General features: G+C 46.1%; 1 protein-coding gene and 1 long non-coding RNA gene across 4 annotated transcripts in view; both read right to left on the reverse strand.

Annotated features, from left to right (window-relative positions):
- Nucleotides 1–25,947: 25,947 nt before the first annotated feature.
- On the reverse strand, nucleotides 25,948–53,091 carry SPC25 (SPC25 component of NDC80 kinetochore complex). 2 transcript variants are annotated; one of them, XM_073610068.1, is made up of 7 exons: nucleotides 52,770–53,091; nucleotides 49,964–50,112; nucleotides 48,092–48,157; nucleotides 41,467–41,613; nucleotides 32,173–32,277; nucleotides 30,758–30,856; nucleotides 25,948–26,198 (listed from the first exon to the last, which is right to left on the reverse strand). In XM_073610068.1, the coding sequence occupies exons 2-7, from the start codon at nucleotides 50,103–50,105 to the stop codon at nucleotides 26,068–26,070; spliced, it is 690 nt and encodes a 229-aa protein (XP_073466169.1). In that variant the 5' UTR covers nucleotides 50,106–50,112; nucleotides 52,770–53,091; the 3' UTR covers nucleotides 25,948–26,067. The 2 variants fall into 2 exon arrangements, with proteins under 2 accessions (XP_073466169.1, XP_073466170.1); XM_073610069.1 differs by having other exon boundaries at nucleotides 52,710–52,776.
- A 5,979-nt stretch (nucleotides 53,092–59,070) lies between these two features.
- Nucleotides 59,071–71,706, reverse strand: part of LOC141117066 (uncharacterized) — a 24,790-nt gene continuing 12,154 nt past the window's right edge. The window contains exons 5-7 of one of the 2 annotated variants that reach the window (XR_012237089.1): nucleotides 66,406–66,591; nucleotides 63,727–63,880; nucleotides 59,071–61,049 (exon numbers count right to left, since the gene is read on the reverse strand). This is a non-coding gene — a long non-coding RNA (uncharacterized lncRNA). The remainder of the gene's footprint in view (nucleotides 61,050–63,726; nucleotides 63,881–66,405; nucleotides 66,592–71,706) is intronic. The other variant, XR_012237088.1, reaches the window with a different exon arrangement.

Raw genomic sequence — 71,706 nt, forward strand, 5'->3', positions numbered from 1 at the left:
ATGTTCTGTGTACTGTGGGAGACCAGATATAGTGAATGCAGAGTCCTGGGTTTAGTAACACTTTAAGCCCAGGAAATGCTTTTTGAACAATCACTAGATGTATAATTCAAATAAAATCTCAGTACCAGAACTCTGATGCCCCGCGGTCCTATGAGGAATTACAATGTATATCACGGGACGATACACCACGTCCCTAGAAATCATTATAAAAATGCGGCACCTGTAGTTTGCGTATCTTGCTCCAGAATAAGTAGCAATAATCCACCGATGATGGTGTGTGGGGCCTCATCGCCCCACTGCGGCCCCTAGGGAGGCGCGCTCCAATGTCCCCGCCGCTTGAGGAAGAACAAAGCGGGTGTAATGTAGATATTATTCAATTACCGGAGGGCAAATTTCTGTGCAAGCCTTTGAAATGTTCTTGCACAGGCCGGGGAGATTAAAGGACAGACATAATGGCGGTATCATGGAGAGAGGTAATGTTTGCAGAAAGCGCAGCGCCGGGCGTCATCTCTGCGGGGATGAAAAGAAGGCGACCGTTTTATTTGTGGCACGGTGAGCCGGGGAAGAGGACCTGCCAGGCGCTGGGATCTGAATTCCAGGGAAAAACATAGTGAGGGTTGATTTACTAAAACTGGAAAGGGCAAAATCTGGTGCAGCTCTGCATAGAAACCAATCAGCTTCCAGGTTTTATTGCCAAAGCTTAACTGAACAAGATGAAGGTAGAAGCTGATTGGCTACCATGCACAGCTGTACCAGATTCTGTGTGCTCCAGTTTTAGTAAATCTCCCCCAATGTCTTGGGATTAAATCATAAATTCAGTTTTTTTATCAACTTAAAACTGAACTCCGGCCTTCATTTTTTTCCATGCTTGCTGCAAGTCCTCTGCTGTGTTGAAAATGATTACTCTCCAATCCCTGCAAGCCTTCATCTCCACATTATACCCTTTAAACCTGCTATCTTAAGCCCACTTTTTATTTCCTGTTTAAACAACTTCAGTAATCATTAAATCCTCTCTCCTCCTAATCTTAGTGGCCAGCAAGAAGTATGCACATCTAAAGGGATGCCATGAATGTGTTCTTTCATATAAAAACACTCAATCAGCGTTAAACTTGAAGCAAGTCAAATGACGAAAAGAGGAGATCTGTACAATATTGGATGGTATGTGAGGGGCAGTATATTAGCACAAAAAAAATGTAAAATGCCTGATGAAGGAGGCATGGACTAGCCTTAGAAATGTGTTCCTGATTGGTCCCAGTGTCCCAGCATCTGACAGCTCCATTGACAGCTAATGTGAATCTTCTGTGGTGGCTCTCCGGACCCCTGCAATGGCTTCTGTAGCGCTTCGGCGATTCCAGCGGCTCCTGTTGGGACAGGAGTGTTTCCTTGTCGGCTCTAAATTGAGCCATTTTCAGTGCTATAGGTGTGCACCCCAAAGCTCAAACACATATGCGTAGCAGAGCAGTGGACGGTGTCAGTAGGGCAGAGGACGGTGTCAGTAGGGCAGAGGACGGTGTCAGTAGGGTAGTGGACGGTGTCAGTAGGGCAGAGGATGGTGTCAGTAGGGCAGTGGATGGTGTCAGTAGAGCAGAGGACGGTGTCAGTAGAGCAGAGGATGGTGTCAGTAGAGCAGAGGAAGGTGTCAGTAGAGCAGTGGACGGTGTCAGTAGAGCAGTGGACGGTGTCAGCAGAGCAGTGGACGGTGTCAGTAGGGCAGTGGACGGTGTCAGTAGAGTAGAGGATGGTGTCAGTAGGGCAGTGGACGGTGTCAGTAGGGCAGAGGACGGTGTCAGTAGAGCAGAGGATGGTGTCAGTAGGGTAGTGGACGGTGTCAGTAGAGTAGAGGACGGTGTCAGTAGGACGGTGTCAGTAGAGCAGAGGACGGTGTCAGTAGGGCGGTGGACGGTGTCAGTAGAGCAGAGGACGGTGTCAGTAGGGCAGTGGACGGTGTCAGTAGAGTAGAGGACGGTGGCAGTAGAGCAGAGGATGGTGTCAGTAGGACAGTGTCAGTAGAGCAGAGGACGGTGTCAGTAGAGCAGAGGACGGTGTCAGTAGGGCAGTGGACGGTGTCAGTAGGACGGTGTCAGTAGAGCAGAGGACGGTGTCAGTAGGGCGGTGGACGGTGTCAGTAGAGCAGAGGACGGTGTCAGTAGGGCAGTGGACTGTGTCAGTAGAGCAGTGGACAGTGTCAGTAGGGCAGAGGATGGTGTCAGTAGGGCAGTGGACGGTGTCAGTAGAGCAGAGGATGGTGTCAGTAGGGCAGTGGACGGTGTCAGTAGGGCAGTGGACGGTGTCAGTGGAGTAGAGGACGGTGTCAGTAAGACGGTGTCAGTAGAGCAGAGGATGGTGTCAGTAGGGCGGTGGACGGTGTCAGTAGGGCAGTGGACGGTGTCAGTAGAGTAGAGGACGGTGTCAGTAGGACGGTGTCAGTAGAGCAGAGGATGGTGTCAGTAGGACAGTGTCAGTAGAGCAGAGGACGGTGTCAGTAGAGCAGAGGACGGTGTCAGTAAGGCGGTGGACGGTGTCAGTAGGACAGTGTCAGTAGAGCAGAGGACGGTGTCAGTAGAGCAGAGGACGGTGTCAGTAGGGCGGTGGACGGTGTCAGTAGAGCAGTGGACGGTGTCAGTAGAGCAGTGGACGGTGTCAGTAGAGAAGTGGACGGTGTCAGTAGGGCAGTGGACGGTGTCAGTAGAGCAGTGGACGGTGTCAGTAGAGCAGAGGACGGTGTCAGTAGGGCAGTGGATGGTGTCAGTAGAGCAGAGGACGGTGTCAGTAGAGCAGAGGACAGTGTCAGTAGAGCAGAGGACGGTGTCAGTAGGGCAGTGGACGGTGTCAGTAGAGCAGTGGACGGTGTCAGTAGAGCAGTGGACGGTGTCAGTAGAGCAGTGGACAGTGTCAGTAGAGCAGTGGACGGTGTCAGTAGGGCAGAGGATGGTGTCAGTAGGGCAGTGGACGGTGTCAGTAGAGCAGTGGACGGTGTCAGTAGGGCAGTGGACGGTGTCAGTAGAGCAGTGGACGGTGTCAGTAGAGCAGTGGACGGTGTCAGTAGAGCAGTGGACAGTGTCAGTAGAGCAGTGGACAGTGTCAGTAGAGCAGTGGACGGGGTCAGTAGGGCAGAGGATGGTGTCAGTAGAGCAGAGGATGGTGTCAGTAGGGCAGTGGACGGTGTCAGTAGAGTAGAGGACGGTGTCAGTAGAGCAGTAGACGGTGTCAGTAGAGCAGTGGACGGTGTCAGTAGAGCAGTGGACGGTGTCAGTAGAGCAGAGGACGGTCTCAGTAGAGCAGAGGACGGTGTCAGTAGAGCAGTGGACGGTGTCAGTAGGGCAGTGGACGGTGTCAGTAGGGCAGTGGACGGTGTCAGTAGAGCAGTGGACGGTGTCAGTAGAGCAGTGGACGGTGTCAGTAGAGCAGTGGACGGTGTCAGTAGGGCAGAGGATGGTGTCAGTAGGGCAGTGGACGGTGTCAGTAGGGCAGAGGATGGTGTCAGTAGGGCAGTGGACGGTGTCAGTAGAGCAGTAGACGGTGTCAGTAGGGCAGAGGATGGTGTCAGTAGGGCAGTGGACGGTGTCAGTAGGGCAGAGGATGGTGTCAGTAGGGCGGTGGACGGTGTCAGTAGAGCAGAGGACGGTGTCAGTAGGACGGTGTCAGTAGAGCAGAGGACGGTGTCAGTAGGGCAGTGGACGGTGTCAGTAGAGCAGAGGACGGTGTCAGTAGGGCGGTGGACGGTGTCAGTAGAGCAGAGGACGGTGTCAGTAGGGCAGTGGACGGTGTCAGTAGAGCAGTGGACGGTGTCAGTAGAGCAGTGGACGGTGTCAGTAGGGCAGAGGATGGTGTCAGTAGGGCAGTGGACGGTGTCATTAGAGCAGAGGACGGTGTCAGTAGGGCAGTGGACGGTGTCAGTAGAGCAGTGGACGGTGTCAGTAGGGCAGAGGATGGTGTCAGTAGGGCAGTGGACGGTGTCAGTAGGGCAGTGGACGGTGTCAGTAGGGCAGTGGACGGTGTCAGTAGAGCAGAGGATGGTGTCAGTAGGGCAGTGGACAGTGTCAGTAGAGTAGAGGATGGTGTCAGTAGGACAGTGTCAGTAGAGCAGAGGATGGTGTCAGTAGGGCAGTGGACGGTGTCAGTAGAGCAGAGGACGGTGTCAGTAGGACGGTGTCAGTAGAGCAGAGGACGGTGTCAGTAGGGCGGTGGACGGTGTCAGTAGAGCAGTGGACAGTGTCAGTAGGGCAGAGGACGGTGTCAGTAGGGCAGTGGACGGTGTCAGTAGGGCAGTGGACGGTGTCAGTAGGGCAGTGGACGGTGTCAGTAGAACAGAGGATGGTGTCAGTAGGGCAGTGGACAGTGTCAGTAGAGTAGAGGACAGTGTCAGTAGAGCAGAGGATGGTGTCAGTAGGGCAGTGGACAGTGTCAGTAGGGCAGTAGACGGTGTCAGTAGAGTAGAGGATGGTGTCAGTAAGACGGTGTCAGTAGAGCAGAGGATGGTGTCAGTAGGGCGGTGGACGGTGTCAGTAGGGCAGTGGACGGTGTCAGTAGGGCAGTGGACGGTGTCAGTAGAGTAGAGGACGGTGTCAGTAGGACGGTGTCAGTAGAGCAGAGGATGGTGTCAGTAGGGCGGTGGACGGTGTCAGTAGGACAGTGTCAGTAGAGCAGAGGACGGTGTCAGTAGAGCAGAGGACGGTGTCAGTAGGGCGGTGGATGGTGTCAGTAGAGCAGAGGACGGTGTCAGTAGGGCAGTGGACGGTGTCAGTAGGACAGTGTCAGTAGAGCAGAGGATGGTGTCAGTAGGGCGGTGGACGGTGTCAGTAGGACAGTGTCAGTAGAGCAGAGGATGGTGTCAGTAGGGCAGTGGACGGTGTCAGTAGAGCAGTGGACGGTGTCAGTAGGGCAGAGGACGGTGTCAGTAGGGCAGTGGACGGTGTCAGTAGGGCAGAGGACGGTGTCAGTAGGGCAGTGGACGGTGTCAGTAGAGCAGAGGATGGTGTCAGTAGGGCAGTGGACGGTGTCAGTAGAGTAGAGGACGGTGTCAGTAGGACGGTGTCAGTAGAGCAGAGGACGGTGTCAGTAGGGCAGTGGACGGTGTCAGTAGAGCAGAGGACGATGTCAGTAGGGCGGTGGACGGTGTCAGTAGAGCAGAGGATGGTGTCAGTAGAGCAGTGGACGGTGTCAGTAGGGCAGAGGATGGTGTCAGTAGGGCAGTGGACGGTGTCAGTAGAGCAGTGGACGGTGTCAGTAGAGCAGTGGACGGTGTCAGTAGGGCAGAGGATGGTGTCAGTAGGGCAGTGGACGGTGTCAGTAGAGCAGAGGACGGTGTCAGTAGGGCAGTGGACGGTGTCAGTAGAGCAGTGGACGGTGTCAGTAGAGCAGTGGACGGTGTCAGTAGGGCAGAGGATGGTGTCAGTAGGGCAGTGGACGGTGTCAGTAGGGCAGTGGACGGTGTCAGTAGGGCAGTGGACGGTGTCAGTAGAGCAGAGGATGGTGTCAGTAGGGCAGTGGACAGTGTCAGTAGAGTAGAGGATGGTGTCAGTAGGACGGTGTCAGTAGAGCAGAGGACGGTGTCAGTAGGGCGGTGGACGGTGTCAGTAGAGCAGAGGACGGTGTCAGTAGGGCAGTGGACGGTGTCAGTAGAGTAGAGGACGGTGGCAGTAGAGCAGAGGATGGTGTCAGTAGGACAGTGTCAGTAGAGCAGAGGACGGTGTCAGTAGAGCAGAGGACGGTGTCAGTAGGGCAGTGGACGGTGTCAGTAGGACGGTGTCAGTAGAGCAGAGGACGGTGTCAGTAGGGCGGTGGACGGTGTCAGTAGAGCAGAGGACGGTGTCAGTAGGGCAGTGGACTGTGTCAGTAGAGCAGTGGACAGTGTCAGTAGGGCAGAGGATGGTGTCAGTAGGGCAGTGGACGGTGTCAGTAGAGCAGAGGATGGTGTCAGTAGGGCAGTGGACGGTGTCAGTAGGGCAGTGGACGGTGTCAGTGGAGTAGAGGACGGTGTCAGTAAGACGGTGTCAGTAGAGCAGAGGATGGTGTCAGTAGGGCGGTGGACGGTGTCAGTAGGGCAGTGGACGGTGTCAGTAGAGTAGAGGACGGTGTCAGTAGGACGGTGTCAGTAGAGCAGAGGATGGTGTCAGTAGGACAGTGTCAGTAGAGCAGAGGACGGTGTCAGTAGAGCAGAGGACGGTGTCAGTAGGGCGGTGGACGGTGTCAGTAGGACAGTGTCAGTAGAGCAGAGGACGGTGTCAGTAGAGCAGAGGACGGTGTCAGTAGGGCGGTGGACGGTGTCAGTAGAGCAGTGGACGGTGTCAGTAGAGCAGTGGACGGTGTCAGTAGAGAAGTGGACGGTGTCAGTAGGGCAGTGGACGGTGTCAGTAGAGCAGTGGACGGTGTCAGTAGAGCAGAGGACGGTGTCAGTAGGGCAGTGGATGGTGTCAGTAGAGCAGAGGACGGTGTCAGTAGAGCAGAGGACAGTGTCAGTAGAGCAGAGGACGGTGTCAGTAGGGCAGTGGACGGTGTCAGTAGAGCAGTGGACGGTGTCAGTAGAGCAGTGGACGGTGTCAGTAGAGCAGTGGACAGTGTCAGTAGAGCAGTGGACGGTGTCAGTAGGGCAGAGGATGGTGTCAGTAGGGCAGTGGACGGTGTCAGTAGAGCAGTGGACGGTGTCAGTAGGGCAGTGGACGGTGTCAGTAGAGCAGTGGACGGTGTCAGTAGAGCAGTGGACGGTGTCAGTAGAGCAGTGGACAGTGTCAGTAGAGCAGTGGACAGTGTCAGTAGAGCAGTGGACGGGGTCAGTAGGGCAGAGGATGGTGTCAGTAGAGCAGAGGATGGTGTCAGTAGGGCAGTGGACGGTGTCAGTAGAGTAGAGGACGGTGTCAGTAGAGCAGTAGACGGTGTCAGTAGAGCAGTGGACGGTGTCAGTAGAGCAGTGGACGGTGTCAGTAGAGCAGAGGACGGTCTCAGTAGAGCAGAGGACGGTGTCAGTAGAGCAGTGGACGGTGTCAGTAGGGCAGTGGACGGTGTCAGTAGGGCAGTGGACGGTGTCAGTAGAGCAGTGGACGGTGTCAGTAGAGCAGTGGACGGTGTCAGTAGAGCAGTGGACGGTGTCAGTAGGGCAGAGGATGGTGTCAGTAGGGCAGTGGACGGTGTCAGTAGGGCAGAGGATGGTGTCAGTAGGGCAGTGGACGGTGTCAGTAGAGCAGTAGACGGTGTCAGTAGGGCAGAGGATGGTGTCAGTAGGGCAGTGGACGGTGTCAGTAGGGCAGAGGATGGTGTCAGTAGGGCGGTGGACGGTGTCAGTAGAGCAGAGGACGGTGTCAGTAGGACGGTGTCAGTAGAGCAGAGGACGGTGTCAGTAGGGCAGTGGACGGTGTCAGTAGAGCAGAGGACGGTGTCAGTAGGGCGGTGGACGGTGTCAGTAGAGCAGAGGACGGTGTCAGTAGGGCAGTGGACGGTGTCAGTAGAGCAGTGGACGGTGTCAGTAGAGCAGTGGACGGTGTCAGTAGGGCAGAGGATGGTGTCAGTAGGGCAGTGGACGGTGTCATTAGAGCAGAGGACGGTGTCAGTAGGGCAGTGGACGGTGTCAGTAGAGCAGTGGACGGTGTCAGTAGGGCAGAGGATGGTGTCAGTAGGGCAGTGGACGGTGTCAGTAGGGCAGTGGACGGTGTCAGTAGGGCAGTGGACGGTGTCAGTAGAGCAGAGGATGGTGTCAGTAGGGCAGTGGACAGTGTCAGTAGAGTAGAGGATGGTGTCAGTAGGACAGTGTCAGTAGAGCAGAGGATGGTGTCAGTAGGGCAGTGGACGGTGTCAGTAGAGCAGAGGACGGTGTCAGTAGGACGGTGTCAGTAGAGCAGAGGACGGTGTCAGTAGGGCGGTGGACGGTGTCAGTAGAGCAGTGGACAGTGTCAGTAGGGCAGAGGACGGTGTCAGTAGGGCAGTGGACGGTGTCAGTAGGGCAGTGGACGGTGTCAGTAGGGCAGTGGACGGTGTCAGTAGAACAGAGGATGGTGTCAGTAGGGCAGTGGACAGTGTCAGTAGAGTAGAGGACAGTGTCAGTAGAGCAGAGGATGGTGTCAGTAGGGCAGTGGACAGTGTCAGTAGGGCAGTAGACGGTGTCAGTAGAGTAGAGGATGGTGTCAGTAAGACGGTGTCAGTAGAGCAGAGGATGGTGTCAGTAGGGCGGTGGACGGTGTCAGTAGGGCAGTGGACGGTGTCAGTAGGGCAGTGGACGGTGTCAGTAGAGTAGAGGACGGTGTCAGTAGGACGGTGTCAGTAGAGCAGAGGATGGTGTCAGTAGGGCGGTGGACGGTGTCAGTTGGACAGTGTCAGTAGAGCAGAGGACGGTGTCAGTAGAGCAGAGGACGGTGTCAGTAGGGCGGTGGATGGTGTCAGTAGAGCAGAGGACGGTGTCAGTAGGGCAGTGGACGGTGTCAGTAGGACAGTGTCAGTAGAGCAGAGGATGGTGTCAGTAGGGCGGTGGACGGTGTCAGTAGGACAGTGTCAGTAGAGCAGAGGATGGTGTCAGTAGGGCAGTGGACGGTGTCAGTAGAGCAGTGGACGGTGTCAGTAGGGCAGAGGACGGTGTCAGTAGGGCAGTGGACGGTGTCAGTAGGGCAGAGGACGGTGTCAGTAGGGCAGTGGACGGTGTCAGTAGAGCAGAGGATGGTGTCAGTAGGGCAGTGGACGGTGTCAGTAGAGTAGAGGACGGTGTCAGTAGGACGGTGTCAGTAGAGCAGAGGACGGTGTCAGTAGGGCAGTGGACGGTGTCAGTAGAGCAGAGGACGATGTCAGTAGGGCGGTGGACGGTGTCAGTAGAGCAGAGGATGGTGTCAGTAGAGCAGTGGACGGTGTCAGTAGGGCAGAGGATGGTGTCAGTAGGGCAGTGGACGGTGTCAGTAGAGCAGTGGACGGTGTCAGTAGAGCAGTGGACGGTGTCAGTAGGGCAGAGGATGGTGTCAGTAGGGCAGTGGACGGTGTCAGTAGAGCAGAGGACGGTGTCAGTAGGGCAGTGGACGGTGTCAGTAGAGCAGTGGACGGTGTCAGTAGAGCAGTGGACGGTGTCAGTAGGGCAGAGGATGGTGTCAGTAGGGCAGTGGACGGTGTCAGTAGGGCAGTGGACGGTGTCAGTAGGGCAGTGGACGGTGTCAGTAGAGCAGAGGATGGTGTCAGTAGGGCAGTGGACAGTGTCAGTAGAGTAGAGGATGGTGTCAGTAGGACAGTGTCAGTAGAGCAGAGGATGGTGTCAGTAGGGCAGTGGACGGTGTCAGTAGAGCAGAGGACGGTGTCAGTAGGACGGTGTCAGTAGAGCAGAGGACGGTGTCAGTAGGGCGGTGGACGGTGTCAGTAGAGCAGAGGACAGTGTCAGTAGAGCAGTGGACGGTGTCAGTAGAGCAGTGGACAGTGTCAGTAGGGCAGAGGACGGTGTCAGTAGGGCAGTGGACGGTGTCAGTAGGGCAGTGGACGGTGTCAGTAGAGCAGAGGATGGTGTCAGTAGGGCAGTGGACGGTGTCAGTAGGGCAGTGGACGGTGTCAGTAGAGTAGAGGACGGTGTCAGTAGGACGTGTCAGTAGAGCAGGGGATGGTGTCAGTAGGGCGGTGGACGGTGTCAGTAGAGCAGAGGACGGTGTCAGTAGAGCAGAGGACGGTGTCAGTAGAGCAGTGGACGGTGCCAGTAGAGCGGTGGACGGTGTCAGTAGAGCAGTGGACGGTGTCAGTAGAGCGGTGGACGGTGTCAGTAGAGCGGTGGACGGTGTCAGTAGAGCAGTGGACGGTGCCAGTAGAGCGGTGGACGGTGTCAGTAGGGCAGTGGACAGTGTCAGTAGAGCAGTGGACGGTGTCAGTAGAGCAGAGGACGGTGTCAGTAGAGCAGTGGACGGTGCCAGTAGAGCGGTGGACGGTGTCAGTAGAGCAGTGGACGGTGTCAGTAGAGCAGTGGACGGTGTCAGTAGAGCAGTGGACGGTGTCAGTAGAGCAGTGGACGGTGTCAGTAGAGTTTATAATTGCCCTCTTATATTATGGCAGTTGGGAGTCGCCGGCAATCTCAGGAGTCCATGGTCACTCACAATAACAATGTATCTCTTTAGGAAGTTACCATTTTGTTTCCAGCAAGGATATAAGTAGCTACACAGAAAGTAAAAGAAGAATTAGGCCAGCACAGTCTCAGTAGGAGACCTTGGAGGGCCAAGTGCGGCCCCAGGGCCATCAGTTGAGGATGTAAGTCTAATTGGTATCACCGGCCCCTTGGCGCCCTCCTGTATGACCCCCACCATTGCCTCTGTCCCTGGCATGGGGAAAATAGAGTTAAGAGATGATATCTGAGCAGAGCGTTCCCCGGTCTCCTTCATTTAGTGTCTCGGGCGGTGACAGCTGTGTCCCTGATTGTCATTACGCTCCTTCCAATTCAATAGCATCCAGATCTGTTCCTACAGGTGTCTCCAGTGCTGAGCGCCATCTCAGCTCATCACAGCCTGTCACAGCAAATCAGCCTGTCTGTGCAACAAACACAAAACAGGCCTGATTGAAGGTGATGGGGCTGAGCGCTGAGCAGAGCTGCACTGCCCCCTACTGGCGCACAGCAGAGACTGCAATCTACTGATTATACCCAAGGGTAAAAAATGTAATATATTATTATTATTATTATTGTAATACAGGATAGAGCGCCAACAGTTTGAGCAGCGCTTTACAAAATAAAGGCAGACATTACAGTTACAATACAATTTTTTTTTTTTATTCATTTTAAATAGTTTACAAAAACAAAAACGGATTTGTATAAATATAAAAAAAACTTGTATTCGCCACACAAAAAGAGGAAAAAAAAAGACATACAAAAAGGTGTATATCCCCATTCTACTTTCATAATCTCCCACTTTTTTTTTTTTTTTTTTAACCTGTAAGACAATTGCATAATGTGCTGGTATACGTCACATAAATACTTACTTAAGAACAAATACCAAATACTAAATACTTACCTAAGAATGAAGATCTCCAACGGCTGCTGCCACTGACAGGGCTTTCATCTTCAGCCAGTCTTCCTTTCAGGTTCGTGTCCCCTGGCTGTCTGATTGGCTGTGCCACGATGACAGACCACGGCACAGAGCTCTTAAGGTACAGTACGGGTAGGCCATTCCTACAGAGCGCACGTGGCGGTGACATCACTGGCTGCATGCCGTGTGAATATCTCCTAAGCCGTGCAGGTACAAGTGCCAAAAAAATACTTTACTACCACTTTAAAAGAAAGAAAGGGGGACACAGTAGGAGGGATGGAGAGCCTCTAAATTGGAATGCATAAAATATATAAAAAAATTCTAAAGGTAAAAATTTCTTTAACCACTTAAATACCAGGCACTTTCAGCTTTCAGCGCTGTCGCACTTTGAATGACAATTGCGCGGTCATGTAGCACTGTACCCAATCTAAATTTTTATCACTTTCTTTCCACAAATAGAGCTTTCTTTTGGTGGAATTTGATCACCACTGGGGTTTTTATCTTTTGCTAAACAAACTAAAAAGGACCAAAATAAATAAAAAAAAAAAACGCAAACTTAAATTCAAATACTTACCATAATTTTCCTTTCCTGACGAGCTCCATGGCAGCACAGCTGGGTGAGGCCCCGCCCACCCCCTACGTAATCAGGACTTAACTATACATTTCCACTCACCTCAGCCTCAGCGTTCCGTAACTCATACTACATAACTGGGCAGGTATTGTGCTGCCATGGAGCTCATCAGGAAAGGAAAATAACGGTAAGTATTTGAATTCAATTTTCCATTTTCCTGACGGCTCCATGTCAGCACAGCTGGGAAATAACTAGCCACACATGGGAGGTTAATGTTTGAGAAAAAAATTTAATCTACACTGGAGGCGCCAAGGACACTTGTGGCGCCGCTGCCCAGGAGGTAGAGACTCCCCTAGTGGAATGCGCTGTGACCCCCTCAGGCACAGACAAACCCTTCCTTCTGTAGGCCAATGATATAGTCTTGACTAGCCACGAGGCAATCGCCCTACCAGGAGCCCCCAGGCCCTTCCGAGCACCATTCAGGTTGACAAGGAGATGGTCCGAATTTCTAAGTTCGGCCGTTGCGTCCACAAAGGCTTTCAGTGAAGACCCGACATCAAGTGGATTTGGATTCTGAGAGTTCTCTGCAAGAAACATTGGGAGCGTGATTTCTTGTGTCATATGGAAACTAGAGGCTACCTTTGGGACGAATCCCAGCATTGGTCTGAGCACCACCCTATCCGGGAAGAAAGAGAGGAAGGGTTCTTTAAACCCCAATACCCAGAGGCGTAGCTTGAAGCTTGTGGGCCCTGATGCAAAAGTTGACCTGGACCCCCCCCCACTACTTCCAAAGTGCATGAAGATACATTCACCACACACCAAGATACTCAAAGTGGCTTAAGACTTTTGAGTTCCCAGAGTTCCTCTTTACATCAGAGGACAGGGATTACCAGTGGAGAATAAGAGGACAGGGATTACCAGTGGAGAATCAGAGGACAGGGACCCCTGGCAGGTCACTTGGCAGAGCTCCTTTCCCATCCCAGCACTGTATACAGCTCCACCACCACACTACACAGGGCTGAAATCACATTCCTTTACACACAGTCTATCAGTCTTCACAGGGTATATCTGGCTTTTATGTTGTCCTTCTGACCTGTGAAATTCTCTGGTTGGAATGGCAGTGTAGTTGCAGTAGGCAGCTACACCCTGTGCAGATCATGGCTAACTGGTTGTGTTGTAAAGGAATGTGATTTCAGCCCTGCAGAGGGGGAACAGTATATAGTGCTGTAATGGGAAAGGAGCTCAGAAGCCAGGCATAGCATGCAGGGTGGAGGGGGTGGTCAGGGGGGCAACTTAGATCTGGGAGGACAAAGCCATGTGACACAAAATCTGGAGCCGCCCCCCCCCCCCCCCAACATTATGCTGTGCCCCACCATGTGCCCCCCCCCCCCCATAAATTTTTTTTTTTTTTTACAAAAAATCAATGTCTAAGAGGGAGAGAGTCCCCAGTCAGCTCCTGCGGGTGATTCCTCCCCCCTCTCTCTGCTTGCTGACACTGCATAATGCGAGCGCTCACACAACCACGGCCGCCCGATTTGCTCCTTCCCCTGCATCCTCATTGGCAGGGAGAAGAGCGAGTTGCAGGAAGGACTCCACCAGGACTCTCAGTTACTGAAAAAACAGACTGATTTCTCCCATCCTTAGGACAGGAGAACCAGCCTGTAAATTCCAAGAGATGCCAGACCAGCGCTGTCAATAGCAGGGGCAGGACAGCAAGAGGAGGCTGGGAAACCCCACAGTGGCAGAACACCAGGGCCCGGTGGCAAGACAACCTTTTCAACCCTGATAGTTCTCCCACTGCTTTGGATCCTTATATTTTCTTGGTATGCTGGTGACATATATATTTTGTTTTCTGCCACCCTGGGGGGCCCCAATACAGTAGGAAGGGAGCTCACTGCAGAACATGTGAAAGGGCCGTTGTGGGGTCGTAGTAAAGGGCCCCAGTATATATTTATATATCTATATCTAGATAGATAGATAGATAGATAGATAGATAGATAGATAGATAGATAGATAGATAGATAGATAGATAGATAGATAGATAGATCGATCTATCTATCTATATATATATACCGTATTTATCGGCGTATAACACGCCCCAGCGTATAACACGCACCCCAATTTAGGAGGAAATTTTAAGGAAAAAAAACTTTTAGGAGGGAAGTTGAAGGGAAAAACTTAAATTTAAATGCCCATCATTGCAGCCTTCTCAGTGCAGCCTTGCCCCAGTGCAGCCTTGCCAGTGCAGCCATGTCAGTGCAGCCATGTCAGTGCAGCCATGTCAGTGCAGCCATGTCAGTGCAGCCTTGTCAGTGCAGCCTTCCCCAGTGTCCGTGGCAGCCTTGCCCCAGTGCAGCCTTGCCCCAGTTCAGCCTTGCAGCTCGCTGAGCTTCAAAATCGCCGACCGCGATTTGAAAATGGCGCCACCGGCGCCGAAATACACAGAGCCGGTCCTCGGCTCTTCTCGGCGGCTCTCATTCACTTTCGGCTCCACTCGGGATGGGCGTGACGGTGAGCGGAGCTATCCGAACCTAGCCGAGTACACTCGGCTAGGTTCGGGCGGCGCTCGAGTGAAGCCCAAAGTGGCCGAGAAGAGCCAAGGACCGGCACTGTGTATTTCGGCGCCGGCAGCGCCATTTTCTAATCGCGGTCCGCTATTTTTTACATCTGACAGCTCAGGATCGCAGGGGATCGGCGTATAACACGCACCCGCGATTTCCCCCTGATTTTAAGGGGAAAAAAGTGCGTGTTATACGCCGATAAATACGGTATATATATATACATTTTATAGTTGCCCCCCCTACTTTTGTCCCTGTCCCCCCATGTGCCCCCCCTAAATATGAAAGCTGGAGACGCCACTGGTGTTAAGCGATATGTTTTAGCAAATCCTGAAGGTTTCTCTGTCAGTGTTGGCAGGTGTTGGGGGGAGGTCACCTCCCGGAGGTGTGTGTCTTTTCCCCAGTTGCCAGGGAACTGGGGTAAGTAGACATCCCCAGGTGGGGGGGTACAGAGAATCCCAGCTGGTGACTAGGAGACACTGAGCAGTGTCATACCTCACCAGTGACATCGGTCCCATCGTGGCAACAAGACAGCACTTCTCCTCCTCTTGCTTCGCTGAGCTTGGTTTCCATTCCATGTTGTCAGCACACAGCACAGACACTTCCCCATCCTGGGCTGTTCTCACCTCATGCTCCTCTCCATTCAGGAAATGGCTCACAGCTTCTCCCTAGCCAATGGGAACAGAGGGGTGTGGACTGTGGAAGGCAAAGTGGAAGCCCAGTAGTGGCTGTGGGGCCCTAGGGCAGATCGTGGCTGGATTTTGTGGAGGATGTGATAATATGACAGGGAGGGTGCAAGGGCCCCCTGGAGCTAGGGGCGGGGTTGCGATTGAGACCCCTGCAACCCCTTATACTACGCCCATGCCAATACCGCTGTCTCAGATACCCTTCTGGCTGAAGTTATTGCCAAGAGAAAAGCGGTCTTTAATAAGAGATGCCATAGAGAGACAGGAGAAAAAAAGGTCTGATGAAGGGAAATCCAAGGTTAGAGGCAAGTCCCATTTTGGAAATCTTAGAGACCTCGGCGGACTTAGGCGGACGGCCGCTCTGAAAAATCAGATCACCAATTTATCCACAGCCCACTGGGTACCAGCGAAAGCCAAGATAGCAGACACGTGGGCCTTCAAAGTGCTTGGGGAGAGGCCTAGTTCCAATCCTGCCTCGAGGAACTCCAGAATGTGGCAGACCCTTGGCAAATCTGGCAAAAAGTCATGTCTGTATGAAAATTCCACAAATTTGTTCTAAGTTCTGGTATAGAGTTCTGGTATGACTCTGGCTGAGAAACCCAGACTAATTAGCCTTCCCCTCTCGCCGGGTGGCAGATTGGCCCCTGCTTCAGCAGGTCCGACGTTATTGGTAGAGGGCATGGTTCCCTGATGCTCAGTGAGAGGAGCAGAGGAGACCAAGGTCTCTTTGGCCAGTCCGGTACTACCGCCAGAATGGACACCTTCTTCTGCCACAACCTGCCCAAAAAGAGGAGGATCACCAGGATCGGAGGGAAGGCATATGCCGTTCTAAAATTCCATTCTGCTGTTTGAGCATCCACCCCCGTTGCTTGCGGGTGATTGGACTTGGCAAAAGAACTGTGGTAGTTTGGTATTGGTTGGAGAGGCAACTCTTTTCTGAGGTGACTCTTTTCTTGCTTGAACAGCCAACCAAAATTTCCCAACGTCAATAAGGTTGTCTTCTGGTGTGTCAGGAGCGTGTCCTTGTTCGTGGCTCAGAAGTAAAATGTTGTTGAAATAGTGGTGTTTACGGATTCCCTGCAATCGTAAGTGTGCCACCAGGATCTTCGTGATAACCCTGGGGGGACGTGGTCAGCCCAAAGGGCAGGCATACAAATTGATAGTGAAGTTGTTCTGCTGCATACAGAAGAAACCTTTGGTAGAACGGGGCCACAAGTACGTGGAAGTCCGCATCCCTGAGGTCCACCGACAGTAGCCAGTCTCCAGACTGAATGACCTTCAGGATTGTTTGGAGAGACTCAATCCTGAATCGCTCCTTCTCGATAGACCTGTTAAGGTCCCTGATGTCTATTACCAGCCTCCAAGTCCCTGACTTTTTCCGATTCAAGAACAGATTAGATTTGCAGTTTGTCGCAGAATTTGGCCATTGCAGACTAAACTCCCTTCCTGGCCTGTAGAACCTGGCGCCTCGGCCTCTAGGTCTTGCCGTGTTTCTGAAGGTTGTGTTTTTCTTATGAAGCAAGCTCTGATCCTATGGGATAAATCCCAATTTCCCACCAGTCGCCTTTGCGATGGCCGTGTCTAATTTATTCCCAAACAGGGAGTGACCTTCGAATGGTATCCTGCACCATCCCTGCTTGGATGCTAGGTCAGCCACCCAGGGCCTCAGCTACAGGGCTCTTCTGGCAGTTACTGCATTTAGCATAACTTTCGCCAGAATCTTGATTAGGTCGATGGATGCTTCGGCCATAAACGAAGCTGTTAGCTTCAAATTTGCTTACGAGGCTAGGACCTCAGCTTTGCCCAGGTCATTCTCCACCATCCCCTCGGCTTCCAGACCCAGAGCTCCATGGCCTTAGAAATGGTGGCCAATGCCATTGACAGTCTCCGCCAGCCAGTGTGTAGATCTTTTTAAGATCTACATCTACCCTCCTATTCAGTGCATCCCTGAAGGATACTGCATCATCCAGTGGCAGGGTTACGTCTCTGGCGAGACGCACGAGTGCCGCGTCCACTACCAGAGGCTTCTCCAGAACCTTCACCTTCTCTGTTTTAAATGGATACAACCTTGCAAACCAATTCTTGGCTATCATCCTCTTATCTAATTTCTTCCACTCATCATAGATCACTTCCTGGATCTCTTCCATGAAGGGAAAATTAACTGCTTCCCTTTTCATGTTTACAAAATACTTCCTTTGTTTCTTCTGCCGCATCTTCCCACAGAAGGGCCTGCCTAACCTCTTTCATAAAAGGTTGAACCAAGGCGAAGTCGAATCCATCATACTGGGTCTCCTCTTCAGCAGAAGATGCATCTGAGGCTGACGGTGCTTGGGCCTCTGGGATACCCTAAGTGGTCGGAAGTATTTGAGGTGACAGGGAGCGAGAGGTAGAAGGCACTGGAGCAGTTGAAGCCTGCGTCTGTGTTGCAAACGACTTCAGTGTTTCCTCAAACGCCTGTTTCATTAATGATACCAGCTCCTTCTTATCAGGTTCCTAGCTCTTTGTAGCAATCCACACAAGCCGTCTTACCCGCCATCGCCTTTTTAGGGCAAGCCCTGCAACCTCCTGGTTTGGGCTGTTCGTGATGCGCATCCCTGCGGTGATACGACGGAGAAGACCATACATAAAAAAATATATATATAAAAGGAAAAAAAAAAAAGAATATAATATAATAGAGGAGAAAAGAATATAATTAAAAAAACAATAGAATAGAAAGAATATAATCATTTCCCAAAATTCAAATAGAATAAATTTGAATAGAATAGAAAAAAAAAAAGAATAGTATAGAAAAAAAACAGAATAGAAAGAAATTCGAATAGAATAAATTCTAATTTGAATAGAAAAGAGTAGAATCAACTGTAAAAAAGAATTAAAAAAGAAATAGAATAGAAATAAAATAACCATTTCCTAAAATTCAAATAGAATCAATTTGAATAGAATAGAAAAGAACAGATTAGCATAGGAAGATGGTTATATTTTCTATTCTATTCTGTTATATGTTATTTTCAGTTGTATTCTGCTCTATTCAAATTAGAAATTGATTATATTTGAATTTTGGGAAATGGTTAAATTATTTCTATTTTATTCTATTGTTTTTTGAATTATATTCTTTTCTTTTCTGAATTCCATAAGATGGTTATATTCTATTTTATGCTATTTTTTTAGTTTCTATTCCATTATATTCTATTTCTTTTATTTTCTGTTATTTTTTTTTCTATTCTATTCCTTTATTTTCTTCTATTTTCTTCTATTTTATTCTCTTTGGAAAATGGAAAATTATTCGAATTCGAAAACTATTAGAATTCCAAAAATTCGAATCGATTTGAATACAAATAAATGAAACTAATTTAAAAAACAAATTAAACTAATTTAACTCAACTCATTTATGTAAATAACGGATCAAAACAATTTTTTTTTCGTCCGGCACATGTCTACCAGTAAACTCTGTTACATTCCTGTCTGGATGTGACAGCAAGTGATTTTTTTTTTTTTTTTAAAAGGTCAGATTTGCAACAGCAGATATTGTGGACAGTCGGTATTTCCAGTAAAACATCTGGTGGCGGCTTTTGTGGTTTAAAAAAAAAAAACTTAAAATGTTTGTTACCCTAACACTTAATATTCCTGATATGTGGTTACTGTACCATGTACTTGTATGACATTTCCTGTTCTCTTTGTATTGCTTCCTTTGTGTGAAATTCCTGGTGTTCCTGCTAGTCTCTGCTTTCCTATTAAAAACTGACCACATTAAGAAACGCTGTGGTCAGTTCTCTAGCTATGGTGGGATCTCTGACATGTCCCCCACTGAACAACCATTTACTGGGAAGCTCAGTGTGCTGCGGTCCCCCCCCCCCCCCCCCCACTCAGCTCTTATGCAGATGAGAACAGAGGTAATGTGATCATATATATGAATATAAATAAAAAGGCATTTATAATGGGTTTTGGGTTCTGGCACAGCCTACCATTAACGCACTGTTAGGCCGGCCCGCCCCGCCCCCCCCCCCTTCCCTCTATAAGTGAATGGGGTGGCGTTTGGGGATCTAGGTGCCTCCTGGGATATGAACTAGACACGTGCACTGCCAAAAAAATTCATTCATTTTCGTTTTTTCGGGTCATTATGATCGCAATTCGTAAATTCTAAAATAAGAAAGAAAATCCGAAAGAATAACTAATAAATTATAGGTATTGGAATTTCCTTTCAAATTTGGATGTTAGTGAACATATACGAATTTATCCGAAGCCACGAATTATCCAAAATAACGAATGCCACATCTAAACAAATGGAACGTAAAGAATTAATAATATAAAACCTTATTATTATTATTTTTATTAATTTGTTGCGTTCTATTCGTTTAGATACGGCATTCGTTATTTCGCATAATTCGTAACTTCGGATAAATTCGTATTCGTTACGTTCACTAACAGCCAAATTTGAAAGGAAAATTCAATACCTAGAATGTCATTTAATAGTTATTATTAGTTATTCTTTCGGATTTTCAAATTTTAAATTTACGAATATTTGAATTTAAGAAAATTTAGAAAAATTTCTTAACCACTTGCCGACCGCCTAACGTAGATATACGTCGGCAGAATGGCACGGGCAGGCAGAATCACGTATATATACGTGATCTGCCTCCCGCGGGCGGGGGGTCCGATCGGACCCCCCCCCGGTGCCATCGGCGGTCGGCATCTGACTGGGAGCGTCGGGAGGCGAGGGGGAGACCATCCGATCGTGGCCCCCCCCTCGCGATCGCTCCCAGCCAATAGGAATCCTCCCCTGCCTGTGTGTAGTTTCACACAGGCAGAGGATGTGATGTCATCTCTCCTCGGCTCGGCAGTTTCCGTCCAGCGCCGAGGAGAGAAGACATGTAAGTGCACACAACACAAACACACACAGTAGAACATGCCAGGCATACCTTACACCCCCGATCCCCCCCCCGATCGCCCCCCGATCCCCCCCCAATCACCCCCCCCCCCTGTCACAAACTGACATTAGCAGTATTTTTTTTTTTTTTTTTTTTTTTTTTTTCTGATTACTGCATAGTGTCAGTTTGTGACAGTTACAGTGTTAGGGCAGGTAGTATTACCCCCCTTTAGGTCTAGGATACCCCCCTAACCCCCCCTAATAAAGTTTTAACCCCTTGATCACCCCCTGTCACCAGTGTCACTAAGCGATCATTTTTCTGATCGCTGTATTAGTGTCGCTGGTGACGCTAGTTAGGAACGTAAATATTTAGGTTCGCCGTCAGCGTTTTATAGCGACAGGGACCCCCATATACTACCTAATAAATGTTTTAACCCCTTGATTGCCCCCTAGTTAACCCTTTCACCACTGATCACCGTATAACTGTTACGGTGACGCTGGTTAGTTTGTTTATTTTTTATAGTGTCAGGGCACCCGCCGTTTATTACCGAATAAAGGTTTAGCCCCCCGGTCGCCCGGCGGTGATATGCGTCGCCCCAGGCAGCGTCAGATTAGCGCCAGTACCGCTAACACCCACGCACGCAGCATACGCCTCCCTTAGTGGTATAGTATCTGTACGGATCAATATCTGATCCAATCAGATCTATACTAGCGTCCCCAGCAGTTTAGGGTTCCCGAAAACGCAGTGTTAGCGGGATCAGCCCAGATACCCGCTAGCACCTGCGTTTTGCCCCTCTGCCCGGCCCACCCAAGTGCAGTATCGATCGATCACTGTCACTTACAAAACACTAAACGCATAACTGCAGCGTTCGCATAGTCAGGCCTGATCCCTGCGATCGCTAACAGTTTTTTTGGTAGCGTTTTGGTGAACTGGCAAGCACCAGCCCCAGGCAGCGTCAGATTAGCGCCAGTACCGCTAACACCCACGCACGCAGCATACGCCTCCCTTAGTGGTATAGTATCTGATCGGATCAATATCTGATCTGATCAGATCTATACTAGCGTCCCCAGCAGTTTAGGGTTCCCACAAACGCAGTGTTAGCGGGATCAGCCCAGATACCTGCTAGCACCTGCGTTTTGCCCCTCCACCCGGCCCAGCCCAGCCCACCCAAGTGCAGTATCGATCGATCACTGACACTTACAAAACACTAAACGCATAACTGCAGCGTTCGCAGAGTCAGGCCTGATCCTTGCGATCGCTAACAGTTTTTTTGGTAGCGTTTTGGTGAACTGGCAAGCCCCAGCGGCCTAGTACACCCCGGTTGTAGTCAAACCAGCACTGCAGTAACACTTGGTGACGTGGCGAGTCCCATAAGTGCAGTTCAAGCTGGTGAGGTGACAAGCACAAGTAGTGTCCCGCTGCCACCAAGAAGAAGACAAACACAGGCCCGTCGTGTCCATAGTGCCCTTCCTGCTGCATTCGCCAATCCTAATTGGGAACCCACCACTTCTGCAGCGCCCGTACTTCCCCCATTCACATCCCCAACCAAATGCAGTCGGCTGCATGAGAGGCATTTTCTTTATGTCCTCCCGAGTACCCCTACCCAACGAACCCCCCCAAAAAAGATGTCGTGTCTGCAGCAAGCGCAGATATAGGCGTGACACCCGCTATTATTGTCCCTCCTGTCCTGACAATCCTGGTCTTTGCATTGGTGAATGTTTTGAACACTACCATTCACTAGTTGAGTATTAGCGTAGGGTACAGCATTGCACAGACTAGGCACACTTTCACAGGGTCTCCCAAGATGCCATCGCATTTTGAGAGACCCGAACCTGGAACCGGTTACAGTTATAAAAGTTAGTTACAAAAAAAAGTGTAAAAAAAAAAAAAAAACACATACAAAAATATAAAATAAAAAAAAAAATAGTTGTCGTTTTATTGTTCTTTCTCTCTCTCTATTGTTCTGTTCTTTTTTACTGTATTCTATTCTGCAATGTTTTATTGTTGTTATGTTTTATCATGTTTGCTTTTCAGGTATGCAATTTTTTATACCTTACCGTTTACTGTGCTTTATTGTTAACCATTTTTTTGTCTTCAGGTACGCCATTCACGACTTTGAGTGGTTATACCAGAATGATGCCTGCAGGTTTAGGTATCATCTTGGTATCATTCTTTTCAGCCAGCGGTCGGCTTTCATGTAAAAGCAATCCTAGCGGCTAATTAGCCTCTAGACTGCTTTTACAAGCAGTGGGAGGGAATGCCCCTCCCCCCCCAACGTCTTCCGTGTTTTTCTCTGGCTCTCCTGTCTCAACAGGGAACCTGAAAATGCAGCCGGTGATTCAGCCAGCTGACCATAGAGCTGATCAGAGACCAGAGTGGCTCCAAACATCTCTATGGCCTAAGAAACCGGAAGCTACGAGCATTTTATGACTTAGATTTCGCCGGATGTAAACAGCGCCATTGGGAAATTGGGAAAGCATTTTATCACACCGATCTTGGTGTGGTCAGATGCTTTGAGGGCAGAGGAGAAATCTAGGGTCTAATAGACCCCAATTTTTGCAAAAAAGAGTACCTGTCACTACCTATTGCTATGATAGGGGATATTTACATTCCCTGAGATAACAATAAAAATGATTAAAAAAAAAAAAATGAAAGGAACAGTTTAAAAATAAGATAAAAAAATAATAATAATAAAGGAAAAAAAAAAAAAAAAAAAAAAAAAGCACCCCTGTCCCCCCTGCTCTCGCGCTAAGGCGAACGCAAGCGTCGGTCTGGCGTCAAATGTAAACAGCAATTGCACCATGCATGTGAGGTATCGCCGCGAAGGTCAGATCGAGGGCAGTATTTTTAGCAGTAGACCTCCTCTGTAAATCTAAAGTGGTAACCTGTAAAGGCTTTTAAAGGCTTTTAAAAATGTATTTAGTTTGTCGCCACTGCACGTTTGTGCGCAATTTTAAAGCATGTCATGTTTGGTATCCATGTACTCGGCCTAAGATCATCTTTTTTATTCCATCAAACATTTGGGCAATATAGTGTGTTTTAGTGCATTAAAATGTAAAAAAGTGTGTTTTTTCCCCAAAAAATGCGTTTGAAAAATCGCTGCGCAAATACTGTGTGAAAAAAAAAAATGAAACACCCACCATTTTAATCTGTAGGGCATTTGCTTTAAAAAAAATATATAATGTTTGGGGGTTCAAAGTAATTTTCTTGCAAAAAAAAATTATTTTTTTATGTAAACAATAAGGGTCAGAAAGGGCTTTGTCTTCAAGTGGTTAGAAGTGTGGGTGATGTGTGACATAAGCTTCTAGATGTTGTGCATAAAATGCCAGGACAGTTCAAAACCCCCCCAAATGACCCCATTTTGGAAAGTAGACACCCCAAGCTATTTGCTGAGAGTCATGTTGAGTCCATGGAATAATTTATATTGTGACACAAGTTGCGGGAAAGAGACAATTTTTTATTTTTTTAATTTTTTTTTTGCGCAAAGTTGTCACTAAATGATATATTGCTCAAACATGCCATGGGAATATGTGAAATTACACCCCAAAATACATTCTGCTGCTTCTCCTGAGTACGGGGATACCACATGTGTGAGACTTTTTGGGAGCCTAGCCGCGTACGGGACCCCGAAAACCAATCACTGCCTTCAGGCTTTCTAAGGCCGTAAATTTTTGATTTCACTCTTCACTGCCTATCACAGTTTCGGAGGCCATGGAATGCCCAGGTGGCAAAAAAAACCCCCAAATGACCCCATTTTGGAAAGTAGACACCCCAAGCTATTTGATGAGAGGTATAGTGAGTATTTTGCAGACCTCACTTTTTGTCACAAAGTTTTGAAAATTGAAAAAAGAAAAAAAAAAAATGTTTTTTCTCGTCTTTCTTTATTTTCAAAAACAAATGAGAGCTGCAAAATACTCACCATGCCTCTCAGCAAATAGCTTGGGGTGTCTACTTTCCAAAATGGGGTCATTTGGGGGGGGTTTGTGCCACCTGGGCATTCCATGGCCTCCGAAACTGTGATAGGCAGTGAGGAGTAAAATTAAAAATGTACGCCCTTAGAAATCCTGAAGGCAGTGATTGGTTTTCGGGGCCCCGTACGCGGCTAGGCTCCCAAAAAGTCCCACACATGTGGTATCCCCGTACTCAGGAGAAGCAGCTAAATGTATTTTGGGGTGCAATTCCACATATGCCCATGGCCTGTGTGAGCAATATATCATTTAGTGACAACTTTGTGCAAAAAAAAAAAAAAAAAAAAAAAATTTGTCACTTTCCCGCAACTTGTGTCAAAATATAAAATATTCCATGGACTCAACATGCCTCAAAGCAAATAGCTTGGGGTGTCTACTTTCCAAAATGGGGTCATTTGGGGGGGTTTTATGTCATCTGGGCATTTTATGGCCTTCAAAACTGTGATAGGTAGTGAGGAGTAAAATCAAAAATGTACGCCCTTAGAAATCCTGAAGGCAGTGATTGGTTTTCGGGGCCCCGTACGCGGCTAGGCTCCCAAAAAGTCCCACACATGTGGTATCCCCATACTCAGGAGAAGCAGCTAAATGTATTTTGGGGTGCAATTCCACATATGCCCATGGCCTGTGTGAGCAATATATCATTTAGTGACAACTTTTTGTAATTTTTTTTTTTTTTTTTTTTTTTTGTCATTGTTCAATCACTTGGGACAAAAAAAAATGAATATTCAATGGGCTCAACATGCCTCTCAGCAAATTCCTTGGGGTGTCTACTTTCCAAAATGGGGTCATTTGTGGGGGTTTTGTACTGCCCTGCCATTTTAGCACCTCAAGAAACGACATAGGCAGTCATAAATTAAAGGCTGTGTAAATTCCAGAAAATGTACCCTAGTTTGTAGACGCTATAACTTTTGCGCAAACCAATAAATATACACTTATTGACATTTTTTTTACCAAAGACATGTGGCCGAATACATTTTGGCCTAAATGTATGACTAAAATTGAGTTTATTGGATTTTTTTTAGAACAAAAAGTAGAAAATATCATTTTTTTTCAAAATTTTCGGTCTTTTTCCGTGTATAGCGCAAAAAATAAAAACGGCAGAGGTGATCAAATACTATCAAAAGAAAGCTCTATTTGTGGGAAGAAAAGGACGCAAATTTCGTTTGGGTACAGCATTGCATGACCGCGCAATTAGCAGTTAAAGCGACGCAGTGCCGAATTGTAAAAAGTGCTCTGGTCAGGAAGGGGGTAAATCCTTCCGGGGCTGAAGTGGTTAAACGGGTTTTCGTTAATTTGGATATTTCCGAATTAACGAATTTGCCAAAATTTGTTAAAAAAAATTATTTGGAACGAAACGAATTGCACATGTCTAATATAAACGTCACATATTCCAACTGAACTTTGTGCTTGGAATTATTCACTTATATGATTACGTAGCCTTAAAGAGGAACTGCGGTCTGCTCACATAATTTGTAATAAAAACATCTTTGCCATTCTGAAGCTTCCCTCCAACCACTTTGCATATTATTTTATATATACTGTGATTCTGTACTTGCCAAATATGCTGCAGAAATCTCCCTCCACTGAGTCTGGCTGCAACCATTTTACCTGTGGGCAGCTGAAGCTGCTGCCTGTTCACTTCCTGGATTTACACAGAGGCACACCTCCCAGCTCTGCGGCTCTCATTGGCCCTCCTATGCCTGATGTTAGCCCCTTCCCTGCCAGTGTCATTAGTACAGTGACAGTGCATATTTTTTTTTTAGCATTGATCGCTGTATTAGTGTCACTGGTCCCCAAAAAGTGTCAGTTGGTGTCCGTTTTGTCCGCCACAATATCTCAGTATAGAATATAAGTCGCTGATCGCTTCGTTAAAAAATAAACAAACAATTAAATAAAAATATTCGTTTGTAGACACTATAACATTTGCGCAAACCAATCAATATACACTTGTTGGGATATTTTTTTTTTTTTACCAAAAATAATGTACCAAAAAGCCTAAATTGAAGAAGAAATTAGTTTTTTTCAAATTTTTTTTTTAATCGGATAGATTTTATAGCAGAAATTAAAAAAATATTTTTTTTTCTTCAAAACTGTCGGTCTTTTTTTTTTGTTTATAGCGCAAAAAATAAAAAACCACAGAGGTGATCAAATACCACCAAAAAAAAAAAAGCTCTATATGTGGGGAAAAAAGGACGTTAATTTTGTTTGGGTGCAACGTCGCACGACCGCACAATTGTCAGTTAAAATAACGCAGTGCCGTATCGCAGAAAATGGCCTGGTCATGAAGGATGGGGGGGGGGTAAATCTTCTGGATAGCAAGTGGTTAAAAAAAAAAAAAAAATTAGCCAAGAGGTGATAAAAACTTTATTACAACTTTAAACACAACAAAGACATTCAGACATGGTAAAGAAACACAGAATTCTATACATATATACAGTATACACAACACACCACGCACGGGTTATTTTGCTTGAGCACATAGTGCGGCGAAGGATTTGCGCAGGTTGGCGAGCAATGCTGAGAAGTTCTTGGTCTCCCGGATTTTCTTCTCGTATTCTGCAATACACTCCAAAGGCGGATCACAGCTTTCAACTGCCGAGAGAGGAGAGAGCCATGTCAAGTCCACAGCGTACCGTAACCTCAAAGTATATAGAACAAAGATGGCCGCCCATTGCACCCCCCCCCCCACCCCCCCACACTAACTGCTTTGTCTCAGTGAATAAGGATGAACATTGAACAGGGTTGCTCTGAGCAAGGCATCTACTTTCACCCGTGATGGACAGTGAAAAAATAAATATATAAATAAATGCCAGTTTCAATCAGAGGCTCCTCAGCGGAGTGTTCCCCTTTCTGATAAAACATCTTATTAAAGAAGTGTCCATTCAGCCCCATCTGTGCATTTAACCACTCGCTTACTGGGCACCTAAACCCCTTTGCTGCTCAGACCAATTTTCAGCTGTAAGCACTGACTCACTTTGAATGACAATTGCGCGGTCATACAACACTGTACCCAAATGACATTTTTATCTTTTTTCCCCACAAATAGAGCTTTCTTTTGGTGGTGTTTGATCACCTCTGTTTTTATTTTTTGTTAAAAAAAATTTAAAAAAGGACCGAATTTTTTTTTTTTTTTTAATATAAAACTGTTTTATATTTTGTTAACAAATTTTGCCAACAGGTAATTTTTCTCCTTCATTGATGTACGCTGATGAGGCTGCACTGATGAGGTGCCACTGGTGGGCACTGATGGGCATTAATAGGTGGCACTGATAGCTGGCAGTGATGGGCACTGGTAGGTGACACTGATAGGCAGCACTGCTAGGTCGCAATGATGAGGCACTGATTGGCACGACTGGTGGGCATTGATAGGTGGCACTTGTGGGCACTGATTCATGGCAATGACAGGTGGCACTGGCAGGCGGTACTGGTGGGCACATATGAGGCGGCTGTGCCTCTTGCTCTTCGGGAGGATGTCCCTTCAAACAGAAGCCGGTGAGAAAAAAAATAAAACGGACTACCAATCTTCTGTTTACATCACGTGATCAGCTGTCATTGGCTGACAGCTGATCACATGGTAAGGGGCCGGAATCGGCCCCTTACTCGGATCTGTGATTAACCAAGTCTCATTGACTTGGATGATCACAGCGCTCGCCACGTGCTCCCTTCAGGGGGGCGTGGCGTGCCTGCAAAGGGGAGGCAGCAGATCCGCGCTGTAACCGTCATTCGGCTATAGCGCGGGTCTGAAGCGGTTAAGGGATATTAACTACTTCACGCAAAACGACAGTCGGTACTTTGACTCTAAATACAGGGGTATTTTCGGGAACGCCGTGCATTTCTCTTTAAGATAAAAGTGGTCTCCACGGCAGATTCACCGCGAGATCACTTTTATTGGCGTCGGGAGAAGTGACCGCCCACAACACCCTCCCCCGCCACGCTCTGGTTGTCTCTGCCGCTTACCGGACCCGTCGATAGCCGCAGAGACGATCGCGTCCCCTCCCGTGGATGCCTGACTGCTGACTGAGGGGAAGATGGCCCCCCCGCTCGGCTCCATGGCATGGAAGGGCGAAAGCAACATCAAAACGTCACTTCCGCCCATAGCTCTTAAAAGGAGAAATGTATTTTATTTTTTTCAAGTGAATTTTTTTTTTAGTTTTTTTTTTATTGCATTTCAGTGTAAATATGAGATCTAAGGTCTTTTTGACCCCAGATCTCATATTTAGGAGGCCCTGTCATGCTTTTTTTCTATTACAAGGGATGTTTACATTCCTTGTAAATGGGAAAAAAAAAAAGTGACCCCAAATGTTTTATTTTTTTTAAAAAAAACAGTGTCAAAATAAAAAATTAAGTGTAAAATAAACAAACAAAAAAAAAAAAAAAAAAAAAAAGGCGATGAAATCCTATTGGGGAGGGGCCAATCTGTCATCACGTTGAGGCTCGCATTGTGAGCATACCGTGGAAATACTGTCCGATCGTCTTATACCCGCACTGAGGATCGAATACTTTTTACAGTTTGGTGCACTCTAAGCACCAGGAAAGTGTAATGCCGCGTACACACGGTCGGACTTTTCGTCTACAAAAGTCCAACGGACGCTGACGGACTAAAGCTGGCTGGTAATCCGATCGTGTGTGGGCTTCTCCGGACTTTCAACTGACTTTTTTAGCCTCAAATCCGACGGACTTTAGATTTGAAACATGCTTCAAATCTTTACGTCGTAAGTACGACGGACCCCGAAATCCGCTCGTCTGTGTGCTAGTCCGACGGACAAAAACCCATGCTAGGGCAGCTATTGGCTACTGGCTATGAACTTCCTTATTTTAGTCCGGTGTACGTCATCACGTACGAATCCGTCGGACTTTTGTGTGGTCGTGTGTAGGCAAGTCCGTTCGTAAGAAAGTCTGCCGCAAGTCCGCTGAAGGTACGTCGGAAGTCTGTCGGACAGGCTGTCGGACTTTTGTAGACGAAAAGTCTGACCGTGTGTACGCGGCATAAGTCTCTTTATACTTAATTTTTAATAAACCGGTTGTTTTAAAGGATAAAGCACTATGTCCAGCTTTTTTTGTTGTAGGATTTGGGCGTATGGAGAGAAGTATAGGCGAAGGAGGATTCTAATTTCAGGATTGCCAGCAAAGGAGTAAAACCGCAAAAAACAGATCCCCAGAGAGGGACAAAAGCAAGTATAGACCATTGATTGGTCTTATCCCGCAGGTGAGGGCACCTCGGATGAGGGGATTATCACTAATGCATGTGGATGACTAGAGCACATAGTGGTGAACACCAATTAAAGAGGAGGCCTGCCCCCCCACGAAAAATTTAAAATCAACAGCTTCAAATACTGCAGCTGCTGACTATATGGACACTTACCTGTCCAGGGTTCCCGCGATGTGGCGCCTGATTTTAGTCTTGCCTATGGTAGCACAAAACCAAAAATACACCACTGACCACATCATTCATTCACAGCAATCTGTGAATGAGAGAACTACAAGTAACGTCAGCCATTGCAGATGACAACTTGTAGCTCTCAATAAACTGAGGGCGTCGATGATCTCTCTCGCAGTTCATTCACAAGCACTGCAGCTTGTAAACAGTCAGCCCATATTGGAGTTACCGGCCGAAATCTGCAGGACTTGCCTACAGGATACTGGCATTGCACCCTGATCCACCGATCCACATATGCAATACTTTCCAGGCTCCTGCAGGGAAAAAAAAAAAAAAAAAAAAACACACACACACACACACACACGCACGCTTTTTTTTCCTGCACAAATATGTGCATTTATTTTTTCCCCAAAAGGTAAAAAAAACTTAAAAGGAGGAGTTCCAGCCTGTACAAAAAATAAAAAATTAAATTTCAGCAGCTACAAGCCATCCATCGGCTCCGGGTGCCGGCATCCTTACTAGGGGAAACAAAGTGAAGCCTTGCAGCTTCACGGCCTGTTTCCTACTGCGCAGCCACGAGTCGCACTGTGCTTACTGAATGGTCCCGCTGTCTTCTGGGACCTGCGTGTCTCCCAGAAGTCAGCGAGGGGGAAGGAGGAGGGGCCTGACATTGCATTGATCACCACAGAATGATTGCGGCGATCTTACGAGAAAGTGGGAGCGGATACCGGGTCTTGATAGACATGCACTCCCCCCCCCCCCCGAAAGGTGCCAAAGGTGGAAGCGGAGGGGGGGGGGGAGCAAACAAACGGAGCTTCCCCTTTTGGGTGGAGCCCCGCTTTAACCTTAAAATATTTTTTTTAAATGTTTTAAGCTGCAGATATTAACACATTGCACGCTGCTCCTCCCTCTATTAAAGATTACAAGTTCCCTCTATTACAAGATTAACAAGATACAGCCCCATGATCACAGCTCTCACTTTGCTGATTTTTGGTCACCCCTCTGCCTTGCAGGGTCAAATGGAGCTCCACCAATGTCACCCTATGCTCTCGTTATGTGAGGAAGCTGCCTATCCCGACACGCACAGACAGCCCAAGAGGACAACACACTGAAGGCACGCCTCTGATTGGGAGTCACTCTCAATCATTTCCCTTAAAGGAGTAGAGGCAAGCCTTGTGTGTGTCATCGTCACATCAGCCAAGTTTTATGAATGAAGGGGGCACGCTGGTTTCAAGAATCATGGGACATGTAGTCCCGAAGAGTGTTATCAAGTAACTAGTGGTGAGCGTATGAGTTAATGTTCCCCAACCAGAGGTTAAGGGAAGTGACGCGGTGAAAGCAAAGGGAGTGTAAGATAAAAATAATATTTTTTTTAGGGTTTCAGTGGAAGTAATCAGTTATTGGACTGTACCAATATGGTCTATACCAATGAGTTTATCAAAAAGGCAAGGCTTTAGTAATATTTTTACTCAAGTTTAGACAGTCACACCAACATGTGTTTCACCCCCATTACCAGTAATTTTAAAGTCTCCTCCTCCCTCACATTTGTGGTTGAGAAAAACACACAAAGCACATGTTTCGTTTTAACATGCTTAAGGAAAAAAAACAAAATTTGCAAAGATATAAAACCGGTATCGCTAAAGAGAAAGTTTTTGTCATGTGATGTGTTATAAAGAATAAGTGTGAACTGGGCCTATGACTCTGGAAGAGTGCAGGTGCACATGTGCTAGCATCCTAAGGGAAAAGGATTGGGATAACAAACCACATGACTTACGCTTATATTCTCCTTCCTCATTGAAGTAAATGATGCAGGAAAATGGCTCCTCCAGGTCCTTAGGGTTAATACAGCGGAAGACAAATTGCAGCTTCTCACCTGGGAAGAAGGATGGCACGGTAAGTACAAATATATGTAATAAAAAAATGTTTTTAAAAGAAGGAAGAAAATAAGAAAGATGAAAGAAAAAGTGGCTGTACTTCCCAACGAAACAGATCCATGATTTTATTTTCTACCTGCATTATTCCAGTGCTAGCATGATCCAATTGGTTGCTTGTAACATTAGAGTGTAAGCTCCTCTGGTGCAGAGATGGATATGAATGGCTCAGCATTCTGCTTAATACACTCTGGAAATGTCAGAGCTATATAAAATTTATAATAGTGTGACTGTACTAGGGCATTAGACTGCAAGCTCCTCTGGTACAGAGAACGATGCGACTGGCTCAGTGTTCTCTGTACAGCACTGCGGAATGTCACAGCTATATAAAAACACAACAAATGTGAGTGTGGTGGGGCATTAAGAGTGTAAGCTCTTTTGTTGCAGAGACAGAAGTGACCCATTCGTCACCTAGACCTAAACAGCTCAGCTACTAAGTAGAGAAACTTTTTTGCCTAAAGTTTACACCACAAGCTGACCCGATAGGGATCCAGGCACTAAACTGGCATCTTGCAGGCAGACTAAAACTCTGAAAATACATCTGATCTATTCTCTGAAAACAGCAACATTGTAGTTCCAAGGAGGATTGAGGCACTGGTAATCTCTTTCTTCCTTTCTAAAGAGGCTAGATTCCCAACTATCATACAATCCTTTGGCCTCAGTACTTTTGAGTCACTAAACTGGAACAAGTAAGCAGGTCAGAAGTCCTGACTTCACTGGGTGCATGCTTGTCCTAGGTCAAAGACTTATGCCGCGTACACACGGTCGGACTTTTCGTCTACAAAAGTCCGACAGCCTGTCCGACAGACTTCCGGCGGACTTGCAGCAGACTTTCTAACGAACGGACTTGCCTACACACGACCACACAAAAGTCCGACGGATTCGTACGTGATGACGTACACCGGAATAAAATAAGGAAGTTCATAGCCAGTAGCCAATAGCTGCCCTAGCATGGGTTTTTGTCCGTCGGACTAGCACACAGACAAGCGGATTTCGGGTCCGTCGTAGTTACGACGTAAAGATTTGAAGCATGTTTCAAATCTAAAGTCCGTCGGATTTGAGGCTGAAAAAGTCTGCTGAAAGTCCGGAGAAGCCCACACACGATCGGATTACCAGCCAGCTTTAGTCCGTCGGCGTCCGTTGGACTTTTGTAGACGAAAAGTCCGACCGTGTGTACGCGGCATTAGAGTAGACATATTTTTGAAAGGAGATCAGGAATGGCAGCCCACACACTGCTCTCCTTCACGACTGTACGTACCACGAAGTTTCCGGATCTCCAGTCCCAGGCGATCTTTAAATAATGCTGCAGATTTCTCAAGTTCCTTCAGTTTTTCTTTGTTGACTTTCTTACTAGCCAGCGCCACTAAAAACAGAAATGGAAATCCTATTATGATTCTGAATGATCCTCCATAACCTGCATCAGCAACATGTCTTAGGCTGCATTCACACCTGGGTGTTTTGTTATAAACAAGAGCATGTTTATTAATTGTCAAAAAGAAAAAAAGAACATACATGTATGGGATACATTAGTTCCATCGTTACAAATAACCAAGGTACACTTGTACAAACAGAAGAAAAAAAAAGGAAAGAGTTTTTTTAGGTACAATTTCCATTACATTGGAAATTCACACTTGTATTTGTGTCCTTCAGTACATTGTGTTGAATATCATTATATTCTTCCCTTTATCATCCAACTATATCCAATGGTCATAGTGATTTTTCATATAGCATTACGGAATAAACAGTGTAGTGTATGTAATGCAGATATCAAATATTCCCATGTTTATGTAGTTATTCAGTGCAGGTTTCACTAGAGTTGAGCCATCTATCCCAGATTCTGTTGTCCTTGACCGGGCGCCCTCTATGGCTATATAATACCCGTTTATACGGTAGTGTTTTGTTTATTTCACCAATCCAGTCTCGAACAGTGGGAGGATGGACCCTCATCCATTGTCTGGCAATTACTTTCCTGGCACAGAATAAAGTTTCGTGGAGGAAAGTTGCCAAATACTTTTCAGTGTCAGCGTCTGGCAATATACCTAGTAGGCATGTTTTGGGATCAAGTTGTAGAGGTGAGCCCATGTGATCGTGTAAGAATTTTATAACCTGTGTCCAGTAATGCTGAATGTTTGGACATTCCCAAATTAAATGAACAAAAGAACATGGGTTAACTGAGCACCCTGTACATTTTGGGTCCTGATCACGAGAGAATTTGACCAGCCGTGAGGGGGTAAGGTAAGCTTTGTGGATAATATATAACTGAGTCAAACGTTCGGAAAGTGTCGGGGATGATTTCTTAACATTCTCCAATGCCTCCTCCCAATCCGAATCTTCTATTGGGCCTATGTCCTCTTCCCACCTATTTTTATCTCTGTCTATAATTCTTGCTACTGAGCGTGCCCTTATGATGCTATAGGAGGTTGGATATCAATTTAGCTTGTTCTTCGCCTATAATCACTTCAACCATTGGTAACGTTTGTGTGTTAGGGAAACCATCTGTGAATTGGGCACGTAGAGCATGTCTTAGTTGCATATAGCTAAACAGCATGTGTGCGGGTAGGTCAAACTCCTCTCTGAGTGGTTGGAAATGTCTCACTCCCAGAGGCGTAAGTACCTGAAATAGATATGCGATTCCTTTATTTGCCCACAATGTAGCACCTGGCATATGCAGTAATTCTTTTAGTTGGCGGTTACGCCATAAGGGTGTATGTGAATGATAGAAATCAGCTCCAGTTAGTTTAAGCGCAATCTCCCAAACTCTTTTATGTTGGTGTAGCAAATGGTTCTGAGTCGCTCCACCTCTTTTACCTTCCCTGCCTCTGAATATTACTTGTAGGGGAGAGTGTATATCCTTATTTGATTCCTTACATACTAAAGCTTGGTATCTATCCTTGTCAGTTTTATGGAGATGAAAAAGGTGTGAGATCTGCGCAGCTATGTAATATGTGTGTAAATCCGGAAGGGCGGCCCCTCCGGCGGTAGTGGGGTTTTTAAGGGTGTTCCAAGCTAGCTTGTGTCTGTTGGATCCCCATATAAAAGAATTGACTATCTGGTCTAGGGCTTTGAAAATTTTTAGGGGGATAAGTAGCGGCGAGTTCCACAGTATGTAAAGAAATTTTGGGAGCAGTATCATTTTAAAGAGGTTGATTCTCCCCATCACTCCCAGTGGGAGTCTCGTCCAGGCTTGTGTGCGGGATTTCAAGTATGTAAATAAAGGCTCAATATTGTTGGCGATAAATTCCTTGGGTTTTCTAGTAATTAGTACACCTAGATATTTGAAAGAGGCAACTCTCTGTAATGGAAGGGAGGCTGATTGGCACGTGGGTGATGTTAAATCTAGAGGCATGATTTGCGATTTAGACCAGTTCATACTTAGCCCGGAATGTTTCCCAAAATCCTCTATGGTCTTTAGGGTCGCCTGGAGGGACGGGCCAGTATCCTCCAGATATAAAAGCATATCGTCAGCGTATAGGCTCACCGTCTCTACCAGGTTGCCAACTCTGAGACCTCTAATTCCCGGGTGCATCCTGAGGGAAATGGCCAGGGGCTCAACTGCCAGGGCATACAAGAGTGGGGACAATGGGCAACCCTGACGGGTACCGCGTTCCAACGGGAAAGGGTCCGATATCGTTCCATTCACAAGTACCCTAGCCTCTGGTTAAAAATATAATAGCTGTACCCACTTAATAAATCTGGGCCCGAATCCGAACCTCCTAAAGCATTCCCACAAATACTCCCACTCCACGGAGTCAAATGCCTTGGCGGCGTCCAGCACCACCACTGCTCGGTCTCCTATGTTCTCATGGGTCGCTTGGATATTCATGTATAAACGTCGTAGATTCATGGCTGTGTTCTTCCCAGGCATGAATCCCGTTTGGTCGGGGTGGATAATGGAGAGAATAATTTGATTGAGTCGAATGGCCAAAACTTTTGCTAAAATTTTAATATCTGCTTGAAGCAGTGATATTTGGCGATATGATTCCGGATATTGGGGATTCTTTCCTGGCTTGGGGATCACTATGATTACTGCCCGTCGGAGGGATTCAGATAGGGAACCAGATTCAAAGATGTAATTATATAGTTTGAGTAGTTCAGGGACCAATACCTCGGAGTATTCTGCATAAAAGTCCAGGGGTATGCCATCTTGGCCAAGGGCTTTCGCTGGGGCTAGGGATGCAATCGCAGCTGCGATCTCATCCGCAGTAAGGGGGGCCTCCATATCTGTCATCTGAGGTTCTGAGATTTGGGGGAACGGTATATTGTGGAGGAAATTCTGTGTCTCGTGTATAGTGACTCTTACTTTGGAGGAGTAAAGGTCGGCGTAGTACGTTCGGAATGCTGTTGCTACCGATATAGGGTCTGTTAAGGGTGTATTGTGTGGGTCTATCAAGGATACCACCACCGGTGGATTAGTGTCCTGTCGGGCTAAATACGCCAGCAATTTACCCGCTCGTTCACCCATTTCAAATACCCGTTGTTTTGAAAAGAAAAGTTTTTGTTTGGCTTTTTCAGAGTGTAGTTGGTTTAGAATACGGGTTTGTAGTTTGAGTGCTGATACAGTGGCTGGGGTGGGGTCTAGGTTAAATTCTTTAGTTGCTAGTTCTACTTTTTCGGAGGCAAGGTGCAGTGCAGCTTTAGATGAGGCCTTCAATCTAGTTATGCGTGAGGAAAGGATTGTACGGACATGTATTTTAAATGTCTCCCATACCATATTAGCCGAAGCGGTGTCCCTATTTCGGTTGAAAAAATGTTGCCATTCCTCTTGGATATCCTCCTGGTCTTTTAAGGCAGAGAGCCAAAATGGATGGAGGCGCCATGTGTGGGATTCCGTGTGTGAGGCGAGGTGTAGGGTAGCCCAACAAGGAGCGTGATCTGAGAGAGATCTAGTGTGATATCCTGAGTCTGCTAACAGTGGGAGGAGCATTTCTGAGATTAGTATGAGATCTATGCGGGACATAGTGGGGTGTGTTGCCGAAAAGCATGAGAAGGCCTGGGTGTTTGGGTACTTAAATCTCCATGTATCTATTAACCCCTTCCCGCCGACCGTACGCAGATATGCGTACTCGGCTTTCCGGGGTTATACCGGGATGATGCCCGCAGCTGCAGGCATCATCCCGGTACCGTTGTTTACAGCGGGCGATCGGCTACCCGTGTATAACAACCAATGCGGCTAAAAGCTGCTCGGCTGTTATACCGGAGGAGCGGGAGGGGACATCCCCCCCCTCCCGCCGCAGTTACCGGGCCTCCCGTGCAATCGGGAGGCCCGGTGTCCGTTCGGCTGCCTTCGGCGGCTGGGGGCGGGCTGGAACGAAGCTGCGAGCGGCTTCGTTCCAGCCTTCTTGTTGTAAACGCGGAAGCGACGTCATGACGTCACTTCTCGTTTACTCGGCTGCCAATGGCGCCGAATTTAAAAAAGTACACAGTATTCAGAATCGCCGTTTTTGGCGATCTGAATACTTTGAAGTGTAAAGGAGGGATGGGGGGTCTTTTAGACCCCCCATCCCTCCATAAAGAGTACCTGTCACCACATATTACTGTCACAAGGGATGTTTACATTGCTTGTGACAGCAATAAAAGTAAAAAAAAAAAAAAAAAAAATTTTAAACACAATTTATAAAGTACAAAAATAAATAAATTAAATTAAAAAAAAAAAAAAAAATTTTTAAAGTGCCCCTGTCCCCGCGAGCTCGCGCAGCGAAGAAAACGCATACGGAAGTCGCGCCCGCATATGTAAACAGTGTTCAAACCACACATGTGAGGTATCGCCGCGATCGTCAGAGCGACAGCAATAATTCTAGCCCTAGACCTCCTCTGTAGCTCAAACCTGGTAACCGTAAAAAATGTTTAAAGCGTCGCCTATGGAAATTCAAAGGTACCGTAGTTCGTAGCCATTCCACGAGTGCGTGCAATTATAAAGGGTGACATGTTTGGTATCTATTTACTCGGCGTAACATCATCTTTCACATTATACAAAAAAATTGGGGTAACTTTACTGTTTGGATTTTTTAAAATTCATGAAAGTGTCACTTTTCCAAAAATTTGCGTTTAAAAACACCGCTGCACAAATACCGTGTGATAAAAAATATTGCAACAATCGCCATTTTATTCTCTAGATTCTCTGCTAAAAAATATATATAATGTTTGGGGGTTCTAAGTAATTTTCTAGCAAAAAATACGGATTTTAACTTGTAAACACCAAATTTCAAAAATAGGCTTAGTCATGAAAGGGTTAAGGAGAATTCGGACATTAATCGCCCAAATCTGGTACTGTCAGGGGTTTGAGCGCACTGGTGGGACTGCAGTCTATCTCTGATAGGGTTTAGGACTGTGTTAAAATCCCCTAGCCAAATAGCAGGGATTGCAGGGTGTTGTGACATATATAATAAACCTTCTGTGACTATAGTAGAGTTATAAGGTGGGGGTATGTAAAAGGCAAGAATCAGGTATTGTGAACCACTAATAGTACAGTGTAGGAAGATGAACCTGCCCTGAGGATCCGTGCGCACTGAGATTATACCAAATGGGGTAGTTTTGGCAATGAGTATAGAAACCCCTCGGGAGTAGTTAGAGTGCGTGGCATGGTACGCCCACCCTATCCATGGGCGCTTCAGCGCAACCTGTATGTGCGTTTCAACTAGCACAATTATATCCGCACGATAGGACTTAAGGCAGCCAAAGATTGCCGTTCGCTTAATTTTGTCCCGGATTCCCCGGACATTCCATGTTAGGAACTTTATGTTAGTCATATGTGTCATATGGGTATGTATAGGGGCGCGGCTGGATATGTTTTCCCAGGACAGGCTCAACTCCAACTAGCGTCACTTCCCATAAAGTGGTCCATCTTAGTGTCAAGTAACCCCATACATATTCATTACCAGTATATTTCAACATATCATTACGCATGCTCTTTAAACTTAAATGAAACAATTCCCAATCCCCCCTCCCTGCTCTCGGCCGCCCAAACTTGGCTGGAGCATCAAACCCATAACCTGTGCGACCACTTGTAGGTGACATGGTACTTCCGTATTCCAAAGTAGTACGCACTACCTGAATTGACACCAGCTAAAGCCTAGTGGGCTATGCCGGTGACAATATACCATGCTAGTGGTAGGGGCGAATAATTCGCTGGGTAATAGTCCAGCAATGAGATTTTAGACGGTGCGTCTGTTTAACACTTAGTGGTACTATATGTTCCATTCTTTCGCCCATACGTGGTATATAGCAGTAAATAACAAATTTTTATAACACGCATCATAAACCATAACTATTAATATTGAACTGGTGACCCCGTTGTCCTCCTCCCCCATCCCTCCTGTTTGAAACAAGGCTGTGACCAAATTTAGGAGCCTGGGGAACCGGGCAGAAAGGGCCAAGTGGAGGAAAAAGTCCCTTCCTTCGATGAAGTAAAGTCATTGGGAGAAACATTGAAGTATGGATACCCCAGGTCAGGGCGGACCAAAAACTTTGCACTGAAACTCAGGGGATGCGATCTGAGAAGAAACTGTATAGGTAAGTCACTTCAGCCTTAATAGTGCAATGTATATTGCGTGTCCCACTCCGGAGTAAACACTATAGGGATTCTGTCACAGTGTAGTGTTTATCAAATGATGTTTTGCAGCTCCCAATAGAGCCGAGGGCTTTAATTAGGGGATAGTATGTGCGGTAAATTTTAATAGATTGTATGAGGGCCTGAAGTCTCACCTAATCTTCCTTACGTGGAGGCATCATCGTTAGGCTGGTCTGTTTCTTTCTGCGTCCCGCCGGTCGATCCACTCCGAGGCAAGTGCTGGATCATCAAAGAAATATGCTCGATCCTCACCCACAACACATAGACGGGCAGGAAACAACATGGCATACTTGATATGTTGTGCTCGTAGGCGCCGCTTGACCTCCGTGAATCTGGAGCGTTGTTTCTGCACCTCCGCAGAAAAGTCGGGAAACGCTGAGACATATCCTGCCTGGAACGGAATATTGCCTTTAATTCTGGCCATGCGGAGGACTGCATCGCGGTCTCTGAAATTTAACATCTTCGCAATAAAGGTGCGTGGAGGAGCTCCTTCAGGTGGTCGGCGGGCAGGCATGCGATGCGCGCGCTCCACCAGAGAGGCTGGTGGAGAAGGCCTCTCTGCCATAGGTTGATATGAGAAGTTTTTCTAGAAAAGTAGCTGGGTCAGTACCTTCTGAACCTTCAGGCAGGCCGATGAAGTGCAAGTTAGATCTGCGAGCGCGGTTTTCCAGATCGTCATGTTTCTGCGCCAATAGCTGAACTTGGCGCTTAAGATCTTCCTGGGAATGTTGTAGAGGGTATAAGGTATCCTCTGCCTGACTGATTCTGGTCTCTGTTTCAGTGACCCTTTCCCGGAGCTTAGTCATATCCTGCCTTATCAGGGAAATGTCCACTTTCACCTCCTCCAGCTTGGTGGTAAGGGTAGATTGGCAGAGGGAGACCGCCTCCAGAACCCGCGCTGTGTCAGCTGCCTCATGCTCTGTATGGGGAGCAGAGTGTGCTGTGGAGGAGGCGCCATCTTGCCCCTCGCCGTCCCGCTCCGTTCTCCGATATCTTTCCAGGGATGATGAGGCTGCAGCGTTCCGTTTCGGTGGAGACATGACTCGGCAGATGCAGCGGGCTTTTGTGGCACAAATGTGGGGCACAAAATACGGTTTGGGGTCACAGGATGCCGATTACAGGATCTACCACGAGCGGAGCGCTGATCACTCACGTCCTATCCCATCGCCGTCCAGGCCACGCCCTCCCACACACCTGGGTGTTTTGAATTGCAGCATTCGGCCGCAATGTCAAAAAGTCTAGGTGTGAATCAAAAATTAAAAAAAAAAAAAAAAAATCGCATAACGCGCTGAAATCACAGCAAACTGCCACGCATAAAGCATATCGCCCAAAAGAAGCTCCTAAACTATTTCTGAGCGACAAGCTTTAAGTGATGTGGTTTGCCACGACTGCAGAATGCGACAAACGTGGCAGTACTGCACTTTTAGGTGCCATTCAAATTAATGATATCTGAAATGTGCGTAGACTGCGAGCCAGGTCTTCTCGTCCAACATCAGTGCCTGAACTCACAAATTCGCTTCTGGAAGAATGGTCAAACATTACCAAAGACACACTCCTAAACCTTGTGGACGGCCTTCCCAGAAGAGCTGAAGCGGTTATAGCGGCAAATGGTGGGACCACTCAATATTGAACCCTACGGCGGGGGTCAAGAACCTGTAGATCGCCATCTACCAGTAGATCACCGACAGGTGACTGGTAGATATCAGTCTGGTCTTGCTGACGACCTGCTATTCCAGAGCATCAAAGCGTAATGCAGAGGGACTACTTGTAAAGTTGGAGCTGTAGTATGCAGCAAAAGCTGCATAAGCCGATGTCTCTTCTGTAGTGCAGACTCCTGTCCCATGCAGAGTGATACCAACTGCACTCCATCTCTTATCCCAGCTAGCAATCTCCAGAATGGTGCCAGCAGCAGGAAAGAAGAGATCTTCAGGTCGGTGTGAAGCAATACACTGGGCATAATAGTATAGGGCTGCTTTCACATTGAGCCACAAATCAACCACAAGGATTTACCACCCCCCAACTATTATACACACACAATTATTATACATACTATATATATATATATATATAGGAAAAAAAAGTGGAACAGGGTGCAATCTTGGGAAACTACAAACCCTTCCCCCGCTCCCACTTCGTTACGAGCTACAGACTTTTAGGGTAATAACTAAGCGCTAACATTTGCACGAAGCATGTCTACCTCTTTGTCCCCTGTTCCATCTGTCAACCACTTGTCATATGAAGCTTCAATTAAAGGACTTTTGGAAGAGCAGCCGCCCAGAATAATTTCCATATGATACACAGCATGCGAGCTGGGCTACCACCTGACTAGTGTGTGTGTGGGGATTAACCAGAGACTCACTCACCTGGAGCAGCTTTTTTTTTTTGTTTCATTACAGACTTTTAGGCTTCATTCTCATGGGTGTACCTATGCTTACACCCATGTGAAGGGACGTCTTTGCCCACACGACATGCATAAGTGTTCCATGCATCCATGTGCAGGCAGTCCCATTCATGTCTTTTGGGACAGAGCATCTGCATGAACATAGCTGCTGGTCCCAATTTGACAGCCAACAGCGTGCGTTCAGGGACACACACCTGCATGGCTGCCAAATTGGGAGGAGATGCTGCGTCCGTACATCCACTGTGTCCCAACAGACATGAATGGCACTGCACAGACGCGGGTGCATGAAACACCTGTGCATACTGTGCCTGCAAAGATGGGCCTTTGCACGGGTGTAAGCATAGCTACTACCATGTGAACGAGGCCTTAGTTAGAGAAGTGCGTCAGTGGACTACGAGTGTGATAATCATCATACTCATGTTCCATTGAGGAAGTCCATCTGCAATCCCATTTACATCATGCTACACTCTAAATATGGGTGTAACATGGTCCAAATGGTGGAGTTATCCTTTAAAAAGTAATAGTGGATGTCTGGTATTGGGACTCAAACCTGAGCACACACAGAGCCCCAGCATAGAACTTACACTCCTTCTTCTTGTTTAACTCTTCCCGTAACTTCTGGATGTGCTCGGCCAGCTCCTCGCACTGCTTCCTGTTTTCTTTCAGCTTAGCGGCCTCCTGCAGGATGTCCTCCTGCTTCTCCTCAATGCGCTTGTTCTGCCACTCCACATCTATGTACAGGAATAGGAGGACAAATACATCTCAACAGGATTCCAGCATCATTTTCCATTATTAAAGTGATCATAAAGCTATTTTTTTTTATTATTATTTTAATGAAAAAGGATTCTATACTTACCTGCTCTATGCAATGGTTTTGAAATGAGCAGTACCTTTCTGGAGTCCGTCACCATTCCTTTTTTTTTTTTTACAAGTGCCTCTACAGCAAGCTGTGTGCTAAGGAGGTACCTGTGCGGGCATGCGCCCAATCCAGGCTGTGTGTCCATAGACGTTTGGGACATTTTTTATCTTAATGCATAGAATGCATTAAAAAGAAATGTTTAGACTTAAAAGCGGAGCTCCAGGCTTTCCCAAAAAATGTCAAAAAGTGAGCCGCTACAAATACTGTATCAGCTGACTTTTAATATAAGGACACTTACCTGTCCAAGGATCCAGTGATGTCCTCACTCAAATGGATTTTCAAATCGGCTTCGGGTGCATGCGCCGGCATCAGAAGTAAGAGAAAAAGGAAGTGAAGCCTAGCAGCTTCACAGCCAGTTTCCTACTACACATGCGCGGGCCGCGCTGTGCCTTGTGAATGGTCCCATAGTGTTCTGGGACCTGCGATGTGTCCCAGAAGGCTGCGGGTAGGGCTGCAACTAACGATTATTTTAATAATTGATTAGTTGGCCGATTATTGTTTCGATTAATTGGTTTTCCAATTAAAAAAAGTGTGGTATATAATATAGTTAATATGTAAAGTTAAAAAAAAGGCAATTTATTCTTAAATATCTCGATGCAGTGGTAAATATAAATAACCAACTATATGGTTAGAGAGCAAAATCTCGAATCCACTCTGAGAATAACAGACAGAAGATATATACTGTATACACTATTTAAGGAGAGATATACTGTATATACTATTTAAGGAGAGATATACTGTATATACTATTCGAGGAGAGATATACTGTATATACTATTCATAAAGGGATATACTGTATTATTTGAACAAAAACTTAGTTATTAGGCCAGCGGATAAAGGGGGGGGCATTATCGTATTGGATAGGAAGGATTACCTCACAGAGATGTCCAATATATTGGGTGATCGTGAAACATACACCCCCCTCAGATCTGACCCCAAGGCTCAATATAAGAAAGAATTGGAGGTGCTGATTAAATTTGGGTTTGAACAGGGTATTTTAAACAGTAAGGAGAAATCCTATCTAGTTCCCAAGGCCCCGCGCACCCCGGTTCTTTACTACTTACCCAAAATTCACAAACATCCTACCTGCCCCCCGGGACGTCCCATCGTTAGTGGAATTGATTCCATATCGTCCCGGGTGGGCAGGTATATAGATTTTTACTTACAACCATTGGTCACAGGGATGCCGTCTTATTTGAAGGACACCCGCCATGTGATCAATAAACTTTCTGATTACACCCCAGGTCCATCTTGGTGGCTAGTGACAGCTGATGTCGCCTCATTATATACAGTGATACCACATAACTTAGGGTTATTTGCGGTTGAGTATTACCTTAGACGTGATTCATCTCTGTTTGATGAACAAATATGTTTTATCATGCAGCTACTTCATTTTGTGGCCACCAGGAATTATTTTTGGTTTGGAGGCCAATTCTATAGGCAGGATAGAGGTGTCGCTATGGGGGCTAAATATGCCCCCAGCTTAGCGAACCTCTTCATGGCCCTGTGGGAGGAGGATGTCATCTATGCCCAACAAAAACCCCAGGTGGTGTTGTGGGCCAGGTATATAGATGACATCCTCCTCCTATGGAATGGGGATCGTGAAGATCTTGATTTATACATGAGAGGGTTGAATGATAATGACCGTGGCATTAGACTCTCCTATGAGGCCAGTCAGTCCGAAATCAACTTTCTGGACCTCAAAATTGGCATCAAAGAGGGGCAGTTTACTACGGCAACTTTCTTTAAAAATACGGATCAGAATTCCTATATACCGACCGATAGTTGCCATCATAAGACCTGGCTGAGGTCTGTGCCGAAAAGCCAACTTATTCGCTTAAAACGTAATTGCTCCGACCATGAGGAGTTCTTGGTCCAAGCAAATATTTTGATAGAACGCTTTTTAGAGAAGGGCTATTCCGAGACTTCTCTAAGGAGCACATTGGATGAAGTGACCACCATCGATAGGAGTAGTCTACTTAAAACCAAGACACCTGATAATGGCAGAGCACCTTCAGTCCCCTTCATCACTACTTATTCCTTACAACACAGAAATATAGCTAAGTTGATAGATAAGCATTGGCATGTTCTCAAGAACGATCAAATATTAGGTACCATCCTTCCAGCTAAGCCACAGGTGATATATAAGGGTGCCCCCTCTTTGAGAGGTAGAGTGGCCCCGAATATTCTCGACTCCCCTCCTACCAAGAGGGGATTCTTTGAATATATGATTGGATTCTATCAATGCAGAAAATGTAGGGTGTGCTCTCTCAGTGGATGCACTCACAGAAGAACTCATAAGTTCATTTCCACCAGTACTTCTACAGAGTTTGAAATTAGATCATTTATTACATGCTCCACAGAGCGTGTGGTGTACCTTCTTCAATGTCCTTGTGGATTACAATACGTGGGGAGGACCAAACGCCCCCTATCTGTAAGACTCAACGAGCATATCACCAACATTTTTACTGGTTTCCCCAAACATCCGGTCTCCAGACACTATCTTGAAGTACACAATCGAGACCCTAAGAAAACCATTTTTCTAGGCATTGATAGATATACCCCACATTGGAGGGGGGGGTCTATTATACGTGGGATCTCTAGGCTTGAAATGACATGGATACACAGATTGAAGTGCTACACTCCCTTTGGACTTAATGTGGATGTAGATCTTAATGCATTTTTGGACAACTCATGATAATCATATTTAAAAGTTGTTCATTGTTATCCTTTTATCATTTTTGTCATTTCATATTTTAATTTTATTTAAAAAAAATTTTTTTTTTTTTTTTTTTTCTCAACACTATTCTTCTATTTTATTTTCATGTTGTTTAATCACAATTTTTTCCATCTTATATTGAAGTTGTTAACAATATGTAGGATTTTAACATTATACATACTACATTCTGTTTACTCGCTTTGAATCTCCAGTGGAGGTCGGTATTTCAACATCCTCAACCACCTTTAGAGTGGTATCCTAGTTTTCCATCAATTACAGTTATATCTGTATTGTGGTCTGATCATCCTTTAGTGCAATCTCCATTTGTCCCGCTTTTAAACGGAGGAGAGTTTTTTACACATGTTTCCCTTTTTGTATGTTTTTAATTTTCATCCCTTTATACATATATTATGTAAAATCCTAATAACAAAATCTAGTTTGGTTTTGATTTCATTCAGTGTGACCGTTTCATTATTTTAGTTCTGCCAGCACTGGAAGGGTCCTAATGTATTGGCGGAAGTGCTGTCTGCCTATTTTAAAGACTATAGGTTACACATTTTCTGCTTCCGTGTAGGACGGTGCCGTGACGCCATCTGAGCTTCAAAGCGAGGTTTGGTTTTTGTTCCTGGTCTATATATAGCGATGAGTCAGTGCGTCGCCCGTTCCCATGACGACGTCCAATAGGACGAAACGTACGTCGGAAGGCTGACGCGCTGACGTCATCGTTTGAACGGGTGCATGCATGCAAGCCGGCCGGCTGTTGTATATCCTATGTGCCTTTACTCGCGATTTTACATCTATGGAGAATTTGTTTTGTCCTTTTGGGTCCTCCTGTTATGCGGATTGAGTCCATTTTATTGAAAGATCCTGTCCACCCCCTTCCTTGTGTGGAGACCTGAGGAGCTGATTTCCCCAGAGTGGAGGTTCACTATTAAGCTGATTTACAGCTTACCTCTGGTAAGCGCACATCTCAATAGGTGGAGGATTTCTCACTGGGTGTTTTACGTTTATGATCACTGATTGCATCTGCCTTGGCCCCAAGGACTGTGTGTTATACGTCTATGATCACTGATTGCATCTGCCTTGGCCTCAAGGACTGTGTGTTTTTGTGACGTTTCAGTCACTTTCTTAACCTTATTTGGGACTTTTATTTTTCAGTCACTTTTTCTATATTCACTTTCAATAGATTTTTGGTGATTCATATTCTAATATTTTTTTCATATTTTGATGTATATTATTTTCATACAAGTAATCATGTTTTGATTAGTTACATCACATGCTATTGTTTTTAGCGCGGTCTTTCTTGATTATTTTTGTCTAGTATGTGCACGCCTCACATTAAGACTGCAGCTTTTCTAGTTTTATAACCGAGTTTTTACTACAGTGAGTAGCGCGGTAATTTTTGATACTTACTGTATATACTATTAGATGTTAATGCTTTTAAATATCATCAGACTCAGAGATCAATTTTTTTTTATTTAAAGAAAAAAAAAAAAAAAAAAGCTAGACCGTTTTGCAGATTTTCAAACAGAACTGTAATATATGATATGCTGGCCATACACAATACATAAACAATGTCTTCCTTAAAAAAAAAATGTAATTTTAAAAACGTTAGTTCGATTTTCTAATCGTTAGTGGGGTCAAATTGATGTTTTGTTTTCAACCACAGTGACGGGAAAAATTAGAAATAGAAAATTTCTTGGTGAAAGGAATTTTCAGACAGTGTTTGTGGTTTTAGTTCAGAAATTACATTCATTCTAAAACAGAATGTTAAAAGCAAGTGAAAATTTCCAACAACATTCTTTCATTCAGCGAATGTACAAAGATTTTTCGTCTGAATATTCTCATCTGAAAATTGATCCGTGTGGCCAACATAAGGCTCGGTACACACCTATGCAGTTTGCTTTTGACCTATTTCTGCAGTGCTTTTTGCTGTGCGTTTTGATTTTTGCAAACGTGATTTTGCTGCGATTTGCATTCTTTTCATGCTTCTTTTTTTGGGCCAATTTGTTGTTGGGCAGATAAAAAAAAAAAAACACAAATTGTTGCAAACACACACTACATGCTTTTCTGCAGCTTCTCTATTAAAGTATATTGAACCAAAAAAGCACCGTTTTGCATTGGAAAAAGTCCTTGACACTTTCCAAATACGCAGCAGCTGAAAAAAAAAGCATAGACGTGAACGTGTCCCATAGGACACCATATTAAATGAACTGTAGGGTGTTTCTGCAAAAAACACATAGGTGTGAACCAGACCTAAGATGTTTAGTAAAATAATGGTGTTAAAAAAAACTAAAATTAACCCTTTATAGTACAAAAAGCTACTGTAAGGGGTTAATTTTTTTTTACTGTGGAACAGTGAAAGTAATATTTACAGTAGCGATTATTTGCTGTTTGTACTATAAAGGGCTAATTTTTAGTTTTTTAAACCCCATTATGTTACTGGGCGATTAATCGATTATGAAAATAGTAATCGATTAATTTCATAATCGATTAGTTGTTTCAGACCCTAGCTGCGGAGGAAGGGGGGCATGCAGTGAACTTCCAGCTCAGTTCGCTGCGGCAATCTGAGCTGGAAGTTGAAGCGGGTTCCTATCAAAACCATGTACCCGCCCCCCCCAAAAAAAGTGCCAAACATGGCAGTGGAGGGGGTTTTCAACAAGCAGAGTTTCCCCTTTTGGGTGGAGCTCCACGTTAAAGCGGAACTGAAGTTCCCCTACTTACCTGTCCAACGGTCCTGTGCCGGCACCTTCTTCCAAGTGCTGGTCTTCGGGCCTCCTCATTGGCTGGCGGGGGGGGGCGTCACTCCGGTGCATGCCGGTACTCAGAGATTTGCAAAGCACTGTAAGGAGATGGCAAACAGCCATGTAGGAACATTTTATTACAGTGCATGTCTCTTCTGCAATCAAAAGCTGTCAGTTTTGGGACTTTTGTTCCACTTTAAACCAGTTCTCAGGGCTCCCCTGATCTGCCCCTACCTGATCACTAAGGGTGAAGTTTACTAAAACTGGTGCAGCTGTACATGGGAGCCAATCAGCTTCTAACTTCAGCTTGTTCAGTTAAGCTTTGCCAATTAAACCTGGAATCTGATTGAAGCTGCACCAGATTTTGCACGCTCCAGTTTTAGTAAATCTCCCCCTAAATGTTCTTTTTACGCACCTAATTTCACATGATGGTCCAGTTCAGAGTCTTCTCTTCTGTTTAGATGTCCACATCACTGCCATCATTGACTCAGGAACGTCCTCAAGATCCAGAAGAGGAGTCTGCAGCAGTGATGTCAATGAAAGGGGACTATCCGGGACTATCCAGTGTTGGCACTACTGCAGGGGCTGGATCAGAGGTGCCTCGCACCCAGAAAGGGGTCGGGTCAGGTGCCTGAGCAGCATTCATAGATGAGCATAGCTCGCTTCGCAAGGGGAAAAAAAAAACATGTAGAAAGGGTTAGAGGAGTTTGAGAGGAAGGTTTATACCTGCCCAGAAATGAGCAGACAAAATTAAGTTTGTGGAACCTGAAATAACCAAAATTCTGTCATTTTTCCTGCTAGAAGTCCAACAAAGTCCACTGTCTCACCTTTTCTGAATTCCAGAGACTTCGTAATCATCATCTCTCCTTCTCTGTATTTTCTAGCCCAAATCTCTGCAAGGAGAAAACACAAAGAATAATAATTAAAGAGTATGTTACCCCAACTCTTCACATTTCCAATGTGTCCGTGTTACTATGTACTTGTGATAACCCCTTTCCACCAAGCCCCTCCTACATAGGGTCTGTATTAGGGGTCGACCTATTATCGGAGCGGACGATTATTGGGGGTCGATACTCCCATTTTTCAAATAATCAGCGTCGGTCAGAAACTTCCCGATATTGGTCAGAGCTCCTCCCCCTGTCCCTGCGCGGCGCTTGCTGCAGTCTTTGCCAAATTTATATTGCCAAATTACATCATCTCTTGCTGCCCGCCTCGCATCACCGCTCTTCCGCCTCTACAGTAGGGCAGCGAAGGCTGCTCTTGACGGAGCTGCAGCCGCGGGCGAGCAGAGAGATAGTTATGGGGAGCTGGGGAGAGGCTGCCAGAAGTAGTGTAAATAGGGACAAGCTGCATCTGGGTGGCAGGTGATGACATCTGGGTGGCAGGTGATGACATCTGGGTGGCAGGTGAAAACTGACATGCTGCATCTGGGTGGCAGGTGACAGTAATGTACAGAATATCGGCACCTAATATCGGCTATCGGCCTAAAAGGCAGCCAAAAAAAAAAAATCGGTATCGGCCCTGAAAAAACGATATTGGTCGACCCCTAGTCTGTATGCCAGAGTGGGATGGGTGACCCATTATAAATGAATGAGCCCCTCTTACATCAGGATTTCCATCTGAGCCCTCCCTTATATCAGGATCTCCATCAGGAATGGTGACGACATAGTTCACCCCACAACTGGGTCCCCCTCACCTCAGATTCCCTTTTACATCAGAGTCCCCCCTACATCTGGGCTTACATCAGAGCCTCTCTCACATCAAGGATGATGACATCTGGGTCCCCCTCACCTCGGAGTCCCCCCCCCCTCATCAGGGTTTCCTTTAGAGACCCCCCTTACATCAGGGTCCCTATCAGAAATGGCGACAACGTAGTTCCCCCCACACCTCCGAGTCCCCATCAACCCCCCCCCCCACATCAGGGTTTCCATCAGAGTCCCCCTAACATCAGGGTCCCCATTAGAGCCTCCCTTGCATCAGAGTCCCCATCAGGGATGGCAACAACGCAGTTTGCCCCACATCTGGGTCCTCCTCACATCAGATTCCCCCCTATATCAATGTTTCCATCAGGAATGACAACACAGTCCCTCCTTACATCAGAGTCCCCATCAGGGACGATGGCAATGCAGCAGGGGAAAACTCTGCAGGGGTCGAGGTTGGACAGTAGAAGTGGAGACCATAGGCAGCCTCTGCTGACCTGAATCCTCAATCTATGCAAATCCTGTGGCAGGCCAGATTCGGCCCAGGGGGCCACAGTTTGGAGGCCCCTACTCTAATTCATTTTGGTGCCGCCTCCTGTATATTGTTTTGAATGAAAGGTATCATTAAGAGTTTGGAGTCATTTGTTTGGTCTTGGCGTATTTATTTATTTTTTATACAGGAGATGTGTGAAATCAGAGGAGGAATAGAGGAGATCTGATGATTAATCAGAGACATTCATATAATAAGCTTCCTATGCTGATCCTGGGTGTGTACAGCTCATAAGAATCCACCAATCCCACCAGCACCTGGGCATATCCGACATCTTGCTGGTTAGAAGAGCGATCCACTCACAATCTACATTTATTTCTTTACTCCACTCAGCTGAAAAGGTCACCATAGGGGAGGAGTGGGGTGGGCGGACCACTGTTGAAGAGGGGGGCGGATGGGTCACAGGGGGGCAGATGGGTCACAGGTGGGGGAGGGTAGAGTTGGGTCACCTGTGAGATCCTTCAGAGACTCCTTGTACACATCCCTCTCCTCCTGGATGGAATTCTCTTCACTGCTCTGACTGATAAAGTGGCTCCGGAATTCCTGCATACAGGACAGCAGCGCCTGCTCAGTGTCCATCTTGCCAGCCATGATGAACCTGGAGAGAAGAGACAACGAGGAGTGTGAGTGAAGGCCGGCCGACCCCACCGAGGGGAGCAATACAGAGCAAACAGCACCAGAGGAGGAAGCTGAACCCGCACATGTAATGAGGGAACATGGCCACCCCCAGGACAGAGATCATCACTCCCCATACACATCATACTGAGATAAATAATACACCACACTGTATATCCTGGATAGTAAGCCGGCACTCCACCATGGAACTGTACAGAACACTTTACTGCAGACCAGGTAAAACATCACAAGTGCAGTCTGCTTACGCATTTCCCCCTGCAAAGGCTCATAATCACCACCAGCTACGATTAAGGCCCTTTGTGGGGTGAGAAGCGTAAGCGGTAAAGTGCTCTGTACAGTTCCATGGTGGAGTGCCGGTGTTCTGTCTGATTAGGCGACCCGTCAGATTTCGTTATGGAAGTACGGCCATCTTGGTACACCTCGCACTTGGCCACGCTAAGCCTACATTCCGAAGTCGCCAAGCGGACATCTTTTTACACCCACCGAAATCTTGCATTTCACACTTATTTTTACCACTAAACTCAGCTTATATCGTGAAATACAGTATTTAGAAGTCTGTGGCACTGTTTTGATGTTGAATTTTAAAAGCAGCGGAGAGCCTGCTGGTCTCACAGGTTTGCTAATCTGACAGAACACCGTTGCTTTTAAAATCCAACTTTAAAACAGTGTCACGGACTTCTAAATACTGTATTTCACTATAAAATCTGAAATGCAAAATTTCGGTGGGTGTAACAAGAGGTCTGCTTGGCGACTTCAGACTGTAGGCTTACTGCAGCCGAGTGCAGGGTGTACCAAGATGGCGGAGACGGAACGTCACTTCCATTACAAGATTTGACGGAACACTGGCTTACTGTACAGGATATGTGTCAGGCTTATGGGAATGGCAGCCTTTGCACCAATCCTCCTCACATATCCAATACACAGCGGTGCAGAGCGTAGCGACTTTCATTTGCTTTATACCACACTGTACCCCCTCCCCCCCCCCCTTCTCAGTGACCCCAGAACCCCTCAACTATTACCCCTCTATCCTCCCCCAGTGTGTCCTAATACCCCGCTATTCCCTGTTATAACCCCCCTACCACCACTAGTCTATACTGTTACCCCTCCATTCCCTAAAAATACCTCTATGTCTGATTGCCCTGCCACTTCCTATTACCCCCCCCCCACACACACACACACACACACACACACACTCTGTCCTATTACCCCTTCATTTCTTAGTATAAATACCCCCCTCCCCCCCCCCAGTCTGTCCTCCTATTACTACTCCATTCTCTATTAATACACTTCTACCCCCTCCTCCTCCAGTGTGTCCTATTACCCCTCTATTCCCCAATAATGCCTCTCTACCCCCTCCCCCAGTGTAACATATTGCCCCTCTATTCCCTATTAACCCCCCTTCCCTCCCCAATCACCATCACTAGTCTGTCCTATCACCCCTCCAATAATACCCCACCTACCCTAATCTGTCCTATTACCCCTCTACTCCTGTCACCCCATTTCCTACTAATACCCCCCTCCCCCCCAGTCTGTCCTCCTATTACCCCTCCATTCTCTATTCATACACTTCTACCCCCTCCTCCCCCAGTGTGTCCTATTACCCCTCTATTCCCCAATAATGCCTCTACCCCCTCCCCCAGTGTAACATATTGCCCCTCTATTCCCTATTAACCCCCCTTCCCTCCCCAATCACCATCACTAATCTGTCCTATTACCCCTCCAATAATACCCCACCTACCCTAGTCTGTCCTATTACCCCTCCAATAATACCCCACCTACCCTAGTCTGTCCTATTACCCCTCCAATAATACCCCACCTACCCTAGTCTGTCCTATTACCCCTCTACTCCTGTCACCCCATTTCCTACTAATACCCCCCTCCCCCCCAGTCTGTCCTCCTATTACCCCTCCATTCTCTATTCATACACTTCTACCCCCTCCTCCCCCAGTGTGTCCTATTACCCCTTCATTTCCTAATAATGCCCCCCCCTCTTGTCTTATTACCCCTCTATTCCCTATTATAACCCCCCCTCCTCCAACCACTCCCCTAGTCTGTCCTATGAGGCCCCATTCACACGGAGGAACTGATTGGACGGTCCATTCACCCCGATGGACCAGTGGGTGTAAAAGAACTTCTGTCCGTTTACACCCGCCCACCTCCGACCCGCTAGGAACAAATGGAATGGGATCGGGGGGGGGGCAGTCAGGTGTGTATACAGAGTGCGTATACTCCCCCCCCCACAATAGAGCACGGCGGGGGGGGGGGGGGCTGTGTGTGTCCACTGTGCAGACACAGAGCTGTCATCTGCCAGATCTGCTCCAATCAGAGGACAGATCCCCCTCCCCCTCCTTATTAATAGCTCTCTATGTGTTGTCAGGCCTCAGTCACAGAAGGGGGGCCATATATCCCCCCCAGAGCCCACCGTCCTATTCATGTCTATGGGATAAGCAAAAGCAGGACCCCCCCCAGTGTGACATCTATATGGATGATGGGGGGTCCCTAAACACACAGTGTTACCCCTCCATTCATTACTGACTCCCCCCGAGACAGAGCTGTTACCACTAGCAACCAGCACCCTCCATTAACGGTACCGGCTCTCCCCCTCTCTCCTCCACTCACCCTTTTCAAACTCTGCCGCTCGCGGGAGAGCCGTCACCTCACGCAGTCCGCAGCGTCAACCGCCGAGTAGATAGCCGATGCTGACGGACGGACGGGCGCCGCCATCTTTGTTAAGGGCAAAAGCCAGTTTTTTTATTTGTTTTCTTTTAGATTTTGAGGGTCAGCGGAGGAGGAGGGGGGAATATAAAACGTCCATTAAAGCTATTATTTGTTTTGTTTGGGGTTTTTTTTGCTAACTGAGGTGCTGATAGCAGAATTTGCATTCTCTTGCTGTTCTTTTTTAATATGTTTTTTTTTAATTATGTTTGTCCTTCTTCTGCTTCATACCCCCCCCCCCCCCCCCCAACTGTGCTGACCCCTGTACCTGCCAGGACCGCCACTGCACAGCTCCCAACTGTCCCTGATTTGGAGCAATGTCCCTCTGTCCCTCATTCCTCCTCATCTGTCCCCTATTTTGGTCTGATCTATATAGTTGTATATAAAATGCACTTTTTAGCTTTCAAAACAATGCTAAACTTTTCACCCAATTTCTGCATTTGTAAATTTCAAAAGCCAATATAAAGGAATAGAAGTGATTAAAAAAGCTCTTGTGGGTTTAACTAATATATATCCCCCCCCCTATAATTGTCCTTTAAGGGGGCGTGACAAGGGGGTGTGTCCTATACCTACTTACATTTGTTAACTGGTGTCCCTCATTCTCATCTCAAAAAGTTGGGAGGTATTTCAGTGTCTCCACCACATTTACCAGTAGCATACTTGGGGGGGCTACATGTTTTGTGGGTTACACAGAGCTGCGGACATAACACCCCCAGAGAGAGTCAACACCCCCTGTACTCTCTGCATTACTGACCCCTGCACTTTTTGCATTGTGCATGCCTGTGACCTTTTCTCTCTGCAAAATGAACCACAGAGCCTTGCACTGTCTGCACTATGCACTCCTGACACCTGAACTCTCTATGACATGCACTTGTGACCCCTGCACTCTCTTAAATATGCTCTCCTGACACCTACACCCTCTGCATTACACGCTCCTGACCCCTGCACTCTCTGCATTACAAGCTCCTGACCCCTGCACTCTCTGCGTTACACGCTCCTGACCCCTGCACTCTCTGCATTACAAGCTCCTGACCCCTGCACTCTCTGCGTTACACGCTCCTGACCCCTGCACTATCTGCATTACACGCTCCTGACCCCTGCACTCTCTGCGTTACAAGCTCCTGACCCCTGCACTCTCTGCATTACACGCTCCTGACCCCTGCACTCTCTGCATTACACGCTCCTGACCCCTGCACTCTCTGCATTACACGCTCCTGACCCCTGCACTCTCTGCATTACACGCTCCTAACCCCTGCACTCTCTGCGTTACACGCTCCTGACCCCTGCACTATCTGCATTACACGCTCCTGACCCCTGCATTCCCTGTGTTACACGCTCCTGACCCCTACACTATCTGCATTACACGCTCCTGACCCCTGCACTCTCTGCATTACACGCTCCTGACCCCTGTACTCTCTGCATTACACGCTCCTGACCCCTGCACTCTCTGCGTTACACACTCCTGACCCCTGCACTATCTGCGTTACACGCTCCTGACCCCTGCACTCTCTGCGTTACATGCCCTTGACCCCTGCACTCTCTGCATTACACGCCCCTGACCCCTGCACTATCTGCATTACACGCTCCTGACCCCTGCACTCTTTGCGTTACACGCTCCTGACCCCTGCACTATCTGAGTTACACACTCCTGACTCCTGCATTCTCTGCATTACACGCTCCTGACCCCTGCACTCCCTGTGTTACACGCTCCTGACCCGTACACTATCTGCATTACATGCTCCTGACCCCTGCATTACACATTCCTGACCCCTGCATTACACAATCCTGACACCAGCATTACCCGCTCCTGACCCCTGCACTCTCTGCATTACACGTTCCTGACCCTTGCACTCTCTGCATTACACGCTCCTGACCCTTGCACTCTCTGCATTACACGCCCCTGACCCCTGCAATCTCTGCATTACACGCCCCTGACCTCTCTGCATTACACGCTCCTGACCCCTGCACTCTCTGCGTTACACTCCCCTGACCCCTGCACTGTCTGCGTTACATGCTCCTGACCCCTGCACTCTCTGCATTACATGCTCCTGACCCCTGCACTCTCTGCCTTACATGCCCCTGACCCCTGCACTCTCTGCGTTACATGCTCCTGACCCCTGCACTCTCTGCGTTACATGCTCCTGACCCCTGCATTCTCTGCGTTACACGCTCCTGACCCCTGCACTCTGTCATATGCACTCCTTTATATAATAAAAAGTAAAATGCAGCGCTATTTTATTACATCATTTAAGGTTTAGTATGCTATCTTTATTTGCAAGCGTCTGTACAGTGGTTTTGGGTGTTTAGCACTGGCTTTGTTTCACTGTGATATGCACTCATGACCCCTGCACATTCTTTAATATGCCCCCCTGACTCCTGCACGCTTTCTGATATTCAATCCTGAGGCCTGTACTTCTTGCTATATGTACCCCTGAGTGAGAGGCCATCTTCCCCTCACTTGGCTCCATGCTAAGCAGTTGACAGGATGCAATCGCCTCCACCGCTGCCGGCGGCTCCGGTAAGCTGTAGAGGGCACCAGAGTGCGGCGGGAGAGGCCGCCACCGATAAAAGTGATCTCGTGACAAATCTGTCGCAGAGACCAGTTTTATCTGAAAGCGGACCGCCCGCTGAAGAAGATAATACCGGGGTTATGGTAGCTAGCTGCTGCCATAACAACGATATTCCACTTCAAAGAGCCAACGTATAATGACGGGGGGCAGTCCGTAAGTGGTAAAGTAGGATTAAAAAAAAAAAAAAAAAAAAAAAAGGAAAATGTACACTATGGTTTCTGGGCTGTACTACGGGAACAAACAACAACTAACACACACATATAATGGTATCACTGCAATCGCCAGGAGCAGAATTTATTTTGGGTTGTTCTTTGGTTATGGTTGTACCAAGAAATATACAGCTAAATAAAATAAATAAATAAATAAAGGATTTTTTTTTAACTATTTTGGGCCTGTTTTTATTTGATAATAATATATATATTAAAAAAAAAAAAGAAAAAAAAAGAAAAGATTATTTTTTTTACTATTTTGGGCCAGTTTTTCTTTGATAATATATATATAAAAAAAGATTTCTTTTTTACTATTTTGGGCCAGTTTTATTTTGATTAAAAAAAAAATTTTTTTTTTTTTTTTTTTTACTATTTTGGGCCAGTTTTATTTTGATTAAAAAAAAAAATTTTTTTTTTTTTTTTTACTATTTTGGGCCACTTTTATTTTTTGATAAGCATGTAGGCGGTTGTGTTGATGGGAAGTAATCTATTCCAGGTACATAAGAATTAATCATGTGTCAGTATCAACCGTCAGTTTCTCATTCACCAGAGTACCATGCAACAGGCTTTTACTTCGTCGAAGTTGAGAATCGGCGTCTGCCACACTTTTGCAATCGTCCGTTTCGTGGCTGAGAACACATGGGTCACAAGAGTGTGCTCTCACTTGGTCACGCCTTCTATCAGTTTGTGTAGGATCGCTTCCCAAGGGTCTTTTCGTAAATGTATATGTAACACCAAACTGACCATGTTCTAGACCAGGGGTCTCCAAACTTTCCAAACAAAGGGCCAAGTTTACTGTCCTTCAGACATTGGGAGGCCGGAGTGTGGCCAGTGGGAGTAGAAAATGTTCTGGTATCAGTGGAAGTAAACAACGTCACATCTTTGGTATTAGTGGGAGGAATAGTGCCCCATTGTTGGTTGCAGGAATAGTGCCCCATCCCTGGAGTCAGTGGGAGGACTAGTACCCCATAGATGGTGTCAGGCGCAGAAATAGTGCTCAAGGGCCGCATCCGAGCCACAGTTTGAAGACCACTGTTCTAGACTAAGGATGGGCTCGGGCGTGTTCGCAACTCCATGTGCCCGCCCGGAAGCTGACACCGCGCAGCGCTAATCACAGGCAGTGAGACATTTCCCCATCCGCGGTTGCAGATTAGGAAATGTCTCACTGCCTGTGATTAGCGCTGCGCGGTGTCAGCTTCCTGGCGGGCACATGGAGTTGCTAGCACGCCCGAGCCCATCCTTAGTCTAGACCAGGGATATGCAATTAGCGGACCTCCAGCTGTTGCAAAAATACAAGTCCCATCATGCCTCTGCCTCTGGGTGTCATGCTTGTGGTTGTCAGAGTCTTGCTATGCCTCATGGGACTTGTAGTTCTGCAACAGCTGGAGGTCCTCTAATTGCATATCCCTGGTCTAGACCTTTATCCACAGTCGTTTGACCTTAGGGCATGTCCACCATATATGCTTCATGTCTCCTAGGTCTGAGCATCACCTAAAGCATGTAGATGGGGTAGGTGGGGGGGGGGGATTTAGCAATTCTAGCCGGAGTAAAGTACCACCTGGACAAGACTTTGAACAGGGTGGATTTGATTTAAATCAACTCAATTGAAATCATAATTTTTAGAGCCCTTTCACACTATGCTGCCTAGGGTGTTAGCGGTAAAACGGCGCTCTTAGCGCCGCTTTACCGGCGCTATTCAGCCGCTAGCAGGGTGGTTTTAACCCCCGCTAGCGGCCAAAAAGGGGTTAAATCCGCCCACAAAATGCTGCCAGAGCGGCGTTTTGCCGGCGGTATCGCAGCGCTGCCCCACTGATTTCAATGGGGAACAGCGGTGGAGGAGCGGTGAGTTCACCGCTCCAAAAGCTGCTGGCAGGACTTTTTCTAAGGTCCTGCCAGCGCACCGCTCCAGTGTGAAAGGATCCGCTTTTTTCAGGCACTATTTTTAGCGCTGCAACGCCTGAAAAACGCCCCAGTGTGAAAGGGGTCTTAAAGAGCAACTGTCATCTCTGTCCCGCAGAGGCTCCTCCTCTGACCCGCTGGTGACTCACCAACAGTCTCATTCACTTTAATGGGACGGCTGGTGATGCGGCATGGACACAACAAGGTGAGGGACGTGGCGGTAGAGTGGATGCCGCTAACAGGCGCTGCCATGATGGACCTGAAATGACAGGTGCTCTTTAAATGTAAGGACTTATTCTTGCTTGAAGTTAGAAACTTTAATATTTGCAAACAAAATGAAGGTTTCCTATTGATAATAATAAGCTGTCAGGTTAGTAAAACAGCGATATCAGAACAGATTCAATCATATAGTTTGTAGTGTACATAGATTTGCAAAACAATGGGATAAAGGAATATTCCTGAACCTTGTTTTATCTCATGATTACTGTGAAATTGTGTGAATGCATCAAATGCAGTGCATGTTATCTCAGCTTGCAGAGCTTGGATTCATTGAATGAGTTTACCAAAAATGTAACTATTGCAGAATATACAGCCTCGTGCTACATAACTAAGCTCCATTTCACGCTGAATAAACTAAAAAAGTTTTCTATTTAAGATATTAATATATCTTTATTTATTTTTACACCAAAAGCATTTTATCAAAATATGAGGCTCTGACAGCATATCCTCGGTTCATGGGGTGGCAGCCGAGGTGCCAAAAATCTGTGGTAGATCCGAACGCAATGTTCCCCGCCCACACATTCAAGAAAACCGGCTGTTCAGCGATGCTGTAATGACCATAGGCTGGAAACTGAATAATCCAAGAAAATGTCATCAGCACACCAAGGATTCCTCGAAAAGGTCCAAAGCTTTATTCCACGGTCTGGTCACATGATAAATATACGGTAACGTTTGAGCCACGCAGGACCCCTTCGACAGGCAAGTGACTCTGTGGTAGGACTCCATGTTGTGGAATAAATGTTTGAAATGGTTTCCTAAACTTGGGTTTCAGCAATTTTTGCCATAAAGTTGTTGTACTGTCTTTATTGGAGTGACAATTGGGAAAAGGGAGGATTGGGACATCCAACAAATCCCAGCATGTCACATCACTGTGGGGGAGATTTACTAAAACTAGAGAGTGCAAAATCAGGTGCAGCTGTGCATGGCATCCAATCAGCTTCTAACTTCATCAATTCAGCTTTGACAATAAAACCTGGAAGCTGATTGATTTCTATGCAGAGCTGCACCAGATTTTGCACGCTCTAGTTTAGTAAATCTCCCCCAACTGCCTACAACTACATCCCCCTCATGCTATGACAGGCAGATGGACAGCTCTGATCAACTGCGCTCCCCATGGTGAACCGGGGGGCCCTTGGCTCCTGCCCAAGTTACCTTGTGAATGATCTGGCTCCAGTTCTGAGTGAAGGAAACTGAGACTTGTGTGAGGTGAATAAGAGGTTCTGAAATAAAGCAGAGGCCACCATCCACAACTTTTAAAATCAACTTTATTCGGAATATCAAAATTAAATCTTTTACTTTATTATTCTTCAGACAAAGCCCAATCACTTCCGCCAACCTAAAAAGAAAAAAACAAAAAAAACAATGTATCATATTAACCAATAACCACTTGAAGACCAGGCCTTTTCTGGCCCTTTTTTTTTTTTAACATGTAAACAAAGTCAGTATTTTTTGCTAGAAAACTAAACAGAACCCCCCAAACTTTTTTCGTTTTTTTGAGCAGAGACCCTAGCGAATAAAATGGCGATCTATGCAATTTTTTTTTTATGTCACTCAGTGTTTGGGCAGCAGTTTTTCAAATGCAATTATTTTAGAAGTACGCTTTAATGAATTGTAAAGCAAAAAAAAAAAAAAGCAAACAAAAAACACAATAACTCCTCCAAGATCATAGAGGTGATCTGGTTTACGTTCACCTATATGACCAGCTGCTTGAAATGTCTGATCCTTTCCTGGGCTCACCGGTAAAAGGGGCAAGTATGAGAAACATGGGCGAGTGGCGTGAAGGGGGGGGGGGGGGGGACCCTCCTGCTGCTTCTGAAAGCAATCCAGCGGCTAATTAGCTGCTCAGACCGCTTTCATGAGAAAGCCAAATCGTTGGCTGAAGAAGAAAAAGAAAAAAAAGGAAGAAGAAGGAAGAAGAAGAAGGAAGAGGAAGAAGGGGAAGAAGGAAGAAGGAAGAAGGAAGAAGAAGGAAGAAGGAAGAAGAAGGAAGAAGAAGGAAGAAGAAGGAAGAAGAAGGAAGAAGAAGGAAGAAGAAGGAAGAAGAAGGAAGGAAGGAAGGAAGGAAGGAAGGAAGGAAGGAAGAAGGAGGTGGGGATACTGGGGTAATACCTGTGGCTCTGTGACCACTCTGCCCTTTGGACACAGCTGATCACAGATTGGGCCAATCACAGCAGCCCTTTACCATGTAATCAGCTGTGTCCAATCACATGTCAACAGACCTGTCAGTTATCAGCAGGCCTTTCCTCCCACGCCCTGTCTGTTGGAGGAAAGGAGAGCCGATAAATGGAATGACTGAGGACATCGTTCACACCGATCATCAGTGCCCATCAGCGCAGCCTCATCAGTGAAGAAAAATTACTTATTTGCAAAATGTTATAACAGAAACTAGGAAAAACTTTCAAAATTTTCAGTCTTTTAGTTTATTTAGCAAAAAGTAAAACCCAGTGGCGATTAAATAAAGCTCCATTTGTGTGAAAAAAAAAAAAAATTTTTTTTTAATAAAAAATTGTCCTGGGCATGCAGGGGGTGGGGGGGGAATGGGGTGAAAGTGCCCTGTAGGCAAGTGGTCGATTAAATGTACTTCAAAGTATCTGTGTGATCTCTCTTTGCACATCTCAAATACAACCCCAATAACGTAACCGTGATAAAACAGCCGGGTGTAGACATGCTGTGGTCATGATGCTGTGCATTACAGCTGTTGCAGGACGTGTACCCCACCCCCGTTGCACTCGGCAGTCACTACCACCCTCCAAGCATATGGTGGCCGCACTGTAATTGGGTTATTAAAGTAGAAAACACAGCACGAACACGATTTTGGCCAAAATGAGAATCACGATTTTTTTTCTAGTACAGGGGATGGGGATGATGAGAATAAATCGAACTTGCAAACAAATGTGATAGCAGGAAACAGCTCCCAACTCAACCGGTTTCATCACAAAAAAGAAGAAGTCCTCTATGTGATGACACCGGTTGGTTTAGGAGCCATTTCCTGCTGTCGCATTTATTTGCACAGTGCCTGGATATCTTAAGGCGGCCGCCTATATTGTACTCAGCGCTGGTTTTACCTGTAGTAATGTAAGTGCAATACTTTATATTAAACAAAAGTAAAACAAACCTTTTGGGATTTTATACTATCTGGCATCTCTTTCATTTTATGATGGTGGGATGGATGGAGCTCGGTTTGAATACCCTGCGTGATCTGAGGACACATCTCCAGCTGATGACCCCTGCAAAGATTGTTACATCAAGCCTGTTTGACCTTTCATAATAAAGGGTCCAGTCGCTCTGGTAAGAGTCTATATTGCCTGTGGTGACGGTGCGCACACGAGGTGGAGGGTTTTTTTTCTTGTTAGATTCAACAACTTATCAACGATTTGTGCTTTCTACAGTTGCACTTTACCGACCCAATATAAGATTTTTGTTTAGCGCATAATTTTTTCTTCTACATGTTGTTTATTGTGATTATGTGTCACTTTTGTGGTGCTTTTGGACAATTTACACTGTAATGGTGGTGATTGACATTATTTATTTTTATGTTTTTACACATGCACAGCATTCTTCCTTTATATAATGCTTTAATAGGGTCATCAACTATGAACAGAGAGCTGCACGATTAATAATTAAGAATCAAGATCATAAATCCCCCCCCCCCCCCCCTTGCGATCTTAAAGGGTAACTAAACCTTTGTTTTGTTTTGTTTTTTAAATACCCCGTTTCCCCGAAAATAAGACCTAGCGTGATTGTCGGTGATGGCTACAATATAAGCCCTACCCCCCAAATAAGCCCTACCCCGTTTCCCCGAAAATAAGCCCAACCCTGAAAGTAAGACCTACAAGGACTTTAACTAGGGCTTATTTGGGGGGTAGGGCTTATATTGCAGCCATCACAGACAATCACTCTAGGTCTTATTTTCGGGGAAACAGGGTAACAAACATGTCATACTTGCCTCTTCTGTGCAAGGGTTTTACACAGAGTGGCCCCGATCCTCCTCTTCTGGGGTGCCTCAGCCTCTTCTTGAGTGCCCCGTTGAGAAGCGCTCTCCCTCGGGGCACCCGTACGGGCGCGCTTCCATGTCCTGCTGCTGTGTCCATTGACACAGACAGCAGGACTCGGCTCCTCCCCCCAGCTCCCACATCATTGGATTTGATTGAGAGCAGCGGGAGCCAATGGCTGCGCTGCTTTCAATCTATCCAATCATGACCCGAGACACCAGCTTGAGTGGGTGTGCTCATCTCCTGCTCAGGAATGATCGGGCTCAGGTAAGTAAAAGGGGGGGCTGGTGAACTACAAGAGGTTTTTCACCTCAACGCATAGAATGCATTGAGGTGAAGAACGGTGAGGGTTTACAATCCCTTTAACAGACCATTTTCCCAATTGTATGCAGAGAGTTCTCTGCTCCAGCTGACAGCTGTCAAAAAAAAAAAAAAAAAAAAATAGGCAGTCTGCCAAGTTTTACAACATTCCTCAGCCACTTAGTTAAACTTTAAACATTGTAAGGTTTTGTTCTTTAGATAGATCAAAAGGAATGAACTTCGGTCTGTAAATGAGGGAAGTTTAACCACTTAAAGACTAAACCTTTTTCTGACACTTCTTGGCTTCAAGTTAAAATCAGTATTTTTTGCTAGAAAATTACTTGGAACCCCCAAACATTATATATTTTTTTAAGCAGAGACCCCAAGGGAATAAAATGGCAGTTGCAATATTTTATGTCGCACTGTATTTGCACAGCGGTCTTTCAAATCCAATTTTTTTGGAAAAAAAAAAAAAAGAAGAAGAAACCGTAAAGTTAGCCCAATTTTTTTGTATATTGTGAAATATGTTACACCACCAGAATCATGATCTTTATTCTTAGCAAAAAAATTGTGATTCTTATTGTTGGGCAGAATCGTGCAGCACTATAAGAACATGCGTACGCTGAAATGATTGCTGCAAAAGCTACAAATCTATGCGACAAGCTTGTACTATCCTGGCAGACTGGTCAAGAGGTTTTATTCGATCTGTGAAGGTCCCCCCTGCAGCTGCCATTGTGTCTCTCCAGAGATCTGAACAAAGCAGCACCTCAGACAGCCCAACAAAAGTAACTACAATACAAGAAAGCTGAATACACAAACCTAAGGCCCCTTTCACATGGATCCGTTCAAACGGAATCCACCTGCTCTCACCGCTGAGCAGGTAGATGACAGGTCTGTGTCTGCTCCGCTGTGCAGAGCGGACACAGCCCGCTGTTCTCTATGGGGCAAGTCAGATGGAAACAGACTGCATGTCTGTTTCCTTCCGATCTCCTGGTGAACGTATCGCCATACGTCTGTTTTCAGTGGATTTTATCGAACCGTATGCCCGGCAGGTGTCAGCGGACATGTGTCGACACCCGCCGGGCATCCGGTCCAATAAAATCCGCTGAAAACAGACATATGGCGATACATTAACCAGTAGATCGGAAGGAAACGTTCACGCAGTCTGTGTCCATACGACCACCCAATAGAGAACAATGAGTGGTCCGATCAGGTCCACCTGAAAAACTGACAGGTGGAACCAATCAGTCTGCTGGTGTGAAAGGGGCCTAAACCCCACACATTGTATGGGGATGGAGGATGGTATTCATTTGTAAGAGCGGCGATATCTGTGATCCGTCTACACGAGGCGTCCGCACAGCCGAGATCACCGCCTGTCTATGTGCCTCCGGTTCTTACGCACCTGTAAACAGGTATAACAGGCACGCCTTTGTGGGAGGGGAATGTGTTAATTCAATACAATGCTAAGTGATGCAAAGATTAGAAGAATCACATAAATATTTTTCTGCAAAAGAGCAGCTGTAATGTTCTCCAGCCGAGGATACTCCTAAATATCTCTGTAATAAAGAAAGTAATATATAGTAGGTTTCACCCTTTGTATGAAATGTCATACCCATGTTCAGGTGCCTAGTCCTCCTGTTATCACATCCATCCCAGGGAGATGGGACCCGAGGAGGACTCCATAGAAATCTGAACGATGAGCAGGTAGTTTCATCCATTTCCCTCTGACATTCTTCCCTTCAGGGGATGGGCAGTCCAGACTTCCACTGAGAAAAGAAAAACCATAAAAAATAAAATAAAAAAGTGGAATACTAACAAAAACGTGCTATAAAACAAAAAAAACAAACAAGAAAAAAATAAAAAATAAATAAAAAAACAGTATTGGGCGACTCAGATTAATGGATAAAGGTGTAGCAGTGTTGACGTGAATTACCAAACTACACTATTTTGTCAGAAATATTGGGATGCCTGCCTTTAAACGCACATGAACTTTAATGGCATCCCAGTCTTAGTCCGTAGGGTTCAATATTGGGTTGGCCCACCCTTTGCAGCTATAACAGCTTCAACTCTTCTGGGAAGGCTGTCCACAAGGTTTAGGAGTGTGTCTATGGGAATGTTTGATCAATCTTCCAGAAGCGCATTTGTGAGGTCAGGAACTAATGTTGGACGAGAAGGTCTGGCTCGCAGTCTTTGCTCTAATTCCTCCCAAAGGTGTTTTGTTAGGTTGAGGTCAGGACTCTGTGCAGGTCATTTCAGTTCCCACACTCGCTCATCCATGTCTTTATGGACCTTGCTTTGTGCACTGGTGCACAGTCATGTTGGAACAGGAAGGGGCCATCCCCAAACTGTTCCCACAAAGTTGGGAGTATGAAATTGTCTAAAATGTCTTGGTATGCTGACGCCTTAAGAGTTCCCTTCACTGGAACTAAGGGGCCAAACCCAACCCCTGAAAAACAACCCCCACCCCATAATCCCCCCTCCACCAAATGATTTGGACCAGTGCACAAAGCAAGGTCTATAAAGACATGGATGAGCGAGTTTGGGGTGGAGGAACTTGACTGGCCTGCACAGAGTTCTGACCTCGGCCCAATAGAACACCTTTTGGATGAATTGGAGCGGCGGATGCGAGCCAGGCCTTCTCATCCAACATCAGTGCCTGACCTCACAAATGCGCTTCTGGAAGAAGGGTCAAACATTCCCATAGACACACTCCTAAACCTTGTGGACGGCCTTCCCAGAAGAGTTGAAGCTGTTATAGCTACAAAGTGTCAGCCAACGCAATATTGAACCCTACAGACTAATAGGGCGTACACACGGTCGGACTTTGTTCGGACATTCCGACAACAAAATCCTAGGATTTTTTCCGACAGATGTTGGCTCAAACTTGTCTTGCATACACACGGTCGCACAAAGTTGTCGGAAAATCCGATCGTTCTAAACGCGGTGACGTAAAACACATACGTCGGGACTATAAACGGGGCAGTGGCCAATAGCTTTCATCTCTTTATTTATTCTGAGCATGCGTGGCACTTTGTCCGTCGGATTTGTGTACACACGATCGGAATTTCCGACAACGGATTTTGTTGTCGGAAAATTTTATCTCCTGCTCTCCAACTTTGTGTGTTGGAAAATCCGATGGAAAATGTCCGATGGAGCCCACACACGGTCGGAATTTCCGACAACACGCTCCGATCGGACATTTTCCATCGGAAAATCCTATCGTGTGTACGGGGCATAAGACTGGGATGTCATTAAAGTTCATGTAATGGCAGGCATCCCAATACTTTTGACAATATAGTGTATGTGCAAAGGGAGTATAAATCTGACCTCCAGCCTTCCCTTCAGTTTTGCACATAAATGTGGAGCAGATGGAGGACGTCCTTAATTTGTAAGAGCGGTGATATCTGCGATCCGTCTACACGAGGCGTCCGCACAGCTGAAATCACCGTCTGTCTATGTGCCTCCGGTTCTTACGCACCTGTAAACAGGTATAACAGGCACGCCTTTGTGGGAGGGGAGAGGATGTCCTACACTTAATGTGAGCTTAAAGAATATCAAGATACATTTTTTTTTTTATATTGGATGGAGAGGAAAACTAGAACATTTGTTGGGTTTTTATTGCCATCTGTGTCACCAAAAGAGGAGACGAGGGGGAATCTTCCAATCTATGGATGCACACTGCCTGGCTTGGGAGCGCATGTGCATGGGTGCCACCTTAGCACCTGGCTTACTGAGGAGGCACCCTGAGGAAGGAGTGGACTGCACTGGTGTATGATGTACAGAACTCAAGTAAAAACCATAAATGGTGCAGCTGTGCATAGAAACCAATCAGCTTCCAGGTTTTATTGTTAACGCTTAATTCAGGGATCCTCAAACTACGGCCCTCCAGCTGTTGCAGAACTACACATCCCATGAGGCATTGTAAAAATCTGACATTCACAGACATGACTAGGCATGATGGGAATTGTAGTTCCTGAACACCTGGAGGGCCGCAGTTTGAAGACCCCTGGCTTAATTGAACAAGATGAAGTTAGAACCCGATTGGCTCCCATGCACAGCCCTCAGGGGACTCCGCAGCAAAGCAAAAATCACCTGTGTGACGACTCTGATGAAAGCAGCCCGACTCATGTGTTTAGTGCCATGTCCACGGTGGTTACACGATGAACGGGTTTAGCTTCGCTGACCGAGAAATTATATGCTGAATATGGCTGCTTCCTTCAGGAACTAAATCACACAGGTGTCAAGCATCAGGAAAAAAGTAATATTAAAACTGCTGCATGAAATGTCATACCAATGTTTACAAGGTTCTTTGCCAGAAACAAGAACGTGCCGAGTCCTCCTCTTATCACATCCACCCCAGGAAGGTGGTACCCGAGGAGGACTCCATAGAAATCTGAACGATGAGCAGGTAGGTTCATCCATTTTCTTCTGACATTCTCCCATTCTCCCCTTTAGGTGTGGGCCGTCCAGACTTCCACTGAGAAAAGAAAAATTATAAGAATAAAAAGGAACATAAAAAAAAGTGGAAAATACAGACAAAAAAAAAATTTAATTATATTATAACAATGGCAAATGGGCCATGTTATTTTCTCATGTATTGTGTATTTTTTTTTTTACATATTTTTGATGCGTTTCCGTATGTAGTGCATTTGTATTTTCTCGTATAGTTTCCCATACTCATTGGTTGATTCGTATAACCCCTGATGAAGCCATAAGGTGAAACTTGTCAGGATATCATACGAATATTTAATCTCTGTTCAACTGGAACCTTTCTTACTTGACCACCACAACAGAGATTTCCAATAAAACTCAACGACTTTTTATGTTTGGTCTTTAATCATGTGTATAATAAATTTATATATGTATGGCTTCCATTATTATCTGTAAGCACCATGATAACCCCCTTCCAACCTCTCTTGCACATTTGACTTCTTGGGATGAGGTGCTAGATACCAGGTGTCTACCCAAGTTGGATATAACTATAATTTATAGTATTTATGTATGTATGTATGTATTTTTTTTATACATGAACAGGATTGGGTGACTCACTTAGCTCAGCAGATAAGGTGTAGCAGTGTGGACTATAACATACATGGTATACCTTCCTGCTCTGTGTAATGGTTTTGCACAGAGCAGCTCCGATCCTCCTCTTGTCGGGTGCCGCGCTGGTGCTCCTGGCTCATACCCCCACACCAAGGGTCACCCAAGCTGGCACGATTCCAAGCCATGGCTCTGTGTCTCCATTCAGACACAGGACCGCGGCTTGGCTAAGTCCCCTCCGTCTTCTGATTGGCTCACTGGCTGTGATTGACAGCAGTAGGAGCCAATGGCTGCCCGCTGGTGCCAAAAGCCAATCAGGAGTGTGGGTCCCCAGAGAGGCAAGGTTCTTTGTGAACATCGCTGGATCGAGGGGGGGGGGGGGGGGCTCAAGTAAGTATTAGGGGGGCTGCTGCGCACAGAAGGCTTTTTATCTGCATGAAAGTAAAATACCTTGCGCCTTTACAACCACTTTAAATACCAACTATGTGCAAAGGGAGTATAAATCTGACCTCCAGCCTTCCCTTCAGTCTTGCACATAAATGTGGAGCAGATGGAGGACGTCCTTAATTTGTAAGAGCGGCGATATCTGCGATCCGTCTACACGAGGCGTCCGCACAGCTGAAATCACCGTCTGTCTATGTGCCTCCGGTTCTTACGCACCTGTAAACAGGTATAACAGGCACGCCTTTGTGGGAGGGGAGAGGATGTCCTACACTTAATGTGAGCTTAAAGAATTTCTAGACAAAACTTTTTTTTTTTTTTTTTGGATTGGATGGAGTGCAGGATTAGAACATTTGTTGTGTTTTTATTGCCATCTGTGTCACCAAGAGAGGAAACGAGGGGGAATCTTCTATGGATGCACACTGCCTGGCTTGGAAGCTCATGTGCATGGGTGCCCCCTTAGCACCTGGCTTATTGAGGAGGCACCCTGAGGGAGGAGTGGAGGGGACTGGCAGGGGACTACCAAGGAGGAGGTAAGGGACTCCTCAGGGCAGGATCATTGCATAAAGCAGGTAAATAAAAATCCTTTTTATTCTAAAAAAATATAAACCTTTAATATCACTTACATAGTAGGTAAAGTCGAATAAAGACAATAGTCCATCCAGTTCATCCTGTGTAGGTGTGTTTGTCAGTGTCTAGAATTACTTCCCATATCCCTGTATGTTGTGTTCATTAAGATGCAAGTCCAAGAGTCTTTTAACCACTTAAGGACTGAGCCTCTTTCTGAGATTTGTTGTTTTTAAAGTTAAAAACTGTTTTTTTTGCTAGAAACAAATTATATATATATATATATATTTTTTTTTTTTTCCTAAAACCCTAGAGAATAAAATGGCGGTCGTTGCAATACTTTGTCACACCGTATTTGCGCAGCAGTCTTACAAGCGCACTTTTGGAAAAAATACACTTTTTTTTTTTTTTTTTTTAACCACTTCAGCCCCGGAAGGATTTACCCCCTTCCTGACCAGAGCACTTTTTACAATTTGGCACTGCGTCGCTTTAACTGCTAATTGCGCGGTCATGCAATGGTGTACCCAAACGAAATTTGCGTCCTTTTCTTCCCACAAATAGAGCTTTCTTTTGATGGTATTTGATCACCTCTGCCATTTTTATTTTTTGCGCTATAAACGGAAAAAGACCGAAAATTTTGAAAAAAAATGATATTTTCTACTTTTTGTTATAAAAAAAATCCAATAAACTCAATTTTAGTCATACATTTAGGCCAAAATGTATTCGGCCACATGTCTTTGGTAAAAAAAAAGTCAATAAGCGTATATTTATTGGTTTGCGCAAAAGTTATAGCGCCTACAAACTAGGGTACATTTTCTGGAATTTACACAGCTTTTAGTTTATGACTGCCTATGTCATTTCTTGAGGTGCTAAAATGGCAGGGCAGTACAAAACCCCCCCAAATGACCCCATTTTGGAAAGTAGACACCCCAAGGAAATTGCTGAGAGGCATGTTGAACCCATTGAATATTTATTTTTTTTGTCCCAGGTGATTGAATAATGACAAAAAAAAAAAAAAATTTACAAAAAGTTGTCACTAAATGATATATTGCTCACACAGGCCATGGGCATATGTGGAATTGCACCCCAAAATACATTCAGCTGCTTCTCCTGAGTACGGGGATACCACATGTGTGGGACTTTTTGGGAGCCTAGCCGCGTATGGGGCCCCGAAAACCAAGCACCGCCTTCAGGATTTCTAAGGGCATAGATTTTTGATTACACTCCTCACTACCTATCACAGTTTTGAAGGCCATAAAATGCCAAGATGGCACAAAACACCCCCAAATGACCCCATTTTGGAAAGTAGACACCCCAAGCTATTTGCTGAGAGGTATGTTGAGTCCATGGAATATTTTATTTTTTGACACAAGTTGTGGGAATGTGACAATTTTTTTTTTTTTTGCACAAAGTTGTCACTAAATGATATATTGCTCACACAGGCCATGGGCATATGTGGAATTGTACCCCAAAATACATTTAGCTGCTTCTCCTGAGTATGGGGATACCACATGTGTGGGACTTTTTGGGAGCCTAGCCGCGTATGGGGCCCCGAAAACCAAGCACCGCCTTCAGGATTTCTAAGGGCATAGATTTTTGATTACACTCCTCACTACCTATCACAGTTTTGAACGCCATAAAATGCCAAGATGGCACAAAACCCCCCCAAATGACCCCATTTTGGAAAGTAGACACCCCAAGCTATTTGCTGAGAGGCATGTTGAGTCCATGGAATATTTTGTATTTTGACACAAGTTGCTGGAAAGTGACAATTTTTTTTTTTTTTTTTTTTTTTTTGCACAAAGTTGTCACTAAATGATATATTGCTCAAACATGCCATGGGCATATGTGGAATTGCACCCCAAAATATATTCTGCTGCTTCTCCTGAGTACGGGGATACCACATGTGTGGGACTTTTTGGGAGCCTAGCCGCGTACGGGGCCCCGAAAACCAAGCACCGCCTTCAGGATTTCTAAGGGCATAAATTTTTGATTTCACTTCTCACTACCTATCACAGTTTTGAAGGCCATAAAATGCCAAGATGGCACAAAAGCCCCCCAAATGACCCCATTTTGGAAAGTAGACACCCCAAGCTATTTGCTGAGAGGCATGTTGAGTCCATGGAATATTTTATTTTTTGACACAAGTTGCGGGAATGTGAGAATTTTTTTTTTTTTTTGCACAAAGTTGTCACTAAATGATATATTGCTCACACAGGCCATGGGCATATGTGGAATTGCACCCCAAAATACATTCTGCTGATTCTCCTGAGTACGGGGATACCACATGTGTGGGACTTTTTGGGAGCCTAGCTGCGTACGGGGCCCCGAAAACCCAGCACCGCCTTCAGGATTTCTAAGGGTGTAAAGTTGTAATTTCACTCCCCACTACCTATCACATTTTTGAAGGCCATAAAATGCCCAGATGGCACAAACCCCCCCCAATTGACCCCATTTTGGAAAGTAGACACCCCAAGCTATTTGCTGAGAGGCATGTTGAGTCCATGGAATATTTTATATTTTGACACAAGTTGCGGGAAAGTGACAATTTTTTTTTTTTTTAATTTTTTTTTGCACAAAGTTGTCACTAAATGATATATTGTTCAAACATGCCAAGGGCATATGTGGAATTACACCCCAAAATATATTCTGCTGCTTCTCCTGAGTACGGGGATACCACATGTGTGGGACTTTTTGGGAGCCTAGCCGCGTACGGGGCCCCGAAAACCAAGCACCGCCTTCAGGATTTCTAAGGGCATACATTTTTGATTTTACTCCTCACTACCTATCACACTTTTGAAGGCCATAAAATGCCAAGATGGCACAAAACCCCCCCAAATGACCCCATTTTGGAAAGTAGACACCCCAAGCTATTTGCTGAGAGGCATGGTGAGTATTTTGCAGCTCTCATTTGTTTTTGAAAATGAAGAAAGGCAAGAAAAACGTATTTTTTTTTTCTTTTTTCAATTTTCAAAACTTTGTGACAAAAAGTGAGGTCTGCAAAATACTCACTATACCTCTCAGCAAATAGCTTTGGGTGTCTGTTTTCCAAAATGGGGTCATTTGGGGGGGGGTTGTGCCATCTGGGCATTCCATGGCCTCCGAAACTGTGATAGGCAGTGAAGAGTGAAATCAAAAATTTACGCCCTTAGAAAGCCTGAAGGCGGGGCTTGGTTTTCGGGGTCCCGTACGTGGCTAGGCTCCCAAAAAGTCTCACACATGTGGTATCCCCGTACTCAGGAGAAGCAACAGAATGTATTTTGGGGTGCAATTTCACATATTCCCATGGCATGTTTGAGCAATATATCATTTAGTGACAACTTTGTGCAAAAAAAAAAAAAAAAAATTTGTCTTTTTCCCGCAACTTGTGTCACAATATAAAATATTCAATGGACTCGACATGCCTCTCAGCAAATAGCTTGGGGTGTCTACTTTCCAAAATGGGGTCATTTGGGGGGGTTTTGAACTGTCCTGGCATTTTATGCACAACATTTAGAAGCTTATGTCACACATCACCCACTCTTCTAACCACTTGAAGACAAAG

The sequence above is a fragment of the Aquarana catesbeiana genome, linkage group LG13, assembly GCF_042186555.1.
Source record: "Aquarana catesbeiana isolate 2022-GZ linkage group LG13, ASM4218655v1, whole genome shotgun sequence".
NCBI lineage: Eukaryota > Metazoa > Chordata > Amphibia > Anura > Ranidae > Aquarana > Aquarana catesbeiana.

What these genes read in the sequence shown, in the direction of transcription:
- SPC25 (XM_073610068.1), bottom strand. Translation starts at nt 50,105, where the DNA reads ATGGCTGGCAAGATGGACACTGAGCAGGCGCTGCTGTCCTGTATGCAG. An exon ending in GTCTCTGAAGGATCTCACAG is followed by an intron (nt 48,158 to 49,963) that starts GTGACCCAACTC and finishes TTCTCCTTGCAG; the next exon opens with AGATTTGGGCTAGAAAATAC. An exon ending in TGAGGAAGGAGAATATAAGC is followed by an intron (nt 26,199 to 30,757) that starts GTAAGTCATGTG and finishes CTCTCTCGGCAG; the next exon opens with TTGAAAGCTGTGATCCGCCT.